General features: G+C 55.5%; 2 protein-coding genes across 4 annotated transcripts in view; both read right to left on the minus strand.

Moving 5' to 3' along the window:
- Positions 1–2,393: 2,393 nt before the first annotated feature.
- LOC148138279 (uncharacterized) lies at positions 2,394–56,025 on the minus strand. Of its 3 annotated transcripts, none has more exons than XM_087981581.1 (4): positions 55,906–56,025; positions 22,277–22,606; positions 20,231–20,323; positions 2,394–3,215 (listed from the first exon to the last, which is right to left on the minus strand). In XM_087981581.1, the coding sequence occupies exons 1-3, from the start codon at positions 55,964–55,966 to the stop codon at positions 20,247–20,249; spliced, it is 468 nt and encodes a 155-aa protein (XP_087837707.1). In that variant the 5' UTR covers positions 55,967–56,025; the 3' UTR covers positions 2,394–3,215; positions 20,231–20,246. The 3 variants fall into 3 exon arrangements, with proteins under 3 accessions (XP_087837707.1, XP_087837708.1, XP_087837709.1); XM_087981582.1 differs by having other exon boundaries at positions 20,205–20,323; XM_087981583.1 differs by lacking the exon at positions 20,231–20,323.
- Positions 56,026–70,156: 14,131 nt separating this feature from the next.
- LOC148138280 (uncharacterized) overlaps positions 70,157–72,089 on the minus strand; it is a 33,506-nt gene continuing 31,573 nt past the window's right edge. Inside the window, exon 3 of the mRNA XM_087981594.1 lies at positions 70,157–70,804. Coding sequence (XP_087837720.1) covers positions 70,654–70,804 — 151 coding nt within the window. The 3' untranslated portion in view covers positions 70,157–70,653. The remainder of the gene's footprint in view (positions 70,805–72,089) is intronic.

A 72,089-nucleotide genomic window follows, 5' to 3' on the forward strand; every position in this document is an offset into this window, starting at 1 on the left:
ACTCTCAGTTCTCACCCTCAAACAGACACTGAGAAAGGGATGTTGTGATGCCATCGTCCTACCAGACCATGGGGGCTGCTCTCTCATGAGAGAGAAGCGACTGGTGGTGAATTAACCTGAGGGCCACTAGACCTCAGGCGAGGGAAGAGGTTGAGATGGAGAGTCCTTCATGGTAACCTCAAACTGGTGTTGGGAATTGAACCCATGGTGTTGGCATCACACTGCTCTGCAAACCAACGATGAAGCTAACTGAACTAAACCGATTGGACAGGGAGGCAGGAAGAGAGAAAGAGAGAGCTACCGGTAAGCACCTTAACTCGAGGCCAGGCAGAGGGAGCAGCAACACCTCATTGAGTGCATTTAAGACAGAGATAGATATGCTCAAACAAACGCTTACACCTCAAAAGGCAACTACCATGCCTTCAGCTAACTGGGCCCCGCACTCTTGGACTTCCACTTTCTACCTCTCTCCCCTTTAAAGCACCTCTTCCAACTCACCTCTTAGTCAATGTCTTTAACGTCTCCTATGTGGCTCGGTGTTTGATATCGTTTGATCGCCTTCCTCTGAAGTGCTGTGCTGCTATGTACTGTACCAAGTCACTACTGAAATACAATTTACCGCTCTGGGACCCCTCAGCTGAGATGGGAATGAAGTCCATTCCATATTCTAGCCTCAGCCCAAAGTAGGTGATTCCTTATCCTGTCAACCCCAAACTGTGGGGCTCCTCGTACACGCCTCCTGAAAATGATGGGACTTCTCAGCACCTCCCCACCACCCAAAGCTGTAGACCCATGCCCTCCCAACGTCGGCACTCCTCAATTCCCTCTCCACAAGCCGTGGGACATCCCAGCACAGCCTTACAACGAGGGATCTCCTCGACGTCACCAAACCGTGGGGATCTACAATATCTCCTCAACTCTTCAAAAACGTGGGATTTCCCTCTCCAACAAGGTTGACGCTTTGATCCTTTAGTTGAAGCCAGGACTCCAAATCTGAAAATCTAATCCCAGGGCTCCAAATCTAGCAGGCCAAAAACCAACCTAGCAACAGCTAACCAGACCCACTCAATATCTCAAACCTTCACTCCAAATTCACAATCAAACGTAATAACTCACTAACTCTCACACTCACGACAAATAATATCCTTAACGTAACCACTAGACCATTAAATATAGATCAGAATTAGACCATTCGGCCCATCAGGTTTGTGTTATCATTCAGTAATGGCTGATGCGCTTCTCAACTTCATTCTCCTGCCTTCTCCCCATTACCCTTGATCCCCTGACTCATCAAGAACATATCTATCTCTGTCTTAAATGCACTCAATGACTTGGCCTCCCCAGGCCTCTGCGGGAATAAATTCCACAGATTCCCCACCTGCTGGCTGAAACCATTCCTCCTCACCTCAGTTCTGAAGGGACGCCCCTTCACTCTGAGGCTCAGGTGCCCTCAGGTCCACGTCTCTCCTACTAGTGGAAACATTACCTCTACGTCCACCCTTTCCAGACCTGTCAGTATCCTACCAAAGTGCACAGCCTCACACCCCCCCACACCGAATTCCATCTGCCACTTTTTGCCCTCTCTCCCGGCCTGTCCAAGTCCTTCAGCAGCCTCCCTGCTTCCTCAACACTACCTGTCCCTCCAATTATCTGCAAACTTAGCAACGATGACCTCATCCTTTCTTTCAGGTCGTTAATGCGTTACGTGAATAGTTGCGGTCCCGACAATGGACCCCTGTGGAACTCCACGAGTCACCGAGTGCCCTCCTGAAAAAGACTCCTTTATCCCCAATCTCTGCCTTCTGCCAGTCCGCCGATCCTCCACCTTGCCCTATAACATTATGGGTTCTTATCTTATTTAGCAGCCTCCTGTGTGGCATCAAATGCCGACTGGAAACCCAAATAGATCACGTCCACTGGCTCTCTTTTGTCTAAGCTGCTCAGTACCTCTTTAAAGAATTCTAACAGATTTCTCCCGCGTAACCTCCCCTTGACGATGCCACCCTGCCTCAGCCCTATTTTACCATGCACTTCCAATTACTCTGTAATCTCATGCTTAATAATGGACGTTAAAACCTTACCATGGACTGAGGTCAGGGTAACCGGGCTATAGTTTCACATCTTCTACCTCCGCTTTTTGTCACATAGGGATCTCAGGGACTCTCCCTGACTCCAGCGATTCCCACAGGGTTCACTGGCGGTGTTCCCTTCACCAACTGCCTGGTTCTCCGCATGTGGAAGTTGATGCTGCGGTCGGCGTGCCAACGTCGATGGCTGTGCGCAGACCAGCGTGGTTGCTGGTGGTTGCAGTGCCTGGGCACCCACTCCCTCCCAGGGCCAGGGCCAGCGCGGTTGCAGGTAACAGAGGCTCAACACTTGACAACCTTGAAGCATCTGGGCACTTTATTCGGAAGGTCTCAGAGAACCTTGCACTCGTGCTGAGCTCTGAGCATTACAGCGTGGACCCTCGCCCGGCGCCCCCAGACGCGCCCTCACCTCACCCTCCTCGGGACTGGCGCGGTGTGGGCGGGCTGGAGGATGGGCGGAGACCCTGGCAGGCTTTGGGCGGTAGCTGAGCCCTCCAGCTGGAGTGAGGGTCACCTGTCCGTGTACCTTCCACTGCTGTTCAGACGTGAAATGAAGGGGAGCAGGGAGGTCACTGCCGAATCACATGACAGCCAACTTGTAATAATGTCAAGGCAGAGTCAATGCCTGGGCACAGGGACATGAGCACCCTCGGTGAATTCCAAAGAACCTGGAGAACTCCGGAATCTTGCTGTGCATCCAGCCGCCGCACTGCAGCAACTCAGTGCAGACCACAGGATTGAACAGAGAGGTGGGGGGAGGGAGATGGAGAGGCAGTACCTGAGGTACTCGGGGTGGGGAGGGGTCCTTTGCGACAGTGTGAATCAGGTTTGAACACACTGGGGACTGCACCACGTCCATGTGAAGTGGGCACAGGGGGCGACGGAGGCTGACAACGCGAGGGGCGGTGACGGGGCAGGGAGGGGCGAGGGTGGGCAGTGAGCTATCTGGTGAACCTCACTGATGGCCCCATCAGACTGGCAGTCCCACCAGCCCAGAGCGGTCAGAGGTTTCAGCGAGGAGGGGGATTCTCGGTCCAGGGACTGACGACGATGGCACTCCCCCCTTCTTCCGTGGGTTGACGGGCGACCTTTGACCTTGGCTGGATTCGAGATCGGAGTGGGATCACCCTGCGAAGAAAGCAGGGAAGATGGGGTGTCACCAACCAGCAACGACCTCGCACATATAAAATGAGCAGTTGGTAGGTACACAGCAAGATCCCACATTAGAGAGCGGATTCCCCCCAGATTCAGCTTGGATCATCTGGGAGGAAAGAATGACTGGCTTATGAAACAACATTAGCCTCAGGACACCGGTTCTTTGCACCAACGTGATCCTCGAGACCTCAAATGGCTAAATGAGCTGTCAAGGAGACATGGAGTAGTTTGGGGTGGGGGGAGATTCACGATAATATTTCATCTAAAATGCAGCAATCCTTCCCACATCGCAGGAGAACACCAACACACAGGACAGTAAAAAAGGAACAGTGGGAGGGGGATTGAATGGGGGCGTACAGACTGTGATGGGGGAGAGTGTAGATGGGGCAGTGGGAGGGGGGATTGAATGGGGGTGTACAGACTGTGATGGGGGAGAGTGTAGATGGGACAGTGGGAGGGGGATTGAATGGGGGTGTACAGACTGTGATGGGGGAGAGTGTAGATGGGGCAGTGGGAGGGGGATTGAATGGGGGTGTACAGACTGTGATGGGGGAGAGTGTAGATGGGGCAGTGGGAGGGGGATTGAATGGGGGTGTACAGACTGTGATGGGGGAGAGTGTAGATGGGGCAGTGGGAGGGGGATTGAATGGGGGCGTACAGACTGTGATGGGGGAGAGTGTAGATGGGGCAGTGGGAGGGGGGATTGAATGGGGGTGTACAGACTGTGATGGGGAGAGTGTAGATGGGACAGTGGGAGGGGGATTGAATGGGGGTGTACAGACTGTGATGGGGGAGAGTGTAGATGGGGCAGTGGGAGGGGGATTGAATGGGGGTGTACAGTCTGTGATGGGGGAGAGTGTAGATGGGGCAGTGGGAGGGGGATTGAATGGGGGTGTACAGACTGTGATGGGGGAGAGTGTAGATGGGGCAGTGGGAGGGGGATTGAATGGGGGTGTACAGACTGTGATGGAGGAGAGTGTAGATGGGGCAGTGGGAGGGGGATTGAATGGGGGTGTACAGACTGTGATGGGGGAGAGTGTAGATGGGGCAGTGGGAGGGGGATTGAATGGGGGAGTACAGACTGTGATGGGGGTGAGTGTAGATGGGGCAGTGGGAGGGGGATTGAATGGGGGTGCACAGTCTGTGATAGGGGAGAGTGTAGATGGGGCAGTGGGAGGGGGATTGAATGGGGGCGTACAGACTGTGATGGGGGAGAGTGTAGATGGGACAGTGGGAGGGGGATTGAATGGGGGTGCACAGTCTGTGATGGGGAGAGTGTAGATGGGGCAGTGGGAGGGGGATTGAATGGGGGTATACAGACTGATAGGGGAGAGGGTAGATGGGGCAGTGGGAGGGGGATTGAATGGGGGTGTACAGACTGTGATAGTGGAGAGTGTAGATGGGGCAGTGGGATGGGGGATTGAATGGGGGTGTACAGACTGTGATGGGGGAGACTGTAGATGGGGCAGTGGGACGGGGGATTGAATGGGGGTGTACAGACTGTGATGGGGGAGAGTGTAGATGGGGCAGTGGGAGGGGGGATTGAATGGGGGTGTACAGACTGTGATGGGGGAGAGTGTAGATGGGGCAGTGGGAGGGGGGATTGAATGGGGATGTACAGACTGTGATAGGGGAGAGTGTAGATGGGGCAGTGGGAGGGGGGATTGAATGGGGGTATACAGACTGTGATGGGGAGAGTGTAGATGGGGCAGTGGGAGCGGGATTGAATGGGGGTATACAGACTGTGATAGGGGAGAGTGTAGATGGTGCAGTGGGAGGGGGTTGAATGGGGGTATACAGACTGTGATGGGGGAGAGTGTAGATGGGGCAGTGGGAGGGGGATTGAATGGGGGTGTACAGACTGTGATGGGGGAGAGTGTAGATGGGGCAGTGGGAGGGGGGATTGAATGGGGGTATACAGACTGTGATGGGGGAGAGTGTAGATGGGGCAGTGGGAGGGGGATTGAATGGGGATGTACGGACTGTGATAGGGGAGAGTGTAGATGGGGCAGTGGGAGGGGGATTGAATGGGGGTATACAGACTGTGATGGGGGAGAGTGTAGATGGGGCAGTGGGAGGGGGATTGAATGGGGGTATACAGACTGTGATGGGGGAGAGTGTAGATGGGGCAGTGGGAGGGGGATTGAATGGGGGTGTACAGACTGTGATGGGGAGAGTGTAGATGGGGCAGGGGGAGGGGGATTGAATGGGGGTGTACAGACTGTGATGGGGGAGAGTGTAGATGGGGCAGTGGGATGGGGGATTGAATGGGGGTGTACAGACTGTGATGGAGGAGAGTGTAGATGGGGCAGTGGGAGGGGGATTGAATGGGGGTGTACAGACTGTGATGGGGGAGAGTGTAGATGGGGCAGTGGGAGGGGGATTGAATGGGGGTGTACAGACTGTGATGGGGGAGAGTGTAGATGGGGCAGTGGGAGGGGGATTGAATGGGGGTATACAGACTGATGGAGGACAATGTACACAGTGGGTTAAGAGGTATTTCTTTTCTGTTTTACTCTGGGCAGACCTGTACGTATTTGGAAGGTGATGGGAGTTGATGGGATTCTAATCTGTGCATGTCCCTTGTTATCAAGTGCAGGAAAATGTGGAGAATGTCCAGGTTTGATCTGACAATTAACATTTGTTCCAGTCAAGAGAGAATTTAACAATGTCGCTTGAGACCTAATGGTGCTACCATCACTAAATTTCCCCCTCTCAACATCCGTCGAGTTACCATTGACCAGAAACACAAATGGACTCCCCACATAAACCCAGCGGCTCCAAGTGCAGGGTCAGAGGCTGGGAATCCTGCAGTGAGTAACTCCCCTCCTGACTCTCCCCCCAAAGCCTGTCCCACCATCTACAAGGCCCAGCTCAGGAGGGTGAGGGAATACTCCCCACTTGCCCCTGGATGGGGGCAGCCCCAACAACACTCAAGAAGCTCGACCCCATCCAGGGACAAAGCAGCCCCCCCCAGCTCGATTGGCCCCACACCCACAAATATCTCCTCCCTCCCTCCCCCAACGATGCTCAGTGGCAGCAGGGTGTACCATCCACAAGATGCACTGCAGAAATTCACCAAAGACAGCACCTTTTCTGCTTCCACCTTAAAGGCCAAAATCAGCTCTAGGGAACACCACCATATTGGAAATTCAGGTCACTTTTTAAAACTGAAGCATTCCATATTTAGTATCTCCTGTGTCGCACGAGACCCCATTTAACTGTAACCAGTCGACTCCAAATGTAAACACAAGATTTCTCAGACACCATTAGATTTATTAGATTCCCTAGTGTGGAAACAGGCTCATCAGCCCAAAACGTCCATACTGACCCTCCGAAGAGTAACCTACCCAGACCCATTTCCCTCTGACTAATGCAACTGAACACTATGGGTAATTTAGCATGGCCAATCCACCCTAACCTACACATCCCTGAACACTATGGAGTAATTTAGTATGGCCAATCCACCCTAACCTGCACATCCCTGAACACTATAGGGTAATTTAGCATGGCCAATCCACCCTAACCGACACATCCCTGAACACTATGGGGTAATTTAGCATGGTCAATCCACCCTAACCTACACATCCCTGAGCACTATGGGTAATTTACCATGGCCAATTCACCCTAACCTACACATCCCTGAACACTATGGGGTAATTTAGCATGGCCAATTCACCCTAACCTACACATCCCTGAATACTATGGGTAATTTAGCATGGCCAATCCACCCTAACCTACACATCCCTGAACACTATGGGGTAATTTAGCATGGCCAATTCACCCTAACCTACACATCCCTGAACACTATGGGGTAATTTAGCATGGCCAATTCACCCTAACCTGCACATCCCTGAACACTGTGGGGTAATTTAGCATGGCCAATCCACCCTAACCGACACATCCCTGAACACTATGGAGTAATTTAGTATGGCCAATCCACCCTAACCTGCACATCCCTGAACACTATAGGGTAATTTAGCATGGCCAATCCACCCTAACCGACACATCCCTGAACACTATAGGGTAATTTAGCATGGCCAATCCACCCTAACCTGCACATCCCTGAGCACTATGGGTAATTTAGCATGGCCAATCCACCCTAACCTACACATCCCTGAACAGTATGGGTAATTTAGCATGGCCAATCCACCCTCACCTACACATCCCTGAACACTATGGGATAATTTAGCATGGCCAATCCACCCTAACCGACACATCCCTGAACACTATAGGGTAATTTAGCATGGCCAATCCACCCTAACCTACACATCCCTGAACACTATGGGGTAATTTAGCATGGCCAATTCACCCTAACCTACACATCCCTGAACACTATGGAGTAATTTAGTATGGCCAATCCACCCTAACCTGCACATCCCTGAACACTATAGGGTAATTTAGCATGGCCAATCCACCCTAACCGACACATCCCTGAACACTATAGGGTAATTTAGCATGGCCAATCCATCCTAACCTACACATCCCTGAACACTATGGGGTAATTTAGCATGGCCAATTCACCCTAACCTACACATCCCTGAACACTATGGGGTAATTTAGCATAGCCAATTCACCCTAACCTGCACATCCCTGAACACTGTGGGGTAATTTAGCATGGCCAATCCACCCTAACCTACACATCCCTGGACACTATGGGGTAATTTAGCATGGCCAATCCACCCTAACCTGCACATCCCTGAGCACTATGGGTAATTTAGCATGGCCAATCCACCATAACCTACACATCCATGAACACTATGGGGAATTTAGCATGGCCAATCCACCCTAACCTACACATCCCTGAACACTATGGGGTAATTTAGCATGGCCAATCCACCCTAACCGACACATCCCTGAACACTATAGGGTAATTTAGCATGGCCAATCCACCCTAACCTACACATCCCTGAACACTATGGGGTAATTTAGCATGGCCAATTCACCCTAACCTACACATCCCTGAACACTATGGGGTAATTTAGCATGGCCAATTCACCCTAACCTGCACATCCCTGAACACTATGGGGTAATTTAGCATGGCCAATCCACCCTAACCTGCACATCCCCTGAACACTATGGGTAATTTAGCATGGCCAATTCACCCTAACCTACACATCCCTGAACACTATGGGGTAATTTAGCATGGCCAATTCACCCTAACCTACAAATCCCTGAACACTATGGGGTAATTTAGCATGGCCAATCCACCCTAACCGACACATCCCTGAACACTATGGGGTAATTTAGCATGGCCAATCCACCCTAACCTGCACATCCATGAACACTATGGGTAATTTAGCATGGCCAATCCACCCTAACCTTCACATCCCTGAACACTATGGGGTAATTTAGCATGGCCAATTCACCCTAACCTACACATCCCTGCACACTATGGAGTAATTTAGTATGGCCAATCCACCCTAACCTGCACATCCCTGAACACTATAGGGTAATTTAGCATGGCCAATCCACCCGAACCGACACATCCCTGAACACTATAGGGTAATTTAGCATGGCCAATCCACCCTAACCTACACATCCCCGAACACTATGGGGTAATTTAGCATGGCCAATTCACCCTAACCTACACATCCCTGAACACTATGGGGTAATTTAGCATAGCCAATTCACCCTAACCTGCACATCCCTGAACACTGTGGGGTAATTTAGCATGGCCAATCCACCCTAACCTACACATCCCTGGACACTATGGGGTAATTTAGCATGGCCAATCCACCCTAACCTGCACATCCCTGAGCACTATGGGTAATTTAGCATGGCCAATCCACCCTAACCTACACATCCCTGAACACTATGGGGAATTTAGCATGGCCAATCCACCCTAACCTACACATCCCTGAACACTATGGGGTAATTTAGCATGGCCAATCCACCCTAACCGACACATCCCTGAACACTATAGGGTAATTTAGCATGGCCAATCCACCCTAACCTACACATCCCTGAACACTACGGGGTAATTTAGCATGGCCAATTCACCCTAACCTACACATCCCTGAACACTATGGGGTAATTTAGCATGGCCAATTCACCCTAACCTGCACATCCCTGAACACTATGGGGTAATTTAGCATGGCCAATCCACCCTAACCTGCACATCCCCTGAACACTATGGGTAATTTAGCATGGCCAATTCACCCTAACCTACACATCCCTGAACACTATGGGGTAATTTAGCATGGCCAATTCACCCTAACCTACAAATCCCTGAACACTATGGGGTAATTTAGCATGGCCAATTCACCCTAACCTACACATCCCTGAACACTATGGGGTAATTTAGCATGGCCAATTCACCCTAACCTACACATCCCTGAACACTATGGGGTAATTTAGCATGGCCAATTCACCCTAACCTGCACATCCCTGAACACTATGGGGTAATTTAGCATGGCCAATCCACCCTAACCTGCACATCCCCTGAACACTATGGGTAATTTAGCATGGCCAATTCACCCTAACCTACACATCCCTGAACACTATGGGGTAATTTAGCATGGCCAATTCACCCTAACCTACAAATCCCTGAACACTATGGGGTAATTTAGCATGGCCAATTCACCCTAACCTACACATCCCTGAACACTATGGGGTAATTTAGCATGGCCAATCCACCCTAACCTACACATCCCTGAACACTATGGGGTAATTTAGCATGGCCAATCCACCGTAACCTGCACATCCCTGAACACTATGGGTAATTTAGCATGGCCAATCCACCCTAACCTACACATCCCTGAACACTATGGGGTAATTTAGCATGGCCAATCCACCCTAACCTACACATCCCTGAACACTATGGGGTAATTTAGCATGGCCAATTCACCCTAACCTACACATCCCTGAACACTATGGGGTAATTTAGCATGGCCAATTCACCCTAACCTGCACATCCCTGAACACTGTGGGGTAATTTAGCATGGCCAATCCACCCTAACCGACACATCCCTGAACACTATGGAGTAATTTAGTATGGCCAATCCACCCTAACCTGCACATCCCTGAACACTATAGGGTAATTTAGCATGGCCAATCCACCCTAACCGACACATCCCTGAACACTATAGGGTAATTTAGCATGGCCAATCCACCCTAACCTGCACATCCCTGAGCACGATGGGTAATTTAGCATGGCCAATCCACCCTAACCTACACATCCCTGAACAGTATGGGTAATTTAGCATGGCCAATCCACCCTCACCTACACATCCCTGAACACTATGGGATAATTTAGCATGGCCAATCCACCCTAACCGACACATCCCTGAACACTATAGGGTAATTTAGCATGGCCAATCCACCCTAACCTACACATCCCTGAACACTATGGGGTAATTTAGCATGGCCAATTCACCCTAACCTACACATCCCTGAACACTATGGAGTAATTTAGTATGGCCAATCCACCCTAACCTGCACATCCCTGAACACTATAGGGTAATTTAGCATGGCCAATCCACCCTAACCGACACATCCCTGAACACTATAGGGTAATTTAGCATGGCCAATCCACCCTAACCTACACATCCCTGAACACTATGGGGTAATTTAGCACGGCCAATTCACCCTAACCTACACATCCCTGAACACTATGGGGTAATTTAGCATAGCCAATTCACCCTAACCTGCACATCCCTGAACACTGTGGGGTAATTTAGCATGGCCAATCCACCCTAACCTACACATCCCTGGACACTATGGGGTAATTTAGCATGGCCAATCCACCCTAACCTGCACATCCCTGAGCACTATGGGTAATTTAGCATGGCCAATCCACCCTAACCTACACATCCCTGAACACTATGGGGAATTTAGCATGGCCAATCCACCCTAACCTACACATCCCTGAACACTATGGGGTAATTTAGCATGGCCAATCCACCCTAACCGACACATCCCTGAACACTATAGGGTAATTTAGCATGGCCAATCCACCCTAACCTACACATCCCTGAACACTATGGGGTAATTTAGCATGGCCAATTCACCCTAACCTACACATCCCTGAACACTATGGGGTAATTTAGCATGGCCAATTCACCCTAACCTGCACATCCCTGAACACTATGGGGTAATTTAGCATGGCCAATCCACCCTAACCTGCACATCCCCTGAACACTATGGGTAATTTAGCATGGCCAATTCACCCTAACCTACACATCCCTGAACACTATGGGGTAATTTAGCATGGCCAATTCACCCTAACCTACAAATCCCTGAACACTATGGGGTAATTTAGCATGGCCAATTCACCCTAACCTACACATCCCTGAACACTATGGGGTAATTTAGCATGGCCAATCCACCCTAACCTACACATCCCTGAACACTATGGGGTAATTTAGCATGGCCAATCCACCCTAACCTACACATCCCTGAACACTATGGGGTAATTTAGCATGGCCAATCCACCCTAACCTGCACATCCCTGAACACTATGGGTAATTTAGCATGGCCAATCCACCCTAACCTACACATCCCTGAACACTATGGGGTAATTTAGCATGGCCAATTCACCCTAACCTACACATCCCTGAACACTATGGAGTAATTTAGTATGGCCAATCCACCCTAACCTGCACATCCCTGAACACTATAGGGTAATTTAGCATGGCCAATCCACACGAACCGACACATCCCTGAACACTATAGGGTAATTTAGCATGGCCAATCCACCCTAACCTACACATCCCCGAACACTATGGGGTAATTTAGCATGGCCAATTCACCCTAACCTACACATCCCTGAACACTATGGGGTAATTTAGCATAGCCAATTCACCCTAACCTGCACATCCCTGAACACTGTGGGGTAATTTAGCATGGCCAATCCACCCTAACCTACACATCCCTGGACACTATGGGGTAATTTAGCATGGCCAATCCACCCTAACCTGCACATCCCTGAGCACTATGGGTAATTTAGCATGGCCAATCCACCCTAACCTACACATCCCTGAACACTATGGGGAATTTAGCATGGCCAATCCACCCTAACCTACACATCCCTGAACACTATGGGGTAATTTAGCATGGCCAATCCACCCTAACCGACACATCCCTGAACACTATAGGGTAATTTAGCATGGCCAATCCACCCTAACCTACACATCCCTGAACACTACGGGGTAATTTAGCATGGCCAATTCACCCTAACCTACACATCCCTGAACACTATGGGGTAATTTAGCATGGCCAATTCACCCTAACCTGCACATCCCTGAACACTATGGGGTAATTTAGCATGGCCAATCCACCCTAACCTGCACATCCCCTGAACACTATGGGTAATTTAGCATGGCCAATTCACCCTAACCTACACATCCCTGAACACTATGGGGTAATTTAGCATGGCCAATTCACCCTAACCTACAAATCCCTGAACACTATGGGGTAATTTAGCATGGCCAATTCACCCTAACCTACACATCCCTGAACACTATGGGGTAATTTAGCATGGCCAATCCACCCTAACCTACACATCCCTGAACACTATGGGGTAATTTAGCATGGCCAATCCACCGTAACCTGCACATCCCTGAACACTATGGGTAATTTAGCATGGCCAATCCACCCTAACCTACACATCCCTGAACACTATGGGGTAATTTAGCATGGCCAATCCACCCTAACCTACACATCCCTGAACACTATGGGGTAATTTAGCATGGCCAATTCACCCTAACCTGCACATCCCTGAACACTATGGGGTAATTTAGCATGGCCAATCCACCCTAACCTGCACATCCCTGAACACTATGGGTAATTTAGCATGGCCAATCCACCCTAACCTGCACATCCCTGAGCACTATGGGGTAATTTAGCATGGCCAATCCACCCTAACCTGCACATCCCTGAGCACTATGGGGTAATTTAGCATGGCCAATCCACCCTAACCTGCACATCCCTGAACACTATGGGGTAATTTAACATGGTCAATTCACCCTAACCTACACATCCCTGAACACTATGGGGAATTTAGCATGGCCAATCCACCCTAACCTACATATCCCTGAACACTATGGGGTAATTTAGCATGGCCAATCCAGCCTAACCTGCACATCCCTGAACACTGTGGGGTAATTTAGCATGGTCAATCCACCCTAACCTACACATCCCTGAGCACTATAAGCAATTTAGCATGGCCAATCCACCCTAACCTGCACATCCCTGAACACTATAGGGTAATTTAGCATGGAGGAGAAAGTGAGGTCTGCAGATGCTGGAGATCAGAGCTGGAAATGTGTTGCTGGAAAAGCGCAGCAGGTCAGGCAGCATCCAGGGAACAGGAGAATCGACGTTTCGGGGATAAGCTCTTCTTCAGGAATGGGGAAAGTTTGTCCAGCAGGCTAAGATAAAAGGTATGGAGGAGGGACTTGAGGGGGGGGCGTCGGAAATGTGATAGGTGGAAAGAGGTCAAGGTGAGGGTGATAGGTCAGACTGGGGTGGGGGCGGAGAGGTCGGGAAGAAGATCTCAGGTTAGGAAGGCGGTGCTGAATTTGATGGATTTGACTGAGACAGGGTGGGGGGAGGGGAAATGAGGAAACTGGTGAAATCCGAGTTCATCCCTTGTGGTTGGAGGGTTCCTAGCCGGAAGATGAGGCGTTCTTCCTCCAACCGTCGTTTTGTTGTGGTCTGACGATGGAGGAGTCCAAAGACCTGCATATCCTTGGTGGAGTGGGAGGGGGAATTGAAATGTTGAGCTACAGGGTGGTTGGGTTGGTTGGTCCGGGTGTCCCAGAGGTGTTCTCTGAAACGCTCCGCAAGTAATTTAGCATGGCCAATCCACCCTAACCTGCACATCCCTGAGCACTATGGGTAATTTAGCATGGCCAATCCACCCTAACCTACACATCCCTGAACACTATGGGGTAATTTAGCATGGCCAATCCACCGTAACCCGCACATCCCTGAACACTATGGGTAATTTAGCATGGCCAATCCACCCTAACCTGCACATCCCTGAACACTATGGGTAATTTAGCATGGCCAATCCACCCTAACCTACACATCCCTGAACACTATGGGGTAATTTAGCATGGCCAATCCACCCTAACCTACACATCCCTGAACACTATGGGGTAATTTAGCATGGCCAATTCACCCTAACCTACACATCCCTGAACACTATGGGGTAATTTAGCATGGCCAATTCACCCTAACCTGCACATCCCTGAACACTGTGGGGTAATTTAGCATGGCCAATCCACCCTAACCGACACATCCCTGAACACTATGGAGTAATTTAGTATGGCCAATCCACCCTAACCTGCACATCCCTGAACACTATAGGGTAATTTAGCATGGCCAATCCACCCTAACCGACACATCCCTGAACACTATAGGGTAATTTAGCATGGCCAATCCACCCTAACCTGCACATCCCTGAGCACGATGGGTAATTTAGCATGGCCAATCCACCCTAACCTACACATCCCTGAACAGTATGGGTAATTTAGCATGGCCAATCCACCCTCACCTACACATCCCTGAACACTATGGGATAATTTAGCATGGCCAATCCACCCTAACCGACACATCCCTGAACACTATAGGGTAATTTAGCATGGCCAATCCACCCTAACCTACACATCCCTGAACACTATGGGGTAATTTAGCATGGCCAATTCACCCTAACCTACACATCCCTGAACACTATGGAGTAATTTAGTATGGCCAATCCACCCTAACCTGCACATCCCTGAACACTATAGGGTAATTTAGCATGGCCAATCCACCCTAACCGACACATCCCTGAACACTATAGGGTAATTTAGCATGGCCAATCCACCCTAACCTACACATCCCTGAACACTATGGGGTAATTTAGCACGGCCAATTCACCCTAACCTACACATCCCTGAACACTATGGGGTAATTTAGCATAGCCAATTCACCCTAACCTGCACATCCCTGAACACTGTGGGGTAATTTAGCATGGCCAATCCACCCTAACCTACACATCCCTGGACACTATGGGGTAATTTAGCATGGCCAATCCACCCTAACCTGCACATCCCTGAGCACTATGGGTAATTTAGCATGGCCAATCCACCCTAACCTACACATCCCTGAACACTATGGGGAATTTAGCATGGCCAATCCACCCTAACCTACACATCCCTGAACACTATGGGGTAATTTAGCATGGCCAATCCACCCTAACCGACACATCCCTGAACACTATAGGGTAATTTAGCATGGCCAATCCACCCTAACCTACACATCCCTGAACACTATGGGGTAATTTAGCATGGCCAATTCACCCTAACCTACACATCCCTGAACACTATGGGGTAATTTAGCATGGCCAATTCACCCTAACCTGCACATCCCTGAACACTATGGGGTAATTTAGCATGGCCAATCCACCCTAACCTGCACATCCCCTGAACACTATGGGTAATTTAGCATGGCCAATTCACCCTAACCTACACATCCCTGAACACTATGGGGTAATTTAGCATGGCCAATTCACCCTAACCTACAAATCCCTGAACACTATGGGGTAATTTAGCATGGCCAATTCACCCTAACCTACACATCCCTGAACACTATGGGGTAATTTAGCATGGCCAATCCACCCTAACCTACACATCCCTGAACACTATGGGGTAATTTAGCATGGCCAATCCACCCTAACCTACACATCCCTGAACACTATGGGGTAATTTAGCATGGCCAATCCACCCTAACCTGCACATCCCTGAACACTATGGGTAATTTAGCATGGCCAATCCACCCTAACCTACACATCCCTGAACACTATGGGGTAATTTAGCATGGCCAATTCACCCTAACCTACACATCCCTGAACACTATGGAGTAATTTAGTATGGCCAATCCACCCTAACCTGCACATCCCTGAACACTATAGGGTAATTTAGCATGGCCAATCCACACGAACCGACACATCCCTGAACACTATAGGGTAATTTAGCATGGCCAATCCACCCTAACCTACACATCCCCGAACACTATGGGGTAATTTAGCATGGCCAATTCACCCTAACCTACACATCCCTGAACACTATGGGGTAATTTAGCATAGCCAATTCACCCTAACCTGCACATCCCTGAACACTGTGGGGTAATTTAGCATGGCCAATCCACCCTAACCTACACATCCCTGGACACTATGGGGTAATTTAGCATGGCCAATCCACCCTAACCTGCACATCCCTGAGCACTATGGGTAATTTAGCATGGCCAATCCACCCTAACCTACACATCCCTGAACACTATGGGGAATTTAGCATGGCCAATCCACCCTAACCTACACATCCCTGAACACTATGGGGTAATTTAGCATGGCCAATCCACCCTAACCGACACATCCCTGAACACTATAGGGTAATTTAGCATGGCCAATCCACCCTAACCTACACATCCCTGAACACTACGGGGTAATTTAGCATGGCCAATTCACCCTAACCTACACATCCCTGAACACTATGGGGTAATTTAGCATGGCCAATTCACCCTAACCTGCACATCCCTGAACACTATGGGGTAATTTAGCATGGCCAATCCACCCTAACCTGCACATCCCCTGAACACTATGGGTAATTTAGCATGGCCAATTCACCCTAACCTACACATCCCTGAACACTATGGGGTAATTTAGCATGGCCAATTCACCCTAACCTACAAATCCCTGAACACTATGGGGTAATTTAGCATGGCCAATTCACCCTAACCTACACATCCCTGAACACTATGGGGTAATTTAGCATGGCCAATCCACCCTAACCTACACATCCCTGAACACTATGGGGTAATTTAGCATGGCCAATCCACCGTAACCTGCACATCCCTGAACACTATGGGTAATTTAGCATGGCCAATCCACCCTAACCTACACATCCCTGAACACTATGGGGTAATTTAGCATGGCCAATCCACCCTAACCTACACATCCCTGAACACTATGGGGTAATTTAGCATGGCCAATTCACCCTAACCTGCACATCCCTGAACACTATGGGGTAATTTAGCATGGCCAATCCACCCTAACCTGCACATCCCTGAACACTATGGGTAATTTAGCATGGCCAATCCACCCTAACCTGCACATCCCTGAGCACTATGGGGTAATTTAGCATGGCCAATCCACCCTAACCTGCACATCCCTGAGCACTATGGGGTAATTTAGCATGGCCAATCCACCCTAACCTGCACATCCCTGAACACTATGGGGTAATTTAACATGGTCAATTCACCCTAACCTACACATCCCTGAACACTATGGGGAATTTAGCATGGCCAATCCACCCTAACCTACATATCCCTGAACACTATGGGGTAATTTAGCATGGCCAATCCAGCCTAACCTGCACATCCCTGAACACTGTGGGGTAATTTAGCATGGTCAATCCACCCTAACCTACACATCCCTGAGCACTATAAGCAATTTAGCATGGCCAATCCACCCTAACCTGCACATCCCTGAACACTATAGGGTAATTTAGCATGGAGGAGAAAGTGAGGTCTGCAGATGCTGGAGATCAGAGCTGGAAATGTGTTGCTGGAAAAGCGCAGCAGGTCAGGCAGCATCCAGGGAACAGGAGAATCGACGTTTCGGGGATAAGCTCTTCTTCAGGAATGGGGAAAGTTTGTCCAGCAGGCTAAGATAAAAGGTATGGAGGAGGGACTTGAGGGGGGGGCGTCGGAAATGTGATAGGTGGAAAGAGGTCAAGGTGAGGGTGATAGGTCAGACTGGGGTGGGGGCGGAGAGGTCGGGAAGAAGATCTCAGGTTAGGAAGGCGGTGCTGAATTTGATGGATTTGACTGAGACAGGGTGGGGGGAGGGGAAATGAGGAAACTGGTGAAATCCGAGTTCATCCCTTGTGGTTGGAGGGTTCCTAGCCGGAAGATGAGGCGTTCTTCCTCCAACCGTCGTTTTGTTGTGGTCTGACGATGGAGGAGTCCAAAGACCTGCATATCCTTGGTGGAGTGGGAGGGGGAATTGAAATGTTGAGCTACAGGGTGGTTGGGTTGGTTGGTCCGGGTGTCCCAGAGGTGTTCTCTGAAACGCTCCGCAAGTAATTTAGCATGGCCAATCCACCCTAACCTGCACATCCCTGAGCACTATGGGTAATTTAGCATGGCCAATCCACCCTAACCTACACATCCCTGAACACTATGGGGTAATTTAGCATGGCCAATCCACCGTAACCCGCACATCCCTGAACACTATGGGTAATTTAGCATGGCCAATCCACCCTAACCTGCACATCCCTGAACACTATGGGGTAATTTAGCATGGCCAATCCACCCTAACCTGCACATCCCTGAACACTATGGGGTAATTTAGCATGGCCAATCCACCCTAACCTGCACATCCCTGAACACTATGGGGTAATTTAGCATGGCCAATCCACCCTAACCTGCACATCCCTGAACACTATGGGGTAATTTAGCATGGCCAATCCACCCTAACCTGCACATCCCTGAACACTATGGGGTAATTTAGCATGGCCAATCCACCGTAACCCGCACATCCCTGAACACTATGGATAATTTAGCATGGCCAATCCACCCTAACCTGCACATCCCTGAACACTATGGGGTAATTTAGCATGGCCAATCCACCCTAACCTGCACATCCCTGAACACTATGGGGTAATTTAGCATGGCCAATCCACCCTAACCTGCACATCCCTGAACACTATGGGGTAATTTAGCATGGCCAATCCACCCTAACCTGCACATCCCTGAACACTATGGGGTAATTTAGCATGTCCAATCCACCATAACCTACACGTCCCTGAACACTATGAGGTAATTTAGCATGGCCAATCCACCCTAACCTACACATCCCTGAACACTATGGGTAATTTAGCATGGCCAATCCACCCTAACCTACACATCCCTGAACACTATGGGGTAATTTAGCATGGCCAATCCACCCTAACCGACACATCCCTGAGCACTATGGGGTAATTTAGCATGGCCAAACCACCCTAACCTGCATATCTTTGGACTGTGGGAGGATACCAGAGCACCTGGAGGAAACCCACTCAGACACGGGGAGAATGTGCAAACTCCACACAGACAGTCGCCCGAGGCTGGAATCGAATCTTGGACCCGAGCGCTGTGAGGCAGCGGTGCTGACCTCTGAGCCACCGTGCCACCCATAAGCAGAGTGTTTTGGAAGCTAAGAATTTCTTTTGGTTGTCTCAGCAGCCAGCATTTCTTGCCTGTCCCCAGTAACACAGCAAAGAGTACCAGCTGAAATAAGGGATATTAACAGGGATAGATGGGAGAGAAGGCAAGACAGAGAGAGAGAGAGAGAGAAAGAGAGAGGATCCATCTTTTTTCGAGAACACTTGGAAATCCCCTAATCCAGCCTGTAGAAAGAACAAACTCTGTTCCCACCAAGCCTCCATGTCATTAGAGACCAGCATTTCAAAATCATTGCCCGATGCTCTTCCAGTCTCTAGGAAATATCAGGATCACTGAAACATTCTCACCTGTCACCATTGTATACTTTCCTGTGTCTTATTAAGTGATGTGTCTGAACTGCTGCTGCTTCTTCACAAACTCAGTGAACTCTCAGAAACTGCTGCAGCCTGTTATATGATCATGAAACCCATTCCAAAAAAAAACAATAACATCTCCAGGTTCCCCTCCGAGCCCCTCCCCATCCCTACTCAGAAATATATCGCCATTCCCTTCAGTGTGGCTGGGTCAGAATCCTGGGATCCCCTCCTTCAGGGCGTTGTGGGTCTACCCACAGCACATGGGGGTCAAAAAGGCAGCTCACCCCCACCTTCTAAAAGGGGGGGGGGGGGGCAACTAGGAACGGGGCAAGGAATGTGGACCAGCCGTTGACACCCAAGTCTCATGAATAAATTAAATCAAGTGGATCTCCACTCTTTCCTTATCTCTCCCACTGACAAATCATCAGAGAGTTGGAGAAACAGGAACTAGTACCTGTATTCAATTTGAAAACTGATTACCTTCCTCCTCGTTCATTCACCACAATATATACTTAAAAAGGAACAGTCCGGGTATGAGAAAAAGTTGGATTTGATCTGTCCGGGATGCAGAGGCTAAAAAGGGAAAGAACATTTGTTACAATCTAATTGAAGAGCACAGGCTAATGGAAGAAGCTTCAACAGGTTTAGATATGGAGTAAAGCTCCCTTGACACTGACTCCGTCAAACATTAGGAGAAAGTGAGAGACTGCAGATGCTGGAGATCAGAGTCGAGAGTGTGGTGCTGGAAAAGCGCAGCAGGTCAGGCAGCATCCGAGGGGCAGGAGCACCGATGTTTCCTGCATAAGCCCTTCATCAGGATTCCAGGACAGGGACAGCACGGGCTTAGATACAGAGTAAAGCTCCCTCTACACTGTCCCCCATCAAACACTCCCGGGACAGGGACAGTACGGGGTTAGATACAGAGTAAAGCTTCCTCTACACAGTCCCCATCAAACACTCCCAGGACAGGGACAGCACGGGGTTAGATAGAGTAAAGCTCCCTCTACACTGTCCCCCATCAAACACTCCCAGGACAGGGACAGTACGGGGTTAGATACAGAGTAAAGCTTCCTCTACACAATCCCCATCAAACACTCCCAGGACAGGAACAGCACGGGGTTAGATAGAGTAAAGCTCCCTCTACACTGTCCCCCATCAAACACTCCCAGGACAGGGACAGCACGGGGTTACATACAGAGTAAAGCTCCCTCTAAACAGTCCCCATCAAACACTCCCAGGACAGGGACAGCACGGGGTTAGATACAGAGTAAAGCTCCCTCTACACTGTCCCCATCAAACACTCCCACGACTGGGACAGCACGGGGTTAGATACAGAGTAAAGCTCCCTCTACACTGTCCCCCATAAAATACTACCAGGATAGGGACAGCACGGGGTTAGATACAGAGTAAAGCTGCCTCGACACTGTCCCCATCACACCCTCCCAGGACAGGGACAGCACGGGGTTAGATACAGAGTAAACCTCCCTCTACACTGTCCCCCATCAAACACTCCCAGGACAGGGACAGCACGGGGTTACGTACAGAGTAAAGTTCCCTCTACACTGTCCCAACCATCAAACACTCCCAGGACAGGGACAGCACGGGGTTAGATACAGAGTAAAGCTCCCTCTACACTGTCCCCCCATCAAACACTCCCAGGGACAGGGACAGCACGGGGTTAGATACAGAGTAAAGCTCCCTCTACACTTTCCCCCATCAAACACTCCCAGGACAGGGACAGCACGGGGTTAGATACAGAGTAAAGCTCTACAGAGTCTTAGAGACACCAGTCAGTGTACAGATATCTCCCAGAGAGAGAGAGAGAGAGAGAGGGGACTGAGAGACACCAGTCAGTGTACAGATATCTCCCTGAGAGAGAGGGGACTGAGAGACACCAGTCAGTGTACAGTTATCTCCCTGAGAGAGAGGGGACTGAGAGACACCAGTCAGTGTACAGATATCTCCCTGAGAGAGAGGGGACTGAGAGACATCAGTCAGTGTACAGATATCTCCCTGAGAGGGAGAGGGGACTGAGAGACACCAGTCAGTGTACAGATATCTCCCTGAGAGGGAGAGGGGACTGAGAGACACCAGTCAGTGTACAGATATCTCCCTGAGAGTGAGAGGGGACTGAGAGACACCAGTCAGTGTACAGATATCTCCCTGAGAGAGAGGGGACTGAGAGACACCAGTCAGTGTACAGATATCTCCCTGAGAGAGAGGACTGAGAGACACCAGTCAGTGTACAGATATCTCCCTGAGAAAGAGGGGACTGAGAGACACCAGTCAGTGTACAGATATCTACCTGAGAGGGAGAGGGGACTGAGAAATATGAATCAAGCTGCTGAGGAGATCGTGGAAGTGACTCACTGTGGCCGTCGAATTATACTGGAGGAAGAGAGTGCAGAGAAGCAAGTAGAAGAATGGAGGAGCAGGAGGAAGAGGATAAAGGGCACGGAGGATGGGGAGGAATTGGAAGGTGAGGAAGAAGGGGTGGTTGAGGAGGAAGGGCAGGCAGCTACTCACCACGAATCTGAAGTCTGATGTTCTTCTTGTAGAAATCAAACCAGCCGTACACGATCGTGACGTGATACCAGCCGGAGTCGGCTATGCGGAGATCTTGAATGGTTAGGGAGCCGTTGAGGTGCAGTCGGACCCGCCGGCCATAGGCTGCAGTGCAGTCCACGGCATTGTTGCGGTACCAGTTACAGATGCTGGTGCTGTCACCGCCCGCTGATCTTCTGAAGGTCCACTCGATGGAGTCAGGGTTTCTTTTCGGGCCCCCGGGGAACGTCACTCCTCCGCCCCTGACGGCGGTCATCAAGAGGGTGTTGGAGGAGAGTGCCTGGAGCTGGTCTGCAAAGCCGGAGAACGGGACAGACGAGGATCGGTGGGGAGGGACCACCGTCAGGAAAGCCGGGAGCAATGAGGGCAGAGGAACGGAAGAGCAAGGGGGAGGCAAGAGAGTAATGAAGGAGGAGGAAGGGAGGGTGTGAAAAGAGGCAAGAGGTGCGATGGGGAGGGAGGGAGGGAGGGACAGGAGTTACAAAGAGGAACAGGGAGGGAGGAGGAGAAACAGATTAGACGTGGTAAATCTCTGCTGTCCCCGAGTCTCTGCCCCTTACACAAAGTGCCCACTGCCTCATAAAGATCGCCTCCTACATGTAGTGACTCTGCCCTTCTTTATCACGCTGATGTCTGAGGTTCCCGCTAACTCTCTTCCCAGCAATGCATACCCCGTGCTCAACCAGAGAGCCACTGTTGCGATCGCATTGCTGACCCTGATCGCCGTGTGTGTGTGTGTCTCTGTGACTGCGTCTGTATGTCTGTGTGTGTGTGTAACCTCGGAGCCCGCACAGCTTCAGTGGTGATGTTAATGATGGCATGTACCGTCATGAGCCTGGTGAGAAGGACAGGGTGGAAATCAGGTCCCACTTATCCGCATCTTGTCACAAATATGAAATACGACCAATTTAATCTCTTGGACAGGCAACGGCTGGCTGAGGCCGCTACCTAGGATACAAGGAACTCACTCTCGGTTTCAACAATAAACAAGGAGTGCCAAAAGCTACCTGCTGAAAGAAACTTATTCTCTGGTGGAAAGCTTGTTAATTGCTAATGCAAACTTAAATCTGTATCCCCTTAAAATCTATTCACGATAACGTAGAGGGAGCATTCCTGGAGTCAATGTGGGAAGGTTTTCTGGATCAATACACTGACGAACCAACTAGAGAAGTGGCCATCTTAAATTGGGTGTTACACAACGAGAAAGGAATAATTGGGGGTAATATAGTTGCAAGAGTCCCCTTGGGGATGGGTGACCATAATATGACAGAATTCTTCATCAAGGTGGACAGTTGATAGTTGATTCTGAACCTTATTAGGGGAAGCTATGAGAGTATAAGGCGTGTGTTGGCTCTGATAGATTTGGGAAATGCTGCAGAAAGGAATGACAGTGGATAGGCAAAGGCGAACGGGTGGACTACAAAAGTCGTTTGTTCCTGTCTGGCACAAGAGAACAGTGGCCAAACCATGGCTTACGAGGCAAGCTTGAGATAATATTAGATACAAACAAAAAAAAAGGGCATACAAATTGGCAAGAAGAAACGACAGACCTGAGGGTTGAGAACAGTTAGCAAAGGAGGACCAAGGAATTGATTAACAAGTGAAAATAGACAACAAAAGTAAGCGTTGCAGAGAAGATCAGAACAGACTGTAGAAGTTACCACAGATAGGTGGTGAGCGAATTCATTGTAAATTTACCCACCAGAGGGCGAGGCTCGTAAAGGAAGTGAATCATTGTGAGCTCAGGTGGAGAGAAGAGAAGAAATTCCTCCTTAAGTGCCTTAAATGTGCCACCCTTTATTCTGAGATTATACTCTTTTGGTTCTCCACTCTCCTAAAAGGAGGAACAACCTCTCCACTATCCAGTCCCCTAAGAATATTGTACGTTTCAGTTAAGGTCGCCACTTATCCTGTTCAATTCCAATGAGTAAAGCTCCGACCTGCTGAACCTCTCCTCGTAAGATAGTTGCTCAATATTTGATGTCAGGCCAGTGCACCTTCTCTGAACTGCTTCCAATGCCAATATATCTTTCCTTACAGTAAGGGGCCCAAACCTATTCATAGTATTCCAGCTGTGGTCTTACTAGTGCCTTGTATGGTTTTTAGCAAAACTTAACTACTTTTCAACTTGTTCCCTTTGAAATAAAGGCCTGCATTCCACTTGCCTTGCCACTGAACTTGGATACGGGTTTTATGTGACTCATTGAGATCGTGGATCAAGGGGGACAGGATGGAGTCAAGGTATGCAGAGTTAAGTCCGGTGGGGGCAGCAGCAGGCTGAGACAATGGATCGATCGAGGCACTCAGGTTTGTGAATTTTGGCAAGGAGGTAGAATTGGGCGGTACGGGGTTCCTGGACGATGAGGTTGGAAACTGTGGATCCCCAGAGGTGATGAGGTTGCGGATGGTCTGGGAGATGATGGTTTGGCGATGGGAGGTCGGGTCGTGGTCGAGGGGGCAGTAGGAAGAGGTGTCCGCAGTTTGGTGCCTGGCTTCAGCCTTATAGATGTCGGTGCGCCACACTCCCACAGCGCCCCCCCCCCCCCCACCCTTAGACAAAGGTTTGATGGTGAGGTTGGGGTTGGAGCGGAGGGAGTAGAGGGTGAGAGATTGGAGTGGATGTGGGGGGGGGTGGACAGGTTGAGGTGGTCAATGTCACAGCGGCAGTTGGAAATGAAGAGATTGAGGGCAGGTAACAGACCGGCACTGATCGTCCAGGTGGATGGGGTGTATTGGAGGTGCAAGAAGGGGTTCTCGGAGGGTGGGCAGGAGTCTTGACGGAAAAAGTAAGCCCGGAGTCGGAGACGGAGACAGAGGAAGAAATGTTTAATGTCACGTCCAGTGTCAAACTCATGGATCCGGGAGCGTACTGGGATGAAGGTTAGGCCTTTGAGGACTGATTGTTCATCCTCAGTGATGGGGAAGTCTTGGGGCGGGGCGGGGGGGGGGGGGGGGGAATGGTGAAAACACCATCATGATAACTCCCAAATCTCATCGTTCCATAGCTTACTGCAGTCTTTGTTCATTTAGATAATATTCAGCTCCTCTATTCTCTCTGCCAATGTGCATCACCTCACATTTTCCCACACTGTTTTCGATCTGCCAAGTTGTTGCCCACTCACTGAACCTGTGCCTACACCCCTCTTTGTGGCACTAATGTTACTTGCCACTTACCACTTCAAATCTGGATTTGTCCAGATTTCTCTGTCAGTAGGTACAGACTACTTTATTACGAGATGTTCTAAACGTAACTGAACTCTCGACAATCGTCAGCAGACATCTCCATCTCATGCCACTGCCTCATTCATCAGGAGAATCTGTGCACACAGATTCCCTGCAGGAATCAAATATTTTTGTTACACCACTCGATACTGAGGAAGAGGCTTATTCTTGAAACGTCGACTCTCCTGCTCCTCGGATGCCGCCTGACTGGCTGTGCTTTTCCAGCGCCACACGTTTCGACTCTGACCTCCAGCACCGGCAGTCCTCACTTTCTCTGGCTGGCGTACCTGTAAACTTTCAACTGTCAGTCTACAGAACTGCGAAAGGGAGGCGACAGCCTATAGATATTGACCCAGCCAAGAGCACCATTGCCACATTATTGGACAGAGCAGTTACTAGGAAACCTGACGACACCAGCAGCATCAACAAAACAGCATGTTAAAATTACTGGACCTATGCCTCACTACTCACTTTACATTCAATGGACAAGTGTACAGTGTTACGGACTCGGGCAGACCACTCACAACACTCTTAAGCAGGCACTCCAGATCATAACTTTGCAATTTGTTTCGGTAAGTGTGTACAGTGAAAATGAGTAAGTTAGCTAGGTTGACTACTTGATCTTAAAACAGACAAAAATGTATTCACAAAATTACACAATGAAACACAAAGAACAGAATAAAGAACCCCTACAGAACTCAGTCTGTCCAAACTAGACTTAAGTAGGCTGTTCTGAAGACACACAACAGTCCCAATAAGCAAACCTACTTAAATACAGTTAAAAAATGGAACAGATGCTTACAGGTTGATGTTAGAAGGGCAGAGAGACAGAGAGAGAGAGTTTCCACACGGCTCACTGTTGAACTCCTCGTCAGTTCTGGACTGAATTCTCTAGAGAGCTGACCACTCCCCTCTCTTTATACAGGTCACTTCTAAAGCATGACCACTTTGGCCTGAAGTCTCATCTGTTTACATATAAACAAAAGGCCTCTCAAAATCCTTTTCATCTCTGTACCAAACCAGACTGATCGGAGCCCGGCCTCGTTTATTAGCCCCTCTGTAAAAAGTCAAGGACGGAGTCTCCTTGAGCCAAGGAGCAGTTTTTTTTTAAAGAAAGGGGTGAGCTTTGTGACAACAAACAAATCACTGGAACACCAATGGGGTCACTAATATCAGGGCTGATTAGCAGGAGCAGAAATGCAATACTTGGAATGGACAGTCCTCCCCATCATCCAACACAAACCCTGGATCCGGGATGTAGATGATACCTTTATCATCATTAAACGTACACAACTGGAAGAAACCCACTATCCCATCAATGACAGCCTCACCGGAATGAGGATCACTAAAGAAGAGGAAAACAACAGCAGACTCCCTCCTCCTGGCCGTATGAGTAGAACACACACCTACCGGTGAACTTCGGACCAGTGTGTACAGGAAGACCACCCACACAGACCAGATACTGAACTATGACAGCAACCACCCCAGCTCCCACAAACAAAGCTACATTAAGACACTATTTAAACGGGTGAGGACACACTGCAGCAACCCAGAACTCCTGAAGGCAGAACAGGAACACCTATTCAAGGGATTTAAACACATCAGGTACCCCAAGAGCTCTATCCTCCGGTAATTATGCAACAAACTTAAAGAAGAAAACAGTACACAACCAGGCACGATGGTGACCATACTGTACCCTAAAGAAATATCAGAAATGACTACCTGAGTACTCAGATCCTCAAGAATCTTAGTGGCCCACAAGCCGGCAAACACCTTTCACCGGTTCCACATAAAGGTTAAGGACCCGATACCCACATCCACCAGGACCAACACTATGTACAAGATACCCTGTAAGGATTGTGATAAACACTACACAGGACAAACAGGAAGAAAACTGACCACACGCCTGCACAAACATCAGCTCGCCACTGCCAGACACGACCAGTACTCTCTCGTTTCCAACCACATGGACAACAAAGGACACAAATTCAACTGGGACAATGTGACCATCCTAGAACAGGCAACATAGAGACACGTCAGAGAATTTCGTGAAGTCTGGCACTCCAACCGGAACGCAATCAATAAACACACTGAACTGGACCCCGTGCACAAACCACTCAGATACAAAACTGGAAGGACCAACAGCCAGAGATACACGAATACCAGGGCAGGACACGCCACCAACACCGTATCGGAGACGCACTGACGACGTCAGCTCGTGAGGCGATGAAATGTCTGTGGGAAAACACACCAGCTCAGCAAACAAATCTACGACCTCAACCCAAAAACCGCTGGAAAAGCTGAGCAGGTCTGGCAGCACCTGTGAGGAGAAATCAGAGTTAACGTTTCAGGCCCACTGATTGTTCTGAGGGAGGGTGACTGGACCCGAAACATTAACTCTGACTCCTATTATAATTTGCCCGGTTAAATGAACCAAAAAGGAGGATGCTTGGACTGAGGGCACGCATTTGCGTGGTAAGAAGGTGCCGAAATCTTCAATCTGTGCAAACATAATTTAAATTGTGATTTATAGAAAAGCATGCAATTTAAAACTCCGTAGATGCCAACTTTGACAGATTTATTTTCAACATGCGTGCTGAAACACTGGTTCCGAATGTGAACAAGTTTAAACGGATCTTCATTAACCACTCCTACAGGCCGTTTGCTTTGGGAACATATATAAGCAGTAACTTAGTGGAACTCAGCACTTCAGTGCGACTTACAACAGAGTGCCAGATCAAGTGTCTGAAGAGCTTAGTGGAGTGTGGAGGGGTTTGTTTGTTTGATTTTTATCTCCACAAAGCAGCTGGTTGGTGAGCATTTCTAGTCTCTAAAGTGAAAGCAAGTTTGAGTTCAGATCCCTTCTTTAAAAATAACTTGTTAGGGATAAGATTGATACCGGTGGATTTAAAAAAAAGGGGGGGTACTATTACAATTAGATGTTAAGAATGGGGATTCTAAAGTAAAAAGCAGGGATATTGGAGCGATTTATTTAATAATTTACTTGTGAGTACTGAATGGTCCCCAACTACTGAATGGCCTGGACAGAGTAGATGTTGGGAAGATGTTTCTATTGGTAGGAAAGGCTAGGACACGAGGGCATACCCTTAGAGGAATGGAGATAAGGAGAAACTTCCTCAGCCAGAGAGTGGTGAATCTATGGAATTCATTGTCTCAGAATGTTGTGGAGGCCAAGTCATGGAGTATATTTAAGACGGAGCTAGATAGGTTCCTGAGTGTCAACGGGGTCAAGGCTTACGGGGAGAAAGCAGAAAATCAGGTGAGAAACATATCAGCCATGATTGAATGGTGGAGTAGACTCGATGGGCTGAATGGCCTACTTTCTGCTCCCCAGTCACATCCCTGAGCACTATGGGTAATTTAGCATGGCCAATCCACCCTAACCTACACATCCCTGGACACTATGGGGTAACTTAGCATGGCCAATCCACCCTAACCTACACATCCCTGGACACTATGGGGTAATTTAGCATGGCCAATCCACCCTAACCTACACATCCCTGAGCACTATGGGTAATTTAGCATGGCCAATCCACGCTAACCTACACATCCCTGGACACTATGGGGTAACTTAGCATGGCCAATCCACCCTAACCTACACGTTCCTGAACACTATGGGGTAATTTAGCATGGCCAATCCACCCTAACCGACACATCCCTGAACACTATGGGGTAATTTAGCATGGCAAATCCACCCTAACGTACACATCCCTGAACACTATGAGTAATTTAGCATGGCCAATCCACCCAAACCTGCACATCCCTGAACACTATGGGGTAATTTAGCGTGGCCAATCCCCCCTAACCTACACATCCCTGAACTCTATGAGTAATTTAGCATGGCCAATCCACCCTAACCTACACATCCCTGAACACTATGGGTAGTTTAGCACGGCCAATCCACCCTAACCTACACATCTAACAAACAGGGGTGGTGTGGTGTGTGTGGGGGTGGGGGTGGGGGTGGGGGTGGGGCTGGGCGGGGAAGGTAAAAGATAGGTTTAAATAAATGAGTTGTAAATAGTTGTTAGTTAATTATTCTCTGTTAGACATTAAAAAATTGAAGTTGTTCATTTTTACTTTAAATAGTGATCTTTGGGATAGCTCTTTGTCTCTTGAATGTTAACAGATTACGGCACGGGGTAAATCATTTCTGTGTTGCAGGTTTGAATTAGCGGGGGGTGGGGTTCACCCCATGTCATAAAATTTCGGTGCTCATCGCCAGGATTTGAATTGGTTTAGACAGATTTGAAAGATTTGGGGGTACGAAAAATCCCAGCAGATTTAAAATCCCAGCAGGTTAGTGTCCTAGATCTTTAAATATAACTTAAGTGAGGCAATTTATTTCATTATGGTGACTTGTGGTTGAGAGAAATGGCTCTTAAAATTGCTTAAAGAGGTTCTGGGATTTGAAGATGATTCTCAAATTTGCCAAGGAAGTTCAGAAGGAAAGAAAAAGGTCATACTTTTAGAATTAGCAAAGGAGTTAGATTTGGGCTTAACCAAGGTAAAGCTGAAATTGTCAGGGAACTACTCAAACACTGAGATGTGTCAGAGAAACAGACAAGTGCAGTTGAAGTAGAAAACCTTAAAATGCTATTGAGGAAAATGGAGTTAGAAGATAAACAAAGGGAGAGACAAAGAGAGAGAGAAGAAAGAGAAAGAGAGAGAAGACAGAGAGGGGAGAAAGAGAGAGACAAGATTTGTAGCTGAGCAAAGAGAGAAAGGGAGACACAAAAAGAGACAGAATTTGCACTGAACAAATTGCCACTTAGCCAACAAAGTTAACAGGATGGAGGTTAAAAGAGAAGGTAATGATATACATATAATTATGTCAAAACTCTGCCACATTTTGATGAGAAAGATATTGAAGCCTTCTTTATTTCATTTTAAGAATTGGCTCGGCAGATGGAGTGTTCCAAGGATTTAAGGGTAATGCTAGCTCAGACTAAATTAGTAGGCACAGCTAGCGAGGTATTTGCCGCACTGTCAGATGAGGGGTCAAGAGATTATGAAGAGTTTAAACAGGCTAGTTTAGGTACTTATGAATTGGTACCAGAAGCATATAGACAGCGGCTCAGAAACATAAAGAAGGAACCAGGTCAGACTTTATTTAGTTCTTTCGAACTCAACATTAGTCATTTTAATTGCTGGGTACTTGCTTTGAAGATACATAAGAATTTTGAGGCTCTACGAGAGATTATTCTGCTGGAGAAGATGGTGAGACTTCACGTAGAGGGACAGAAAGTTCAGGAAGTGAGAAGGGCTGCAGAATTAGCAGATGAGTACATGTTGGTGCTGGATGTAGGTTTGCTCACTGAGCTTGGAGTCTCATTTCCAGACGTTTCATTACCTTACTAGGTAACATCTTCAGTGGGCCTCAGGCGAAGCAATGCTGAAAAGTCCTGCTTTCTATTTATATGTTTGGGTTTCTTTGGGTTGGTGATGTCATTTCCTGTGTTGATGTAATTTCCTGTTCTTTTTCTCAGTGGGTGGTAGATGGGGTCTAACTTGATGTTTTGTTGATAGAGTTCCGGTTGGAATGCCATGCTTCTAGGAATTCTTGTGTGTGTCCCTGTTTGGCTTGTCCCAGGATGGATGTGTTGTCCCAGTCGAAGTGGTGTCCTTCCTCATCCGTATGTGAGGATACTCGTGAGAGAGGGTCATGTCGTTTTGTGGCTAGTTGGTGTTTATGTATCCTGGTGGCTAGTTTTCTGCCTGTTTGTCCAATGTAGTGTTCGTTACAGTTCTTGCACAGTATTTTGTAAATGACGTTAGTTTTGCTTGTTGTCTGTCTAGGATCTTTCAGGTTCATTAGCTGCTGTTTTAGTGTGTTGGTGGGTTTGTGGGCTACTGTGATGCCAAGGGGTCTGAGTAGTCTGGCAGTCATTTCCGAGATGTCTTTGATGTAGGGGAGAGTGGCTAGGGTTTCTGGATGTGTTTTGTCTGCTTGTTTGGGTTTGTTGCTGAGAAATCAACGGACTGTGTTCATTGGGTATCCATTCATTTTGAATACACAGTATAGTGATATTCCTCTGCTCTGTGTAGTTCCTCTGTGCTGCAGTGTGTGTTGGCTCGTTGAAATAATCTTCTGATGCAGCTTCGTTTGTGGGCGTTGGGATGATTGTTTCTGTAGTTCAGTATTTGGTCTGTATGTGCGGTTTTCCCGGAGACACTGGTTTGAAGTTCCCCATTGGCTGGACTGTGACATCTAGGAATGGCAGTTTGTTGCTGTTTTCCTCCTCTTTCGTGAATTTTATGCACACAAAACACGTCCAGAAACCCTAGCCACTCTCCCCTACATCAAAGACATCTCGGAAATGACTGCCAGACTACTCAGACCAGTTGGCATCACGGTAGCCAAGGGGGGTATGAGAAATATATGGGCAGAACCCTGGACTTTTAAAACTTCTAAAAAAAGCCTGTGCTGTGTCTGCAGAAGGGGTAAACAAATTATCAGGTGACCTGCGAATGGGGCCTGGAGGCCACTACAAAGGAATGACTCTCACAGCATGGAACAGTGTCTTGATCCAACACCTTGCATTTACAATTTACAACTCGCAGCCGAAACAATCAACCCAGAGACGGGTTTTATACCGCTGGCCAGACTTTTAGATTAGATTAAATTCCCTACAGTGTGGAAATAGGCCCTTCGGCCGAACAAGTCCACACCGACCCTCCGAAGAGTGACCCACCCAGACCCATTCCGTCTGAATGATGTACCTAACACTGTGGGCAATACCCATTCATGCGGACAGTGTGGATGCAAGAGGGTTACTGTGACAATCACCAGCGTGCAACACCAGTTAAAGCCATTGACACCTTGCCGAAACATCTGAAATCCAATTAAGCTAATCAAGCCAATAAAGAAAGCCTGACAATGGGCCATGAGATTGGCACGAAGATTTGAAGGCCCTGAAAACAGTACAACTACAGGCCTTGATCTCACATTGAGAGGTCGTCACAAACTGGGCCAGCCAAACCAAGAGGTATCTCAACCTAGAGCTTCTGAACCAGGATTCAGAAACACTGACAGCAGACCTCAACGACCATTGCAACCGACCACGCTCAAGGAACCAAGACCAACAAAATCTGAAGCACCAACTCACCCAAACGTCGTCACGAGTCCTCAGGCTCAATTGATGTGCAGACAGAGCTCAACAAACCAGCAAAAGTAAAGAAAATCCATCTAACCGCTGATAGATCCAACAGGCACCGAACCATGGCAGCAGACTGAGGAGTTGCGTAACGAGAAGTCCCGTACCACGTTCTGGTATAGCGAGTCAGAGCAGTCACATCAGGTGACCATCAAGTGAACTGCATTTGGAGTGGTGAGCGTAATCCCAAGATCCCGGAGTTCCAATTTAGTCAGGAGTGGGAGGCGATGGTAACAGTGTATTTTGATACTAAATAGTAATGTATTCTAATTCATAGTATAATTTAAATAATAGTGTATCCTGTATACAGTATTGGTGAATAGTTGTGTTACCTGGTCTTGTATTGTTGAGTTACCTTTTCTGTGCTACCTTTTCAGTACATAAATAAATGCAGAGATTCTTTTGCCCTCAAACATATGCCTGTCGCCTTTCATTACATCCTGATTAATAAGTCCAGTGTCTAGGACCAGGTGTTGGGAGCAATTCGAATTACTTAAAAGTCAGAAATATAATTGACTGAAAACCAAATCCCTACATTTCTCTTGACTGACTGCAGTCGGTTCTGATATAACGTGATCGTTCCATTCCCATGCGATCCAACGTTATAAGAAAATCGTGTAATAGCAGCACCATTTAAACCAATGGGACTAGAATCGCATTATAGCCAACGCAGGTAAGGAAAGTTCACATTCTACAAATAATGGTCTAAATTCTTCAATCGCGTCATAGCAGAACCCACTGCTATGTTAAATAGGCGTTGCTGAGATAATGCCGTGAGGTTTCAGATGGAACAACAGATCGGAATTTTGGCAGAACTAGTCTCGAAACAGTCGAGCACCGAGGTTTGGCTCAATCAAAATGGAAGTTGCAATATCCAATACTGCCTTCGGTAACGCCTTTTCCTGAGACAAACTCATTGACATGGAGTAACCGAATTATGTAAGATACATTGTCGTATCAAACATAGGAGGAATCTGCATTAGCGAGCCACTGTATTTGAGGATGACCTGGAGAACTATATGTAAAGGGTCCACTGGAATCAGAGGGGCTAACATTCTGGAGATAATGTCAGCAGGGACCATGGGGGTGACAAGAACAGACTCAACCACACGGTTCAGAGCTGTAATCAGGATAGCACAAACCTTTTAACCATTGTGTGCTTCTGATTCTTTTTATTTTTTTTCGGTGTGTGTGCAGGTGTGAGACACAATGAAAGACACAAAGTGTACAAATCTTTATTCATTTTCCACCACCAGGAAGATAGGAAAACACCCGGGTGGCCAATGACAAACACTGCCCTTCACATCAAAGGGCAGTGCTGTGTGATCAAAACAGTGAGGGGGAGGGTAGGGACTAAATCAAAATAGAGTTGGAGGGAGAAATGATGCACTCCACTCCCTGCGGCGCCCACCTCTCCCTGAACAACTCCAGGGTGTTGGTCGACACCGCGTGCTCCTTCTCCAAGGACACCCGCGCTCTAACGTAACCGCGGAAGAGGGGCAGGCAGTCGGCCCTAACGACCCCCTCCACGTCCCGCTGCCTCGACCTGTTGATGGCCAGTTTGTGCTTCTGATTTTAAACCAATGTGTGAATGTACCGTATGTGCTCACGTATAAGTCGATCTCACGTATAAGCCGACCTTTGGCCAAAACATCTTGGATTTCCCATTTATCGACCGTCGTTCTTCACTGTTACAGATGAACATTTATGAGCCAGTGTGGCTGCCCGTTGCGCTCCGCTCGTCAACAGCATTCCAGTCTGCTGGCTGTACCGCTTTGTTCCGGGTCTTCCAGTCCGCCAGCCATCATGCTCTGCTCCAGGTTTTCAGAATTACTGTAATGGTACGACAGTACAGGGCGACCGCCATATCCATGGAGTCAGTTTCAGTTACCCGCGGCCTGAACTTATTACAGGGAAAGTTCCAGAACTGGAGCAGGGGGCTGCTGGGACGGTAAATTTCCCATTGCATCTATTTTGCAGATAAATATTCATCCCCTCGAAAACAATACCTCGAGTATAAGTCGACCCCCTAACTTCAGATTTTATAAAGTCTTCAAAATTCGGCCTGTACACGAGTACATACGGTAGTAATTTAAAACTGCAAGGTTACTCGGGAAATTAGCGGGAAAGGTGAATTTTGTTGAATTGTATGTTGTTTTAACAATAACAAACCGCGCCTCATGGCAAACGAAATCCCATTGCTGGTATAAAACAAATCTCACTAAGCAAGTAAATTAGACACACACAAAAATAACATTCACACTGCCATACCAGGCATCAATTTGGTAAAACTTTGATGCAACTCTTCTACAGTAAGAACATGTTTCTTCAGATAATGAGGCCAAAACTGCACACAATAATAATCTGCCTTCCTGTTTTTTTTTCTACCAAACTGGATCGCCTCACATTTATCCACAGTATACTGCATCCGCCACGCATTTGTCCACTCACTCAGCCTGTCCAAATCACTCCGCAACATCTGTGTCCTCCTCACAGTTCACCCTCCCACCCTGCTTTGTATCACCTGAAAGTTTTAGTCCCCTTGTCTAAGTCAATTACATATAGTATGAATAGTTGCCGTTTAGAAAAATAGATCAATTGATTCCTACTCTTTGGTTCTTGTCTGCTAATCAACTTACCACCCATTCCCACACATTATCCATTAGCCATGAGCTTTAATTTTACACTGAACCCTTGTCCACACACTAACAATTCACTCTTACCATCACTCTTTCCCTGACCTTGATCCCTTCCATTTCAGTTTGACCTCTCACCATCACTCTGACCCATCCTCCACACCTCGACCCCTATCTTACACACTGATGACTCCCCCACAGTCTAATGCCTTCCTTACAATCTGACACCCTCACCCTCAACCTGACCCTAAACTGACACCAATCATCACCCTCGCTCTGACCACTCCCTCTCAATATTACCCCTCTCCCTGACACTGACATCTTCCCCTTCACTATGACCCTACTTGTACCATGAGCAATCTGTTGAACCCTGACCCCATCCTCACTAACCCCCTTCTCCTCACCCTGACCCCTCACTCACCCCCATCACTATGACTCCCACATTCTGGTTTCTCCTGTCTTCTCACCCCTCCCCCTCTCCTCAACCCAGACACCTCACTACAGTCTGACCCTTCCCCAACCAAACCCTGTGACCCCATCACCTCACTACGATCCCATCCCCCTCACTGTGACCCCACACCCTTAATGACCCCTCCCCCTCATTCTGACCCTTTCCCCCTCACTGTGACCCTTCCCCCTCAGTGTGATCCCACCCACTCATTGTGACCCCCTAAGGCTCACTGTGACCCCTCCTCCTCACTCTAACCCCTCCCCCTCAGTCTGACCCTTCCCCTCACTGTGTTCCCGCCCCCTCAGTGTGACCCCACCTCCTCAGTGTGTCCCTGCCCACTCACTGAGACCACGCCCTCTCACTGTGATCCCCACTGTGACCCAGCCCTCTTTGACCCCTCCCCCTTACTGTTAACCCTTCCCCTCACTATGACCACACACTATACTGTGACCCCACCCATTCACTCTGACCCCTCCCCCTCAGTGACCCCCATTGTGACCCCTCCCCCTCACTGTGACATTGTCCCCTGACTCTGACCCTGCCCCCTGACTCTGATGCCCCTCGTTGTGACCCCTCCCCCTCCCTGTGACCCCACCCCCCACTGTGACCCCACATCCTCACTCTGACCCCTCCCCCTCACTCTGAACCATGCCACACTCTGACCCCTCCCCCTCACTGTGACCCCCTCACTCTGACCCCGACCCCACACTCTGACCCTCCCTCTCAGTGGACCCTCCCCCACACTTTGACCACGGCCCCTCAATGTGACCCCCATTGTGACCCTTCCCCCTCACTGTGACATTGTCCCCTGACTCTGACCCCTACCCCCTCACTCTGACCCCGCCCCCTGACTCTGACACCCCTCATTGAGACCCCTTCCCCTCCATGTGACCCTCCCCTCACTGTGACCCCACATCCTCACTCTGACCCCCCTCCCACTCTGTGACCCCTCCCCCTCACTCTGACCCTTCCCCCCTCTCTGACCCATCCCCCTCAGTGACTCCTCCCCCTCACTGTGACCCCACCTCACTCTGAACACCCCCACACACTGACCCCTCCCCCTCACTGTGACCCCATCACTCTGACCCCGCCCCCACACTCTGACCCCTCACCCTCACACTGACCCCTCCCTCAGTGGCCCCTCCCCCTCACTTTGACCCCTGCCCCACACTCTGACCCCTGCCCCCACACTCTGACCCCGCCCCCACACTCTGACCCCGCCCCCACACTCTGACCCCGCCCCCACACTCTGACCCCGCCCCCACACTCTGACCCCGCCCCCACACTCTGACCCCGCCCCCACACTCTGACCCCGCCCCCACACTCTGACCCCGCCCCCACACTCTGACCCCGCCCCCACACTCTGACCCCGCCCCCACACTCTGACCCCCTTTCCCCTCAGTGACCCCGCCTCCTCACTTTGACACCTCCCCTCACTCTGACCCCTCCCTCTCACTGTGACTCCGGCCCCTCAGAGACACCACCTCCTCAGATGCCCCTACCCTCAAAGAGCCCCTCCCCTCACTCAGACCCCTCCCCCACTCTGTGAACCCCTCCCCGTCACTCTGACCCTTCTCCCACACTCTGACCCCTCCCCTCCATGTGACCCTCCCACTGACTGACCCCTCCCCCTCACTCTGAACCCATCCCCTCAGTGACCCCGCCCCCTCACTGTGACCCCGCCCCCTCACTGTGACCCCCTGACCATACCCCCACACTGTGACCCCTCCCACTTACTGACCCCTCCCCCTCAGTGTGACCCCGTCCCTCACTGTGACCCCTCCCCTCACACTGACTCACTCTGACCCCACCCCCTCATTCTGACCCCGCCCCCTCACTGTGAATGCTCTCCCTCACTGACCCCTCCCCCTCACTGTGACCCTGCCCCCTCACTGACACCTCCCCCTCACTGTGACCCCGCCCCCTCACTGTGACCGTGCCGCCTCATTGTGACCCCTACCCCTCACACTGACCCCTCCCCTTCACAGTGGCCCATCCCCCTCACTGTGACCCCGCCCCCTCACTGAGACCCTCCTCCCTCACTCTGACCCCTCCCCCTCACTCTGACCCCCCTCACTGTGACCCCACTCCCTCACTGTGACCCCTCCCCCTCACTCTGACCCCTCTCCCTCACTCTGACCCCTCCCCCTCACTCTGACCCCCCTCACTGTGACCCCTCTCCCTCACTGTGACCCCTCCCCATCACTGTGACCCCTCCCCCTCACTGTGACCCCTCTCCCTCACTCTGACCCCTCCCCCTCACTGTGACCCCGCCCCCTCACTGTGACCCCACCCCCTCACTGTGACCCCACCCCCTCACTGTGACCCCTCCCCACTGTGACCCTGCCCCCTCCTGTGACCCCTCCCCCACTCTCTAATGCCTCCCCCTCACTCTGACCCCCCTCACTGTGACCCCTCTCCCTGACTCTGACCCCTCCCCACACACTGACCCCTCTCCCTCACTGTGACCGCCTCTCCCTCACTGTGACCCCACCCCCTCGACTGTGACCTTCCTCCCTCACTCTGACCCCTCCCCCCACTGTGACCCCCCTCACTCACTCTGACCCCGCCCCCTCAGTGACCCCCTCACACTGACCCGTCCCCCTCACTGTGTCCCCTCCCCCTCACCGTGTCCCCTCCCCCTCACCGTGTCCCCTCCCCCTCACCGTGACCCCTCCCATCACTCTGACCCCTCCCCCTCACTGTGACCACGCCCCCTCACTCTGACCACGCCCCCTCACTCTGACCCCTCCCCCTCACTCTGACCCCTCCCCCTCACTCTGACCCCTCCCCCCTGACTCTGACCCTACCCCCATCACTCTGACCCCTCCCCCTCACTCTGACCCCTCCCCCTCACTCTGACCCCTCCCCCTCACTCTGACCCCTCCCCCTCACTCTGACCCCTCCCCCTCACTCTGACTCCTCCCCCTCACTCTGACTCCTCCCCCTCACTCAGACCTCTCCCCCTCTCTGTGACCCCTCCCCCCTCACTCTGACCCCTCCCCGTGACCCCTCCCCCCTCACTGTGACCCCTCCCCCCTCTGTGACCACGCCACCTCACACTGACCACTCCCCCCTCACTCTGACCCCTCCCCCTCACTCTGACCCCTCCCCCTCACTCTGACCCCCTCCCCCCTCACTCTGACCCCCTCCCCCCTCACTCTGACCCCTCCCCCCTCACTCTGACCCCCTCCCCCCTCATTCTGACCCCTCCCCCCTCACTCTGACCCCTCCCCCTCACTCTGACCCCTCCCCCCTCACTCTGACCCCTCTCCCTCACTCTGACCGTGCCCCCTCACTCTGACCCCTCCCCTACCTCTGACCCCTCCCCCTCACTGTGACCACGCCCCATCACACTGACCCTTTCCCACTCACACTTACCCCTCCCCCTCGCTGTCCCCTCCCCCTCGCTGTCCCCTCCACCTCACTCTGACCCTCCCCCTCACTCTGACCCCTCCCCCTCACTGACCCCTACCCCCTCACTCTGACCCCTCCCCCCTCACTCTGACACCTTCCCCTCTCTGACCCCTCCCCCCTCACTCTGACCCCTCCCCCTCACTGACCCCTCCCCCCTCACTCTGACCCCTCCCCCTCACTCTGACCCCCTCCACCCTCACTCTGACCCCCTCCAACCTCACTCTGACCCCTCCCCATCACTCTGACCCCTCCCCCATCACTCTGACCCCTCCCCCTCATTCTGACCCCTCCCCCCTCACTCTGACCCCTGCCCCCTCACTCTGACCCCTGCCCCCACACTCAGACCCCTCCCCCCTCACTCAGACCCCTCCCCCCTCACTCAGACCCCTCCCCCCTCACTCAGACCCCTCCCCCCTCACTCAGACCCCTCCCCCCTCACTCAGACCCCTCCCCCCTCACTCAGACCCCTCCCCCCTCACTCTGACCCCTCCCCCTCACTCTGACCCCTCCCCCTCACTCTGACTCCTCCCCCTCACTCTGACTCCTCCCCCTCACTCTGACTCCTCCCCCTCACTCAGACCTCACCCCCCTCTCTGTGACCCCTCCCCCCTCACTCTGACCCCTCCCCCCTCACTCTGACCCCTCCCCCCTCTCTGTGACCACGCCACCTCACACTGACACCTCCCCCCTCACTCTGACTCCTCCCCCCTCATTCTGACCCCTCCCCCCTCACTCTGACCCCTCCCCCTCACTCTGACCCCCTCCCCCCTCACTCTGACCCCTCCCCCCTCACTCTGACCCCCTCCACCCTCACTCTGACCCCCTCCACCCTCACTCTGACCCCCTCCACCCTCACTCTGACCCCCTCCACCCTCACTCTGACCCCCTCCCCCTTACTCTGACCCCTCCCCTCACTGACCCCTCCCCCCTCACTCTGACCCCTCCCCCCTCACTCTGACCCCCTCCCCCCTCACTCTGACCCCTCCCCCCTCACTCTGACCCCCTCCCCCCTTACTCTGACCCCCTCCCCCTCACTCTGACCCCTCCCCCCTCACTCTGACCCCCTCCCCCCTTACTCTGACCCCTCCCCCTCACTCTGACCCCTCCCCCCTCACTCTGACCCCTCCCCCTTCACTCTGACCCCTCCCCCTTCACTCTGACCCCTCCCCCCTCACTCTGACCCCTCCCCCCTCACTCTGACCCCCTCCCCCCTCACTCTGACCCCTCCCCCTCACTGTGACCCCTCCCCCTCACTCTGACCCCTCCCCCTCACTGACCCCTCCCCCTCACTCTGACCCCACCCCCCTCACTCTGACCCCTCCCCCCTCACTCTGACCCCTCCCCCCTCGCTCTGACCCCTCCCCCCTCGCTCTGACCCCGCCCCCTCACTCTGACCCCGCCCCCTCACTCTGACCCCGCCCCCTCACTCTGACCCCTCCCCCCTCACTCTGACCCTCCCCCCTCACTCTGACCCCTCCCCCCTCACTGTGACCCCTCCCACCTCACTGTGACCCCGCCCCCTCACTGTGACCCCGCCCCCTAACTCTGACCACTCCCCCTCACTCTGACCCCTACCCCCTCACTCTGACCCCTCCCCCTCACTCTGACCCCTCCCCCTCACTCTGACCCCGCCCCCTCACTGTGACCCTGCCCGCACACACTGACCCCTCCCCCACAGTGGCCCCTCCCCCCTCACTCTGACCCCTCCCCCACAGTGGCCCCTCCCCCCTCACTCTGACCCTCCCCCCTCACTCTGACCCCTCCCCCCTCACTGTGACCCCGCCCCCCTCACTGTGACCCCGCCCCCTCACTGTGACCCGCCCCTCACTGTGACCCCGCCCCCTTCACTCTGACCCCTCCCCCCTCACTCTGACCCCCTCCCCCCTCACTCTGACCCCCTCCCCCCTCACTCTGACCCCTCCCTCCTCACTCTGACCCCTCCCTCCTCACTCTGACCCCTCCCTCCTCACTCTGACCCCTCCCCCCTCACTCTGACCCCCTCCCCCCTCACTCTGACCCCCTCCCCCTCACTCTGACCCCCTCCCCCCTCACTCTGACCCCCTCCCCCTCACTCTGACCCCCTCCCCCCTTACTCTGACCCCGCCCCCCACACTGTGACCCCTCCCCCCTCACTGTGACCCCGCCCCCTTACTGTGACCCCCCCTTACTGTGACCCCGCCCCCCTTACTGTGACCCCGGCCCCTCACTCTGACCCCTCACCCTCAGTGACCCCGCCCCCCTCACTGTGACCCCGCCCCCTCACTCTGACCCCTCCCCCTCACTGACCCGTCCCCCTCACTCTGACCCCTCCCCCCACTGACTCCTCCCCCCTCACTCTGACCCCTCCCCCTCACTGTGACCCCGCCCCCTCACTGTGACCCTGCCCCACACAGTGGCCCCTCCCCCCTCACTCTGACCCCTCCCCCCTCACTCTGACCCCTCCCCCTCCCTCTGACCCCCTCCCCCTCCCCCCTCACTCTGACCCCCTCCCCTTCACCCCTCACTCTGACCCCCTCCCCCTCCCCCCTCACTCTGACCCCCTCCCCCTCCCCCTCACACTGACCCCTCCCCCACACAGTGGCCCCTACCCCACACAGTGACCCCGCCCCCCTCACTCTGACCCCTCCCCCCTCACTCTGACCCCCTTCCCCCTCACTCTGACCCCCTCTCCCCTCCCCCCTCACTCTGACCCCTCCCTCCTCACTCTGACCCCTCCCCCTCACTGTGACCCCGCCCCCTTACTGTGACCCCGCCCCCTCACTGTGACCCCGCCCCCTCACTGTGACCCCGCCCCCACACACTGACCCCTCCCCCACACAGTGGCCCCTCCCCCCTCACTCTGACCCCTACCCCCTCACTCTGACCCCTCCCCCTCCCCCTCACTCTGACCCCCTCCCCCTCCCCCCTCACTCTGACCCCCACCCCCTCACTCTGACCCCCACCCCCTCCCCCTCCCTCTGACCCCCTCCCCCTCACACTGACCCCCTCCCCCTCCCTCTGACCCCCTCCCCCTCACACTGACCCCCTCCCCCTCACAGTGGCCCCACCCCCACACAGTGACCCCTCCCCCCTCACTCTGACCCCCCCTCCCCCCTCACCCTGACCCCTCCCCCTCACTCTGACCCCCCCTCCCCCTCACTCTGACCCCCCCTCCACCCTCACTCTGACCCCTCCCCCCTCACTCTGACCCCCCCTCCCCCTCACTCTGACCCCCCTCCCCCCTCACCCTGACCCCCCCTCCCCCCTCACCCTGACCCCTCCCCTCACTCTGACCCCCCCTCCCCCTGACACCCCCTCCCCCTGACACCCCCTCCCCCTCACTCTGACCCCCCTCCCCCCTCACTCTGACCCCTCCTCCCCCCTCACTCTGACCCCCCCTCCCCCCTCACTCTGACCTCCCCTCCCCCCTCACTCTGACCCCCTCTCCCCCCTCTCTGACCCCCCCTCCCCCCTCACTCTGACCCCCCCTCCCCCCTCACTCTGACCCCCCTCACTCTGACCCCCCCTCCCCCTGACCCCCCCTCCCCCCTCACTCTGACCCCCCCTCCCCCCTCACTCTGACCCCCCCTCCCCCTGACCCCCCCTCCCCCTCACTCTGACCCCCCCTCCCCCCTCACTCTGACCCCCCCTCCCCCTCACTCTGACCACCCTCCCCCCTCACTCTGACCTCCCCTCCCCCCTCACTCTGACCTCCCCTCCCCCCTCACTCTGACCTCCCCTCCCCCCTCACTCTGACCTCCCCTCCCCCCTCACTCTGACCTCCCCTCCCCCCTCACTCTGACCCCTCCCCCCTCACTCTGACCCCTCCCCCCTCACTCTGACCCCCCCTCCCCCTGACCCCCCCTCCCTCTGACCCCCCCTCCCCCCTCACTCTGACCACCCTCCCCCCTCACTCTGACCTCCCCTCCCCCCTCACTCTGACCTCCCCTCCCCCCTCACTCTGACCTCCCCTCCCCCCTCACTCTGACCTCCCCTCCCCCCTCACTCTGACCTCCCCTCCCCCCTCACTCTGACCCCTCCCCCCTCACTCTGACCCCTCCCCCATCACTCTGACCCCTCCCCCCTCACTCTGACCCCTCCCCCCTCACTCTGACCCCTCCCCCCTCACTCTGACCCCCTCGCCCTCACTCTGACCCCCTCCCCCTCACTCTGACCCCTCCCCCTCACTCTGACCCCTCCCCCCTCACTCTGACCCCTCCCCCCTCACTGACCCCCTCCCACTCCCCCCTCACTCTGACCCCCTCCCCCTCCCCCCTCACTCTGACCCCCTCCCCCTCCCCCTCACACTGACCCCTCCCCCACACAGTGGCCCCTCCCCCACACAGTGACCCCGCCCCCCTCACTCTGACCCCTCCCCCCTCACTCTGACCCCCTCCCCCCTCACTCTGACCCCCTCTCCCCTCACTCTGACCCCCTCTCCCCTCACTCTGATCCCCTCTCCCCTCACTCTGACCCCCTCTCCCCTCACTCTGACCCCTCCCCCTCACTCTGACCCCTCCCCCTCACTCTGACCCCCTCCCCCCTCACTCTGACCCCTCCCCCCTCACTCTGACCCCCTCCCCCCTCACTCTGACCCCCTCCCCCCTCACTCTGACCCCCTCCCCCATCACTTTGACCCCTCCCCCTCACTCTGACCCCTCCCCCTCACTCTGACCCCTCCCCCCTCACTCTGACCCCTCCCACTCCCCCCTCACTCTGACCCCCTCCCCCTCCCCCCTCACTCTGACCCCCTCCCCCTCACCCCTCACTCTGACGCCCTCCCCCTCCCCCTCCCCCCTCACTCTGACCCCCTCCCCCTCACCCCTCACTCTGACCCCCTCCCCCTCACTCTGACCCCCTCCCCCTCCCCCTCACACTGACCCCTCCCCCTCACTCTGACCGCTCCCTCCTCACTCTGACTCCTCCCCCTTACTGTGACCCCGCCCCCTCACTGTGACCCCGCCCCCTCACTGTGACCCCGCCCCCTCACTGTGACCCCTCCCCCCTCACTCTGACCCCCCCTCCCCCCTCACCCTGACCCCTCCCCCTCACTCTGACCCCCCCTCCCCCTCACTCTGACCCCCCCTCCACCCTCACTCTGACCCCTCCCCCCTCACTCTGACCCCCCCTCCCCCTCACTCTGACCCCCCTCCCCCCTCACTCTGACCCCCCTCCCCCCTCACTCTGACCCCCCCTCCCCCCTCACCCTGACCCCTCCCCCTCACTCTGACCCCCCCTCCCCCTGACACCCCCTCCCCCTCACTCTGACCCCCCTCCCCCCTCACTCTGACCCCTCCTCCCCCCTCACTCTGACCCCCCCTCCCTCTGACCCCCCCTCCCTCCTCACTCTGACCTCCCCTCCCCCCTCACTCTGACCCCCTCTCCCCCCTCTCTGACCCCCCCTCCCCCCTCACTCTGACCCCCCCTCCCCCCTCACTCTGACCCCCCCTCACTCTGACCCCCCTCACTCTGACCCCCCCTCCCCCTGACCCCCCCTCCCCCCTCACTCTGACCCCCCCTCCCCCTGACCCCCCCTCCCCCTCACTCTGACCCCCCCTCCCCCCTCACTCTGACCCCCCCTCCCCCTCACTCTGACCACCCTCCCCCCTCACTCTGACCTCCCCTCCCCCCTCACTCTGACCTCCCCTCCCCCCTCACTCTGACCTCCCCTCCCCCCTCACTCTGACCTCCCCTCCCCCCTCACTCTGACCTCCCCTCCCCCCTCACTCTGACCTGACCTCTCCCCCCTCACTCTGACCCCTCCCCCCCTCACTCTGACCCCTCCCCCCCTCACTCTGACCCCTCCCCCCTCACTCTGACCCCTCCCCCCTCACTGACCCCCTCCCCCTCACTCTGACCCCTCCCCCTCACTCTGACCCCTCCCCCCTCACTGACCCCTCCCCCTCCCCCCTCACTGACCCCCTCCCCCTCCCCCCTCACTCTGACCCCCTCCCCCTCCCCCCTCACTCTGACCCCCTCCCCCTCCCCCCTCACACTGACCCCTCCCCCACACAGTGGCCCCTCCCCCACACAGTGACCCCGCCCCCCTCACTCTGACCCCCTCCCCCCTCACTCTGACCCCCTCCCCCCTCACTCTGACCCCCTCTCCCCTCACTCTGACCCCCTCTCCCCTCACTCTGACCCCCTCTCCCCTCACTCTGACCCCTCCCCCTCACTCTGACCCCCTCCCCCCTCACTCTGACCCCCTCCCCCCTCACTCTGACCCCTCCCCCCTCACTCTGACCCCTCCCCCCTCACTCTGACCCCCTCCCCCCTCACTCTGACCCCCTGCCCCATCACTTTGACCCCTCCCCCTCACTCTGACCCCTCCCCCTCACTCTGACCCCTCCCCCCTCACTCTGACCCCTCCCACTCCCCCCTCACTCTGACCCCCTCCCCCTCCCCCCTCACTCTGACCCCCTCCCCCTCACCCCTCACTCTGACGCCCTCCCCCTCCCCCTCCCCCCTCACTCTGACCCCCTCCCCCTCACCCCTCACTCTGACCCCCTCCCCCTCACTCTGACCCCCTCCCCCTCCCCCTCACTCTGACCCCTCCCCCTCACTCTGACCGCTCCCTCCTCACTCTGACTCCTCCCCCTTACTGTGACCCCGCCCCCTCACTGTGACCCCGCCCCCTCACTGTGACCCCGCCCCCTCACTGTGACCCTGCCCCCACACACTGGCCCCTCCCCCACACAGTGGCCCCTCCCCCACACAGTGGCCCCTCCCCCCTCACTCTGACCCCTCCCCCTCCCCCCTCACTGACCCCCTCCCCCTCCCCCCTCACTCTGACCCCCTCCCCCTCACCCCTCACTCTGACCCCCTCCCCCTCCCCCCTCACTCTGACCCCCTCCCCCTCCCCCTCACACTGACCCCTCCCCCACACAGTGGCCCCTCCCCCCTCACTCTGACCCCCTCCCCCCTCACTCTGACCCCCTCTCCCCTCACTCTGACCCCCTCCCCCCTCACTCTGACCCCCTCCCCCCTCACTCTGACCCCTCCCCCTCACTCTGACCCCTCCCCCTCACTCTGACCCCTCCCTCCTCACTCTGACCCCTCCCCCCTCACTCTGACTCCTCCCCCTTACTTTGACCCCGCCCCCTCACTGTGACCCCGCCCCCTCACTGTGACCCTGCCCCCACACAGTGACCCCTCCCCCACACAGTGGCCCCTCCCCCCTCACTCTGACCCCTCCCCCTCACTCTGACCCCCTCCCCCTCCCCCCTCACTCTGACCCCCTCCCCCTCCCCCCTCACTCTGACCCCCTCCCCCTCCCCCCTCACTCTGACCCCTCCCCCCTCACTCTGACCCCCCCTTTCCCCTCACTCTGACCCCTCCCCCTCCCCTCACTCTGACCCCTCCCCCTCACTCTGACCCCTCCCCCCTCACTCTGATCCCTCCCCACTCACTCTGACCCCCCCTCCCCCTGACACCCCCTCCCCCTCACTCTGACCCCCCTCCCCCCTCACTCTGACCCCTCCTCCCCCCTCACTCTGACCCCCCCTCCCTCTGAACCCCCCTCCCCCCTCACTCTGACCTCCCCTCCCCCCTCTCTGACCCCCCCTCCCCCCTCACTCTGACCCCCCCCTCACTCTGACCCCCCTCACTCTGACCCCCCCTCCCCCTGACCCCCCCTCCCCCCTCACTCTGACCCCCCCTCCCCCCTCACTCTGACCCCCCCTCCCCCTGACCCCCCCTCCCTCTGAACCCCCCTCCCCCCTCACTCTGACCTCCCCTCCCCCCTCTCTGACCCCCCCTCCCCCCTCACTCTGACCCCCCTCCCCCCTCACTCTGACCCCCCCCTCACTCTGACCCCCCCTCCCCCTGACCCCCCCTCCCCCCTCACTCTGACCCCCCCTCCCCCCTCACTCTGACCCCCCCTCCCCCTGACCCCCCCTCCCCCTCACTCTGACCCCCCCTCCCCCTCACTCTGACCACCCTCCCCCCTCACTCTGACCTCCCCTCCCCCCTCACTCTGACCTCCCCTCCCCCCTCACTCTGACCTCCCCTCCCCCCTCACTCTGACCTCCCCTCCCCCCTCACTCTGACCCCTCCCCCCTCACTCTGACCCCTCCCTCCTCACTCTGACCCCTCCCCCCTCACTCTGACCCCCTCGCCCTCACTCTGACCCCCTTGCCCTCACTCTGACCCCTCCCCTTCACTCTGACCCCTGCCCCCACACACTGACCCCTCCCCCACACAGTGGCCACTCCCCCACACAGTGGCCCCTCCCCCACACAGTGGCCCCTCCCCCCTCACTCTGACCCCTCCCCCTCCCCCTCACTCTGACCCCCTCCCTCTCCCCCCTCACTCTGACCCCCTCCCCCTCCCCCCTCACTCTGACCCCCTCCCCCTCCCCCACACACTGACCCCTCCCCCACACAGTGGCCCCACCCCCACACAGTGGCCCCACCCCCCTCACTCTGACCCCCTCCCCCCTCACTCTGACCCCCTCCCCCCTCACTCTGACCCCCTCCCCCCTCACTCTGACCCCCCCCTCACTCTGACCCCCTCCCCCCTCACTCTGATCCCTCCCCCCTCACTCTGACCCCTCCCCCCTCACTCTGACCCCCTCCCCCCTCACTCTGACCCCTCCCCCCTCACTCTGACCCCTCCCCCCTCACTCTGACCCCCTCCCCCCTCACTCTGACCCCCTCCCCCCTCACTCTGACCCCTCCCCCATCACTTTGACCCCTCCCCCTCACTCTGATCCCTTCCCCCTCACTCTGACCCCTTCCCCCTCACTCTGACCCCTCCCCCCTCACTCTGACCCCCTCCCCCCTCACTCTGACCCCCTCCCCCCTCACTCTGACCCCCTCCCCCCTCACTCTGACCCCTCCCCCCTCACTCTGACCCCTCCCCCCTCACTCTGACCCCCTTGCCCTCACTCTGACCCCCTCCCCCCTCACTCTGACCCCTCCCCCACACTCTGACCCCTCCCACTCCCCCCTCACTCTGACCCCCTCCCCCTCCCCCCTCACTCTGACCCCCTCCCCCCTCACTCTGACCCCCTCCCCCCTCACTCTGACCCCTCCCCCCTCACTCTGACCCCTCCCCCCTCACTCTGACCCCCTTGCCCTCACTCTGACCCCCTCCCCCCTCACTCTGACCCCCTCCCCCCTCACTCTGACCCCTCCCCCTCACTCTGACCCCTCCCCCCACACTCTGGCCCCTCCCACTCCCCCCTCACTCTGACCCCCTCCCCCTCCCCCCTCACTCTGACCCCCTCCCCCTCACCCCTCACTCTGACCCCCTCCCCCTCACCCTGACCCCCTCGCCCCTCACTCTGACCCCCTCCCCCTCCCCCTCACACTGACCCCTCCCCCACACAGTGGCCCCTCCCCCACACAGTGACCCCGCCCCCCTCACTCTGACCCCTCCCCCCTCACTCTGACCCCCTCCCCCCTCACTCTGACCCCCTCTCCCCTCACTCTGACCCCCTCTCCCCTCACTCTGACCCCTCCCCCCTCACTCTGACCCCTCCCCCCTCACTCTGACCCCTCCCCCCTCACTCTGACCCCTCCCCCTCACTCTGACCGCTCCCTCACTGTGACCCCGCCCCCTCACTGTGACCCTGCCCCCACACAGTGGCCCCTCCCCCACACAGTGGCCCCTCCCCCACACAGTGGGCCCTCCCCCCTCACTCTGACCCCTCCCCCTCACTGACCCCCTCCCCCTCCCCCCTCACTCTGACCCCCTCCCCCTCACCCCTCACTCTGACCCCCTCCCCTCCCCCCTCCCTCTGACCCCCTCCCCCCTCACTCTGACCCCCTCCCCCCTCACTCTGACCCCCTCTCCCCTCACTCTGACCCCCTCTCCCCTCACTCTGACCCCTCCCCCCTCACTCTGACCCCTCCCCCCTCACTCTGACCCCTCCCCCTCACTCTGACCCCTCCCTCCTCACTCTGACCCCTCCCCCCTCACTCTGACTCCTCCCGCTTACTGTGACCCCGCCCCCTCACTGTGACCCCGCCCCCTCACTGTGACCCTGCCCCCACACAGTGACCCCGCCCCCACACAGTTACCCCTCCCCCACACAGTGGCCCCTCCCCCACACAGTGGCCCCTCCCCCTCCCCCCTCACTCTGACCCCCTCCCCCTCCCCCTCACACTGACCCCTCCCCCACACACTGACCCCTCCCCCACACAGTGGCCCCACCCCCACACAGTGACCCCTCCCCCCTCACTCTGACCCCCTCCCCCCTCACTCTGACCCCCTCCCCCCTCACTCTGAACCCTCCCCCCTCACTCTGACCCCCCCCCTCACTCTGACCCCCTCCCCCCTCACTCTGACCCCCTCCCCCCTCACTCTGACCCCTCCCCCCTCACTCTGACCCCCCTCCCCCCTCACTCTGACCCCCTCCCCCCTCACTCTGACCCCCTCCCCCCTCACTCTGACCCCTACCCCCCTCACCCTGACCCCTCCCCCCTTTCCCCTCACTCTGACCCCCTCCCCCCTCACTCTGAGCCCCTCCCCCCTCACTCTGAGCCCTCCCCCCTCACTCTGACCCCTCCCCCTCACTCTGACCCCTCCCCCCTCACTCTGACCCCCCCTTTCCCCTCACCCTGACCCCTCCCCCCTTTCCCCTCACTCTGACCCCTCCCCCCTCACTCTGACCCCCTCCCCCCTCACTCTGACCCCTCCCCCCTCACTCTGACCCCTCCCCCCTCACTCTGACCCCCCCTTTCCCCTCACTCTGACCCCTCCCCCTCACTCTGACCCCTCCCCCCTCACCCTGACCCCTCCCCCCTCACTCTGACCCCTCCCCCCTCACTCTGACCCCTCCCCCCTCACTCTGACCCCTCCCCCTCACTCTGACCCCTCCCCCCTCACTCTGACCCCTCCCCCCTCACTCTGACCCCTCCCCCCTCACTCTGACCCCTCTCCCCTCCCCCTGACCCCTCTCCCCTCCCCCTGACCCCTCCCCCTCCCCCTGACCCCTCCCCCTCCCCCTGACCCCTCCCCCGTTTCCCCTCACTCTGACCCCTCCCCCCTCACTCTGACCCCCTCCCCCCTCACTCTGACCCCTCCCCCCTCACCCTGACCCCCTCCCCCCTCACTCTGACCCCTCCCCCTCACTCTGACCCCTCCCCCCTCACTCTGACCCCTCCCCCCTCACCCTGACCCCCTCCCCCCTCACTCTGACCCCTCCCCCTCACTCTGACCCCTCCCCCTCACTCTGACCCCCCCCCTCACTCTGACCCCCTCCCCCCTCACTCTGAGCCCCTCCCCCCTCACTCTGACCCCCTCCCCCCTCACCCTGACCCCTCCCCCCTCACCCTGACCCCCTCCCCCCTCACCCTGACCCCTCCCCCCTCACCCTGACCCCCTCCCCCCTCACCCTGACCCCTCCCCCCTCACTCTGACCCCCTCCCCCCTCACTCTGACCCCCTCCCCCCTCACCCTGACCCCCTCCCCCCTCACCCTGACCCCCTCCCCCTCACCCTGACCCCTCCCCCTCACCCTGACCCCTCCCCCCTCACTCTGACCCCCTCCCCCCTCACCCCTCACCCTTCACCCTGACCCCCTCCCCCCTCACCCTGACCCCTCCCCCTCACTCTGACCCCTCCCCCTGACCCCCTCCCCCCTCACCCTGACCCCCTCCCCCCTCACCCTGACCCCTCCCCCCTCACTCTGACCCCTCCCCCTCACTCTGACCCCCCCCCTCACTCTGACCCCCCCCTCACTCTGACCCCCTCCCCCCTCACCCTGACCCCTCCCCCCTCACCCTGACCCCTCCCCCCTCACCCTGACCCCTCCCCCCTCACTCTGACCCCTCCCCCCTCACCCTGACCCCTCCCCCCTCACTCTGACCCCTCCCCCCTCACTCTGACCCCCTCCCCCCTCACCCTGACCCCCTCCCCCCTCACCCTGACCCCTCCCCCCTCACTCTGACCCCTCCCCCCTCACTCTGACCCCTCCCCCCTCACTCTGACCCCTCCCCCTCACTCTGACCCCCCCTCACTCTGACCCCCTGACCCCCTCACCCCTCCCCCCTCACCCTGACCCCCTCCCCCCTCACCCTGACCCCCTCCCCCCTCACCCTGACCCCTCCCCCCTCACCCTGACCCCTCCCCCCTAACTCTGACCCCCTTTCCCCTCACTCTGACCCCCCCCTCCCCCCTCCCCCCTCACTCTGACCTCCCCCTCCCACCTCACTCTGACCTCCCCCTCCCCCCTCACTCTGACCTCCCCCTCCCCCCTCACTCTGACCTCCCCCTCCCCCCTCACTCTGACCCCCCCTCCCCCCTCACTCTGACCCCTCCCCCCTCACTCTGACCCCTCTCCCCTCACTCTGACCCCTCCCCCTCACTCTGACCCCCCCTTTCCCCTCACTCTGACCCCCCCTTTCCCCTCACTCTGACCCCCCCTTTCCCCTCACTCTGACCCCCCCTTTCCCCTCACTCTGACCCCTCCCCCCTCACTCTGACCCGTCCCCCTCACTCTGACCCCTCTCCCCTCACTCTTACCCCTCTCCCCTCACTCTGACCCCTCTCCCCTCACTCTGACCCCTCCCCCCTCACTCTGACCCCCTCCCCCCTCACTCTGACCCCTCCCCCCTCACTCTGACCCCTCCCCCCTCACTCTGACCCCTCCCTTTCCCCTCACTCTGACCCCTCCCCCCTCACTCTGACCCCTCCCCCCTCCCCCTGACCCCTCCCCCGTTTCCCCTCACTCTGACCCCTCCCCCCTCACTCTGACCCCTCTCCCCTCCCCCTGACCCCTCCCCCCTCCCCCTGACCCCTCCCCCCTCACTCTGACCCCTCCCCCCTCACTCTGACCCCCTCCCCCCTCACTCTGACCCCTCCCCCCTCACTCTGACCCCTCCCCCCTCACTCTGACCCCTCCCCCCTCCCCCTGACCCCTCCCCCGTTTCCCCTCACTCTGACCCCTCCCCCCTCACTCTGACCCCTCTCCCCTCACTCTGACCCCTCTCCCCTCACTCTGACCCCTCCCCCCTCCCCCTGACCCCTCCCCCCTCACTCTGACCCCTCCCCCCTCACTCTGACCCCCTCCCCCCTCACTCTGACCCCTCCCCCCTCACTCTGACCCCTCCCCCCTCACTCTGACCCCTCCCCCCTCACTCTGACCCCTCCCCCCTCACTCTGACCCCTCCCCCCTCACTCTGACCCCTCCCCCCTCACCCTGACCCCTCCCCCCTCACCCTGACCCCTCCCCCCTCACCCTGACCCCTCCCCCCTCACCCTGACCCCCTCCCCCCTCACTCTGACCCCTCCCCCCTCACTCTGACCCCCTCCCCCCTCACTCTGACCCCCTCCCCCCTCACTCTGACCCCCTCCCCCCTCACCCTGACCCCCTCCCCCCTCACTCTGACCCCTCCACCCTCACTCTGACCCCCCCCCTCACTCTGACCCCCTCCCCCCTCACCCTGACCCCCTCCCCCCTCACCCTGACCCCTCCCCCCTCACCCTGACCCCTCCCCCCTCACCCTGACCCCCTCCCCCCTCACCCTGACCCCTCCCCCCTCACCCTGACCCCCTCCCCCCTCACCCTGACACCTCCCCCCTCACCCTGACCCCCTCCCCCCTCACCCTGACCCCCTCCCCCCTCACCCTGACCCCTCCCCCCTCACCCTGACCCCTCCCCCCTCACTCTGACCCCCCCCTCACTCTGACCCCCTCCCCCCTCACCCCTCCCCCCTCACCCTGACCCCCTCCCCCCTCACCCTGACCCCCTCCCCCCTCACCCTGACCCCCTCCCCCCTAACTCTGACCCCCTCCCCCCTCACCCTGACCCCCTCCCCCCTCACCCTGACCCCCTCCCCCCTCACCCTGACCCCTCCCCCCTCACTCTGACCCCTCCCCCCTCACTCTGACCCCTCCCCCCTCACTCTGACCCCCCCCCCTCACTCTGACCCCCTCCCCCCTCACCCTGACCCCCTCACCCTGACCCCCTCACCCCTCACCCTGACCCCTCCCCCCTCACCCTGACCCCTCCCCCCTCACTCTGAGCCCTCCCCCCTCACCCTGACCCCTCCCCCCTCACTCTGACCCCTCCCCCCTAACTCTGACCCCCTCCCCCCTCACTCTGACCCCCCCCTCCCCCCTCCCCCCTCACTCTGACCTCCCCCTCCCCCCTCACTCTGACCTCCCCCTCCCCCCTCACTCTGACCCCTCCCCCTCACTCTGACCCCCCCTTTCCCCTCACTCTGACCCCCCCTTTCCCCTCACTCTGACCCCTCCCCCCTCACTCTGACCCGTCCCCCTCACTCTGACCCCTCTCCCCTCACTCTGACCCCTCTCCCCTCACTCTGACCCCTCACCCCTCACTCTGACCCCCTCCCCCCTCACTCTGACCCCTCCCCCCTCACTCTGACCCCTCCCCCCTCACTCTGACCCCCTCCCCCCTCACTCTGACCCCCTCCCCCCTCACTCTGACCCCCTCCCCCCTCACTCTGACCCCCTCCCCCCTCACTCTGACACCTCCCCCCTCACTCTGACCCCCTCCCCCCTCACTCTGACCCCTCCCCCCTCACTCTGACCCCCTCCCCCCTCACTCTGACCCCCCCCCCCTCACTCTGACCCCCCCCCCCTCACTCTGACCCCCCCCCCCTCACTCTGACCCCCCCCCCCTCACTCTGACCCCCCCCCTCACTCTGACCCCCCCCCCTCACTCTGACCCCCCCCCCTCACTCTGACCCCCCCCCCTCACTCTGACCCCCCCCCCTCACTCTGACCCCCCCCCTCACTCTGACCCCTCCCCCTGACCCCTCCCCCCTCACTCTGACCCCCTCCCCCCTCCCCCCTCAATCTGACCCCTCCCCCCTCACTCTGACCCCTCCCCCTTCACTCTGACCCCCCCCCTCACTCTGACCCCCCCCCTCACTCTGACCCCCCCCCCCTCACTCTGACCCCCCCCCCTCACTCTGCCCCCCCCCCTCACTCTGACCCCCCCCCTCACTCTGACCCCCTCCCCCCTCACTCTGACCCCCTCTCCCCTCACTCTGACCCCCTCTCCCTCAATCTGACCCCTCCCCCCTCACTCTGACCCCCCCCCTCACTCTGACCCCCCCCCCCTCACTCTGACCCCCCCCTCACTCTGACCCCCCCCCCTCACTCTGACCCCCCCCCCTCACTCTGACCCCTCCCCCCTCACTCTGACCCCCTCCCCCCTCCATCTGACCCCTCCCCCCTCACTCTGACCCCTCCCCCCTCACTCTGACCCCCCCCTTTCCCCTCACTCTGACCCCCTCCCCCCTCACTCTGACCCCCCCCCTTTCCCCTCACTCTGACCCCTCCCCCCTCACTCTGACCCCTCCCCCCTCACTCTGACCCCCCCCTCACTCTGACCCCCCCCCCTCACTCTGACCCCCCCCCCTCACTCTGACCCCCTCCCCCCTCACTCTGACCCCTCCCCCCTCACTCTGACCCCCCCCCTCACTCTGACCCCCCCCCCCTCACTCTGACCCCCCCCCCTCACTCTGACCCCTCCCCCCTCACTCTGACCCCCTCCCCCCTCCATCTGACCCCTCCCCCCTCACTCTGACCCCTCCCCCCTCACTCTGACCCCCCCCTTTCCCCTCACTCTGACCCCCTCCCCCCTCACTCTGACCCCCCCCTTTCCCCTCACTCTGACCCCTCCCCCCTCACTCTGACCCCCCCCTCACTCTGACCCCCCCCCCTCACTCTGACCCCCCCCCCTCACTCTGACCCCCTCCCCCCTCACTCTGACCCCTCCCCCCTCACTCTGACCCCCCCCTCACTCTGACCCCCTCCCCCCTCACTCTGACCCCTCCCCCCTCACTCTGACCCCTCCCCCCTCACTCTGACCCCTCCCCCCTCACTCTGACCCCTCCCCCCTCACTCTGACCCCTCCCCCCTCACTCTGACCCCCTCCCCCCTCACTCTGACCCCCTCCCCCCTCACTCTGACCCCCTCCCCCCTCACTCTGACCCCTACCCCCTCCCCCCTCACTCTGACCCCTACCCCCTCCCCCCTCACTCTGACCCCCTCCCCCCTCACTCTGACCCCCTCCCCCCTCACTCTGACCCCTACCCCCTCCCCCCTCACTCTGACCCCCTCCCCCCTCACTCTGACCCCCTCCCCCCTCACTCTGACCCCTACCCCCTCCCCCCTCACTCTGACCCCCTCCCCCCTCACTCTGACCCCCTCCCCCCTCACTCTGACCCCTACCCCCTCCCCCCTCACTCTGACCCCTACCCCCTCCCCCCTCACTCTGACCTCCTCCCCCCTCACTCTGACCCCTCCCCCCTCACTCTGACCCCCTCCCCCCTCACTCTGACCCCCTCCCCCCTCACTCTGACCCCCTCCCCCCTCACTCTGACCCCCTCCCCCCTCACTCTGACCCCCTCCCCCCTCACTCTGACCCCCTCCCCCCTCACTCTGACCCCCTCCCCCCTCACTCTGACCCCTACCCCCTCCCCCCTCACTCTGACCCCTACCCCCTCCCCCCTCACTCTGACCCCTCCCCCCTCACTCTGACCCCCTCCCCCCTCACTCTGACCCCCTCCCCCCTCACTCTGACCCCCTCCCCCCTCACTCTGACCCCTACCCCCTCCCCCCTCACTCTGACCCCTCCCCCCTCACTCTGACCCCCTCCCCCCTCACTCTGACCCCCTCCCCCCTCACTCTGACCCCCTCCCCCCTCACTCTGACCCCTACCCCCTCCCCCCTCACTCTGACCCCTCCCCCCTCACTCTGACCCCCCCCCCCTTTCCCCTCCTACCGATGCAGAGCAGCAGCAGGAGGAGGAGGTGGTTCAGGATGAGCGCGGTTCCCGCCGCCATCGCGCGGGTGGATCCTCGATCTCGCGGATCCTGAGGAAAGTGCGGACCTCAGAGAGACCTCCCGGCATCCTCCAGGCACAGTCCCCGCCCACCGCCCGATCCGCCAATCAGGAGCCTCCCCGAGGGACACGTGACGCGCCGCTCGCGCCGCCGAGAACCTAACGGTCACAGCCACGTGACCCCTTCCCCAGGGAGGGTGACCCCAGCGTGACCCCGACCCCGGACAGTGACCCCGACCCCAGACAGTGACCCCGACCCCGGACAGTGACCTCGACCTCGACCCCAGCGTGACCCCGACCCCGGTCAATGACCCTGACCCCGGACAGTGACCTCGACCCCGGACAGTGACCCCGACCCCGGACAATGACCCCGACCCCGGACAGTGGCACCGACCCCGGACAGTGGCACCGACCCCGGACAGTGACCCCGACCCCGGACGGTGGCCCCGACCTCGGACAATGACCCCGACCCCAGAAAATGACCCCGACCTCGGTCAATGACCCCGACCCCGGACAGTGGCCCCGACCCCGGACAGTGGCCCCGACCCCGGTCAATGACCCCGACCCCGGACAGTGGCCCCGACCCCGGACAGTGGCCCCGACCCCGGTCAATGACCCCCACCCCGGACAATGACCCCGACCTCGGTCAATGACCCCGACCCCGGACAGTGGCCCCGACCCCGGCAATGACCCCGACCCCGGTCAATGACCCCGACCTCGGACGGTGGCCCCGACCCCGGACGGTGACCCCGACCCCGGACGGTGACCCCGACCCCGGTCAATGACCCCAACCCCGGACAGTGGCCCCGACCCCGGCAATGACCCCGACACCGGTCAATGATCCCGACCCCGGACGGTGACCCCGAACCCGGACAATGACCCTAACCCCGACCCCGCAGATTGACCACCCACAGGGCCGATGCCAGAGAATGACCATGCCCACAGAGTGAACCCAATCCCAGAGACTGACCGTGAACCCAAAGTGTGACCACCCCTAAGGAGTGATCCCCACTGCAGAGAGTGACCATTCTCACCCTGACCCCAGAGAGTGCCCACTCCCAGGAAGTGACCATCCCTTAGGCAGAGTGACTACTCACAGTGAGTGACCCTGACCCCACAGTGACCCCAAGCCCAGAGAGTGACCACCCAGAGATAATGACTACCCTCAGGGAGTGATCCAACCCCAAAGAGTGACCATACCCACAGAATGACTCAACCCCAGAGAGTGACCACTTCCACAGTTACCATCCCCAGAGAGTACCATCCCCAGATAGTGACTACCCTTGGAATTTGACCATCCCCAGCAAGAGTGACCACCCACAGAGCCTGACCATCCCGAGAGTGATCACTCACACAGAGTGAATCCAAACCCAGTGAACCTGATGCAAGTTGACCCCAGCCCCATAGAGTAACCACCCAGAGAACGACCATCCTCACAGTGATGCCGACCCTAGAGACAGACCACCCAGAACAAGTGACATCCCCAGAGAGTGACCACCCCCACAGTGATCCTGACCCCAGAGTTACCATCCCCAGAGAATGACCCCCACCCCAGAGAGTGGACCTTTCCCACAGTGACCATCCCCAGAGTGATCACGCAGAGAGTGACCAATTGGTGGCATGGTGGCTCAGCGGTTAGCACTGCTGCCTCACGGCCCCAGGTTCGATTCCAGCCTCAGGGCGACTGACTGTGTGGAGTTTGCACATTCTCCCCGTGTCTGCGTGGGTTTCCTTCGGGTGCTCCAGTTTCCTCCCACAATCCAAAGATGTGCAGGTCTGGTGAATTGTACATGCTAAGTTGCCCGCAGTGTTCAGGGATGTGTAGGCTAGGTGCATTAGTCAGGGGTAAATATTGGATAATAGGGTATGGGTCTGGGTGGGTTACTCTTCGGAGGGTCGGTGTGGACCTGTTGGGCCGCAGAGCCTGTTTCCATACTGTAGGGATTTATGATTGTATGAATTGCCAGACAGTGACCACCCCCCAGAGTCACCAATCCCCAGAGAGTGACCACCCCCATGGACAGTGACTAAACCCGGAGAGTGACCAATCCCCAGAGGGAGAGAGAGGATTGAACCCGGCCATATTTGGAGGTAGGTGAGCACTTTGGTGATAGTGATCACAATTCGGTTATGTTTTACTTTAGCAATGGAAAGGGATAGGTACAAGTACATACTGCAGAGCTAGAGTAGTTGCTGGGAGAAAGGCAATTATGATGCGATTAGGCAAGATTTAGGATGCATAAGATGGGGAAGGAAACTGCAGGGGATGGGCACAGTTGAAATGTGAAGCTTATTCAAAGAACAGCTACTGCGGGCCCTTGATAAGTATGTGGGTCTAGATTAGAGTGGTGCTGGAAAAGCACAGCAGGTCAGGCAGCATCCGAGGAGCAGGAAAATCAACATTTTGGGCAAAAGCCCTTTATCAACCCTTGATAAGTATGTACCTATCAGGCAGGGAGAAAGTGGTCGAGTGCGGGAGCCATGGTTTATGAAAGAAGTTGAATCTCGTCAAGAGGAAGCAGGCGGCTTATGTTAGGATGAGGCGTGAAGGCTCAGTTAGGGGGCTTGAGAGTTACAGATTAGCCAGAAAAGATCTAAAGAGAGAACTGAGACGAGCCAGGAGGGGACATGAGAAGTTGTTGGTGGATAGGATCAAGGAAAACCCTAAAGCTTTCAATAGATATATTGGGAATGAAAGAATGACTAGAGTGAGATTTGGGCCAATCAAGGACAGTAGTGGGAAGTAGTGCGTGGAGACAGAGGAGATAGGGGAAGCATTAAATGAATATTTTTTATCAGTATTCACACAGGAAAAAGATGATGTTGTCAAGAATACCGAGATACAGGCTACTAGACTAAAAGGGATTGAGGTTCACAAGGAGGAAGTGTTAGCAATTCTGGAAAGTATGAAATTAAGTCCCCTGGGCCGGATGGGATTTATCCTCAGCTTCTCTGGGAAGCCAGGGAGGAGATTGCCGAGCCTTTGGCTTTGATCTTTGTGTCGTCATTGTCGACAGGAATAATGCCAGAAGGCTGGAGGAAAGCAAATGTTGTCCCCTTGTTTAAGAAGGGGATTCAGGACATCCCTGGTAATTATAGACCAGTGAGCCTTACTGCGGTTGTGGGTAAGGTGTTGGCAAAGGTTCTAAGAGATAGGATTTATGATCATCTAGAAAGGAATAAGTTGATTAGGGATAGTCAACACGGTTTTGTGAAGGGTAGGTCGTGCCTCACAAACCTTACTGACTTCTTTGAGATGGTGACTAAACAGGTGGATGAGAGTAAAGTGGTCGATGTGGTGTATGTGGACTTCAGTTAGGCGTTTGATAAGGTTCCCCACGGTCAGCTATTGCATAAAATACAGAGGCATGGGATTGAGGGTGATTTGGATCAGAAATTGGCTTGCTGAAAGAAGACAGAGGGTGTTGGTTGATGGGAAATATTCATCCTGGAGTTCAGTTACTAGCGGTGTGCTGCAAGGATCTATTTTGGGGACCACTGCTGTTTGATCATTCTTATAAATGATCTCGATGATGGCTTAGGACGATGGGTTAGTAAATTTGCAGATGACACTGAGGTCGGTGGAGTTGTAGATAGTGCTGAAGGATGTTGCAGGTTACAGAGGAACATAGATAAGCTGCAGAAATAAATAATGGGCTAATGGTAAGGTGCTTGGCAGTGTAGATGAGCAGAGAGATCTCGGTGCCCATGTACATAGATCCCTGAAAATTGCCACCCAGGTTGATAGGGTTGTTAAGAAGGAATACGGTGTGTGAGCTTTTATTGGTAGAAGGATTGGGTTTTGGAGCCACAAAGTCATACTGCAGCTGTACAAATCTCTGGTGCAGCCGCACTTGGAGTATTGTGTACAGTTCTGGTCACCACATTATCAGAAGGATGTGGAAGCTTTGGAAAGGGTGCAGAGGAGATTTACCAGGATGTTGCCTGGTATGGAGAGAAGGTCTTATGAGGAAAGGCTGAGGGACTTGAGGCTGTTTTCATTAGAGAGAAGAAGGTTGAGAGGTGACTTAATAGAGACATAAGATAATCAGAGGGTTAGATAGGGTGGACAGGGAGAGCCCTTTCCCCTCGGATGGTGATGGCTAGCACGAGGGGACATAGCTTTAAACTGAGGGGGTGATTAACATAGGACAGATGTCAGAGGTGGTTTCTTTACTCAGAGAATAGTCAGGGTATGGAATGCACTGCCGGCAACAGGAGTCGACTTGCCAACTTTAAGGGCATTTAAATGGTCATTGGATAAACATATGGATGTAAATGGAATAGTGTAGGTTAGATGGGCTTCAGATTGGTTCCACAGGTCGGCGTAATATCGAGGGGCGACGGGTCTGTACTGCGCTGGAATATTCTATGTTCTGTGAGAGTGACCACTTGCATATAGTGACCAATCCGAGAGTGACCATACCCACAGTTTGACCACATCCAAAGAGAGTGACCATTAGTTAGAGAGTGACCACTCCCAGAGAGAGAGAGTGACCATCCCCACAGAGTTTGACCAGGCTTGGAGAGCATGACCAATGCCAGAGTGACTAATGCTTGACAGTGACCACCCCCAGAGAGTGACCAATCCCAGACAATGACTATCCTCAAGAGAGTGACTATCCCACTGGGAGTGACCATCCCCACAGAGAGTGACCACACAGAGATGACCACCACAAGACAGTGACCATTCCGAGAGAGGGTGACTATCTCCACTTACCCTCAAGAATAACAAACCCCCACGATTGACTACCTCCAGAGGGTGACTAACCCCACAGAGTGATGTGCCAAGAGTGACCACCTGCAGAGTGACCACCCCAAGTGATGAGCAACCCAAGGGTCTACATGCAGAGAGTGACCATCTCCAACGAGTGATGATTTCCACAGAGTGACCACCTCTCCAGAGAGTGACTATCCCCACTGATCGACCACCCACAGAGTGACCACCCCCTCTGAATGACCATTCCCATGGGAAGTGAAACCACAAGCAAAGAACACACCCACAGACTGACCAGCTGAGAATAACCACATCCACAGAACATGACCATCCCTACAGGAGACACCCTAGAAAGTGACCGTCCTTTCAGAGTGACCACCCAAGAGATTGGCAAGCCCTAAAGAGTGGCCAAAATATAGGTGACCATCCCCACATAGTGACCACACTCTCAGACTGGTGTCCTCACAGTATGACTATCCCCAGGAGTGACCATCCCCATTTATGTGACCATCCCCAAAGTGACCGCCAGAATAACCACCTCAGAGACTGACCATCCCTGCTGTGTGACTATCTCCAGAGTAACCAGAGTGATCTCTATCCAGAGAGTAACCATCGTCATGGAGTGACCACCTCCAGCAAGTCACCAGCAGAGAGTGACCATGTTCAGAAAGTGACCACCTCCAGGGAGTGACCCCACAGACCATGACCACTCCCGTACAATGGCCACTATCACTGATGAGGGAATGATCAATCCCAGAAACAAACCACCACGAGAAAGTGACCACAGAGTGACCATCACTGAAGAGTGAGGACAATCTGCAATTACATCAGCAGAGAGTGAACATTCCCAGTGACCACCTGGGGTACATCAATCAGCGTCTGAGCAACCTCAGCCAACCCCAGCAATGTTGACCGAACCCCATCATGGACGCTGCATCTCAGTCAGTGACCCGCACCAGCAACGCGCTCCGAGTCATTTAACAGAACTCACCCAGACACTGACTATACCAGGAAACCATTGACAAGAGACTGGCCATGACTCCAAACCCTTATCAAGACACGATCACCACAAAGCATCATCCAGACACTGACCGTCACTGGTAACCCTCATCCAGACACCGACCCTCACTAGAAACCCTCATCCAGACACTGACCCTCACCAGAAACCCTCATCCATACACTGGCCCTCACCAGAAACCCTCATCCATACACTGACCCTCACCAGAAACCCTCATCCACACACTGACCGTCACCGGGAACCCTCATCCAGACACTGACCGTTGCCAGAGACTCTACTCCATATACTGATCATCACTAGAAACCCTCATCCAGACACTGACCGTCACTGGAAACCCTCATCCAGACACTGACCGTCACTGGAAACCCTCAGCCAGACACCTACCGTCACCAGAAAACTTCATCCATACACTGACCATCACCAGAAACCCTCATTCAGACGCTGACCCTCACCGGGAATCATCTAGACACTGACCGTCACCGGTAACCCTCATGCATACACTAACCATCACCGGGAACCCTCATCCAGACACTAACCATCACCGGGAACCCTCATCTATACACTAACCATCACCAGGAACCCTCATCCAGACACTGACCGTCACCGGGAACCCTCATCCATACACTGACCGTCACCGGGAACCCACATCCAGACACTGACCGTCACCAGAAACCCTCATCCAGACACTGACCGTCACCGGGAACCCTCATCCAGACACTGACCGTCACCGGGAACCCTCATCTATACACTGACCATCACCGGGAACCCTCATCCAGACACTGACCGTCACCGGGAACCCTCATCCAGACACTAACCATCACCGGGAACCCTCATCCAGACACTGACCGTCACCGGGAACCCTCATCCAGACACTGACCGTCACCGGGAACCCTCATCCATACACTGACCGTCACCGGGAACCCTCATCCAGACACTGACCATCACCGGGAACCCTCATCCAGACACTAACCATCACCGGGAACCCTCATCCAGACACTGACCGTCACCGGAAACCCTCATCCAGACACTAACCATCACCGGGAACCCTCATCCAGACACTAACCATCACCTGGAACCCTCATCCAGACACTGACCGTCACCGGGAATCCTCATCCAGACACTGACCGTCACCGGGAACCCTCATCCAGACACTGACCGTCACCGGGAACCCTCATCCAGACACTAACCATCACCGGGAACCCTCATCCAGACACTGACCATCACCGGGAATCCTCATCCAGACACTGACCCTCACCGGGAATCCTCATCCAGACACTGACCGTCACTGGGAACCGTCATCCAGACACTAACCATCACCGGGAACCCTCATCCAGACACTAACCATCACCGGGAACCCTCATCCAGACACTGACCGTCACCGGGAACCCTCATCCAGACACTAACCATCACCGGGAACCCTCATCCAGATACTGACCGTCACCGGGAACCCTCATCCAGACACTAACCATCACCGGGAACCCTCATCTATACACTGACCATCACCGGGAACCCTCATCCAGACACTGACCGTCATCGGGAACCCTCATCCAGACACTAACCGTCACCGGGAACCCTCATCCAGATACTGACCATCACCGGGAACCCTCATCCAGACACTGACCGTCACCGGGAACCCTCATCCAGACACTGACCGTCACCGGGAACCCTCATCCAGACACTAACCATCACCGGGAACCCTCATCCAGACACTGACCGTCACCGGGAATCCTCATCCAGACACTGACCGTCACCGGGAACCCTCATCTATACACTAACCATCACCGGGAACCCTCATCCAGACACTGACCGTCACTGGGAACCCTCATCCAGACACTGACCGTCACCAGGAACCCTCATCCAGACACTGACCCTCACCGGGAATCCTCATCCAGACACTGACCGTCACCGGGAATCCTCATCCAGACACTGACCGTCACCGGGAATCCTCATCCAGACACTAACCATCACCGGGAACCCTCATCCAGACACTGACCATCACCGGGAACCCTCATCCAGACACTAACCATCACCGGGAACCCTCATCCAGACACTAACCATCACCGGGAACCCTCATCCAGACACTGACCATCACCGTGAACCCTCATCCAGACACTGACCATCACCAGGAACCCTCATCCAGACACTGACCGTCACCGGGAACCCACATCCATACACTGACCGTCACCGGGAATCCTCATCCAGACACTGACCGTCACCGGGAACCCTCATCCAGACACTGACCGTCACCGGGAACCCTCATCCAGACACTGACCGTCACCGGGAACCCTCATCCAGACACTAACCATCACCGGGAACCCTCATCCAGACACTGACCGTCACGGGAACCCTCATCCAGACACTGACCGTCACGGGAACCCTCATCCAGACACTGACCGTCACCGGGAACCCTCATCGAGACACTGACCGTCACCGGGAACCCTCATCTATACACTGACCGTCACCGGGAACCCTCATCCAGACACTGACCGTCACCGGGAACCCTCATCTATACACTAACCATCACCGGGAACCCTCATCCATACACTGACCGTCACCGGGAACCCTCATCCATACACTGACCGTCACCGGGAACCCTCATCCAGACACTGACCGTCACCGGGAACCCTCATCTATACACTAACCATCACCGGGAACCCTCATCCATACACTGACCGTCACCGGGAACCCTCATCCAGACACTGACCGTCACGGGAACCCTCATCCAGACACTGACCGTCACCGGGAACCCTCATCCAGACACTGACCGTCACCGGGAACCCTCATCTATACACTGACCATCACCGGGAACCCTCATCCAGACACTGACCGTCACCGGGAACCCTCATCCAGACACTGACCGTCACCGGGAACCCTCATCTATACACTAACCATCACCGGGAACCCTCATCCAGACACTGACCGTCACTGGGAACCCTCATCCAGACACTGACCGTCACCGGGAACCCTCATCCAGACACTGACCGTCACCGGGAACCCTCATCCAGACACTGACCGTCACTGGGAACCCTCATCTATACACTGACCGTCACGGGAACCCTCATCCAGACACTGACCGTCACGGGAACCCTCATCCAGACACTGACCGTCACGGGAACCCTCATCCAGACACTGACCGTCACCGGGAACCCTCATCTATACACTGACCGTCACCGGGAACCCTCATCTATACACTGACCGTCACCGGGAACCCTCATCCAGACACTGACCGTCACGGGAACCCTCATCCAGACACTGACCGAGGGAATGATCAATCCCAGAAACAAACCACCACGAGAAAGTGACCACAGAGTGACCATCACTGAAGAGTGAGGACAATCTGCAATTACATCAGCAGAGAGTGAACATCCCCAGTGACCACCTGGGGTACATCAATCAGCGTCTGAGCAACCTCAGCCAACCCCAGCAATGTTGACCGAACCCCATCATGGACGCTGCATCTCAGTCAGTGACCCGCACCAGCAACGCGCTCCGAGTCATTTAACAGAACTCACCCAGACACTGACTATACCAGGAAACCATTGACAAGAGACTGGCCATGACTCCAAACCCTTATCAAGACACGATCACCACAAAGCATCATCCAGACACTGACCGTCACTGGTAACCCTCATCCAGACACCGACCCTCACTAGAAACCCTCGTCCAGACACTGACCCTCACCAGAAACCCTCATCCATACACTGGCCCTCACCAGAAACCCTCATCCATACACTGACCCTCACCAGAAACCCTCATCCACACACTGACCGTCACCGGGAACCCTCATCCAGACACTGACCGTTGCCAGAGACTCTACTCCATATACTGATCATCACTAGAAACCCTCATCCAGACACTGACCGTCACTGGAAACCCTCATCCAGACACTGACCGTCACTGGAAACCCTCATCCAGACACTAACCATCACCAGGAACCCTCATCCAGACACTAACCATCACCGGGAACCCTCATCCAGACACTGACCATCACCGGGAATCCTCATCCAGACACTGACCCTCACCGGGAATCCTCATCCAGACACTGACCGTCACCGGGAACCGTCATCCAGACACTAACCATCACTGGGAACCCTCATCCAGACACTGACCGTCACCGGGAACCCTCATCCAGACACTGACCGTCACCGGGAACCCTCATCCAGACACTAACCATCACCGGGAACCCTCATCCAGATACTGACCGTCACCGGGAACCCTAATCCAGACACTAACCATCACCGGGAACCCTCATCTATACACTGACCATCACCGGGAACCCTCATCCAGACACTGACCGTCACCGGGAACCCTCATCCAGACACTGACCGTCATCGGGAACCCTCATCCAGACACTAACCATCACCGGGAACCCTCATCCAGATACTGACCGTCACCGGGAACCCTCATCCAGACACTGACCGTCACCGGGAACCCTCATCCAGACACTGACCGTCACCGGGAACCCTCATCCAGACACTAACCATCACCGGGAACCCTCATCCAGACACTGACCGTCACCGGGAACCCTCATCCAGACACTGACCGTCATCGGGAACCCTCATCCAGACACTAACCATCACCGGGAACCCTCATCCAGACACTGACCGTCACCAGGAATCCTCATCCAGACACTGACCGTCACCGGGAACCCTCATCTATACACTAACCATCACCGGGAACCCTCATCCAGACACTGACCGTCACTGGGAACCCTCATCCAGACACTAACCATCACCGGGAACCCTCATCTATACACTAACCATCACCGGGAACCCTCATCCAGACACTGACCGTCACTGGGAACCCTCATCCAGACACTAACCATCACCGGGAACCCTCATCTATACACTAACCATCACCGGGAATCCTCATCCAGACACTGACCGTCACCGGGAACCCTCATCCAGACACTGACCGTCACCGGGAACCCTCATCCAGACACTGACCGTCACCGGGAACCCTCATCCAGACACTGACCGTCACCGGGAACCCTCATCCAGACACTAACCATCACCGGGAACCCTCATCCAGACACTGACCGTCACCGGGAACCCTCATCCAGACACTAACCATCACCAGGAACCCTAATCCAGACACTGACCGTCACCAGGAACCCTCATCCAGACACTGACCGTCACCGGGAACCCTCATCCAGACACTAACCATCACCGGGAACCCTCATCCAGACACTGACCGTCACCGGGAATCCTCATCCAGACACTGACCGTCACCGGGAACCCTCATCTATACACTAACCATCACCGGGAATCCTCATCCAGACACTGACCGTCACCGGGAATCCTCATCCAGACACTGACCGTCACCGGGAACCCTCATCTATACACTAACCATCACCGGGAATCCTCATCCAGACACTGACCGTCACCGGGAACCCTCATCCAGACACTGACCGTCACCGGGAACCCTCATCCAGACACTGACCGTCACCGGGAACCCTCATCCAGACACTAACCATCACCGGGAACCCTCATCCAGACACTGACCGTCACGGGAACCCTCATCCAGACACTGACCGTCACCGGGAACCCTCATCCAGACACTGACCGTCACCGGGAACCCTCATCTATACACTGACCGTCACCGGGAACCCTCATCCAGACACTGACCGTCACCGGGAACCCTCATCCATACACTGACCGTCACCGGGAACCCTCATCCATACACTGACCGTCACCGGGAACCCTCATCCAGACACTGACCGTCACCGGGAACCCTCATCCAGACACTGACCGTCACCGGGAACCCTCATCCAGACACTGACCGTCACCGGGAACCCTCATCCAGACACTGACCGTCACCGGGAACCCTCATCCAGACACTGACCGTCACGGGAACCCTCATCCAGACACTGACCGTCACCGGGAACCCTCATCCAGACACTGACCGTCACCGGGAACCCTCATCTATACACTGACCGTCACCGGGAACCCTCATCCAGACACTGACCGTCACCGGGAACCCTCATCTATACACTAACCATCACCGGGAACCCTCATCCATACACTGACCGTCACCGGGAACCCTCATCCATACACTGACCGTCACGGGAACCCTCATCCAGACACTGACCGTCACCGGGAACCCACATCCAGACACTGACCGTCACGGGAACCCTCATCCAGACACTAACCATCACCGGGAACCCTCATCCATACACTGACCGTCACCGGGAACCCTCATCTATACACTGACCATCACCGGGAACCCTCATCCAGACACTGACCCTCACCGGGAACCCTCATCCAGACACTGACCGTCACGGGAACCCTCATCCAGACACTGACCGTCACCAGAAAACCCTCATCCAGACACTGACCGTCACGGGAACCCTCATCCAGACACTGACCGTCACCAGAAAACCCTCATCCTACATCCCCAACTCTGACCTCATCCTCCCTCAAACCCTACCACATAATCCTCAAACATACCATCCAATCCATCACATCAACCATACACATCAGCCAGACACATAACCGCAAAGCAGTTCTCCAGATGCCCCCAACACTGATTCCAAATACAGTCTCACCAACAGCTCACTGACGCTAAAACCTACAGTGCAATCACGAAATCCTGTTCCACTCCATGTCCTCTGTCGACTGACAAACCTGTGATTCACTGGAGTTCAATGTGCGCAGGAAGATAAACCTTCCATTCCATCACCCAGAGTGGATAGTTAGCACTACTACTGAGCTGGCTCTCAGTCCTAACGTGTACGATCTGCTACATTGGGCCTGTAGCAAGTTATGATGAGGGAGCGAGAAATCTTTCAAACCTTGTCCTTAGAAACCGACTTGTTAGAGACATTTGCCCATGACATTATACATAGGAATATTAGGGGCTTGGTAGGCTGGGCTGCATCATCGTGCCAAGTCATTATATTTTGGTTTACATGGTCTCATAGAAAATGGGTGCAGGAATCGACCATTCGGCCCTTCCAGCCTGTCCCACATTCAATACGATCACAGCTGATCATGCAATCCCGGCATCCCACTCCCTGCTTTCTCCCACACCCCTTCATACCTTCAGCTGCAAGGGCCACGTCCAGCTCCCTCTTGAATGCAAGGCCCCAGCAGCTTCTTGCGGGACAGAGTTCCACAGGATTACAACTCCCTGAGGGAAGAGATTCTTCCTCATCTCAGTCCTGAGTGGCTTACCCCTTATTCTTAAGTGGGCGAGCCCCTAGGTCTGGACTTTCCCAACATCGGGAACATTCTTCCTGCGTCTAGCCTGTCCAGTCCCATCAGGGTTTTATATGTTTCTATGAGATCCACGCGCCCCCCCCCACCAATTCTCCTAAAATTCCAGTGAGGACAAGCCCAGTCATTCCAATCTTTCTTCAAATATCAGCCCTGCCATCCTGTGAGCCGTTAATTTTGGGACTAGATTGGGTTGGGATATCTGGTCGGCATGGATGGGTTGGACCGAAGGGTCTGTTTCCGTGCTGTCCATCTCTGTGACTCTGATCGGTTTCCATTGTACTTTTGCTTCAAGCTTTTGATTTTCTTTGTTACAGTTCCCCGCCAGGAGCCGTCTAATCTGGCCAATGTTTATTTGTAAAAGAGTAGATAGGAGTTTACACCGCATAGTTCTTGTGAAGGTTAAGTTATCTTCACTCTGATGATATCTACGATCTATTCTGTACGGAATAGGTACTGAGCAGATCTGGCAGTTCAAAATGAGGTACCCATGAGGCGCTACGGACCAGCAACAGAAGCAGGTCTGCATTCAATCACAATCTGTGACGCACGATGGCTCAGTGGTTAGCACCGCTGCCTCACAACGCCAGGAACCAAGGTTCGATTCCACTGTCAGGTGACCATCGGTGTGGAGTTTGCACATTCTCACTGTGTCTGTGTGGGTTTCCTTCCACACTCCAAAGATGTGCAGGTTAGTGTGGATTGGCCATGCTAAATTACCCATAGTGTTCAGGGATGTGCAGGTTAGGGTGGATTGGCCATGCTAAATTACTCCATAGTGTTCAGGGATGTGGAGGTTAGGGTGGATTGGCCATGCTAAATTACCCCATAGTGTTAAGTGCATTTGTCAACGTAAAATGGGTCTGGGTGGGTTACTCTTCGGAGGGTCGGTGTGGACTTGTTGGGCTGAAGGGCCGGTTTGCACACTGTGGGGAATCTAATCTAATCTAAACTGTTTGTCTCCTTGGCCAATTCTCGTCCCGAACCTTTGGACTCCTGACTGTCCACAAATTAGGACTCCTCGTCCTTTCAAATTGTGGGACGCCTCAACCCATTCCCCCTAACTGTGGGAGGCCTCACCTCACCCGGGTCCCGGTACTGACTTGAGAAATGTTCAGAACTCAGCAGCAACAACGAATGAAATAGCAGTCACAGGGGAGCAGGAGGGATGGGATGATGGGACGGTTGGCTGTTGTCGCTGTGTCGCTGAAATCAACAGGCTGAACATTTGGCAACTTTTAAGCATCTGTGAACATTTTATTTACATCTCCGAACTGTTATGCTACGCTGAGCTACCAGCATCGCACTGCAAACTCTTACCCGACTCATGATGTCCCCAGGCCAGTCTCATCACATTAACCTCTTGACCCTAATGCAGTTTGGACATTCCCCTCCCCTCGTGCTGTGAACGCAGGTTCCAGTGGTGGGGGGGCCTTATTTATTATAATGTCATGAACTTGTGGGGTTGGGGGGGGGATGTGAAGTGAGTAGCACTGCAGAATAGGACTGTGAGGGAGAGTTACAGACAGGGATGGGGAGCACAGCATGCAAGCCTGGAATCTTGCTTTGTCTCTGTGAGGACCAGTACCACACAGGGGCAACTACGGTTGGTCAGTGAGGGTGGGGGTGTGAGTCACGATTGAGCGCAGTGGAAACAGCAGGACATCAATTTGAAATTGGACCATGGGGCGACAGAGGGTGACAATGTGAGGAAACGACATGGGGCAGGAAGAAGTTCAGTGATTGTCCCACCAGCCCAGATCCGTCAGGCTTCTGAATAAAGGGGGGGATCTCCGACCGTGGACTGGCGATGAAGGCCCACTTTCAACCATCAGTTGGATGATGACTGTTGGCCTTGACTGGGATCGAGGCCAGAACGGGATCATCCTGCAAAGGGAACACAGAAAACATGCAAAATGAGAAACTGAGATGCCTCTCAAATAAACACTTGGAATCAGAAAGATTTTGCGACATTTACATAGCCAGCAAGGGGACAGGGAATCATGAGACTAGGAAACCCACAGACTCAAGCCAATGTTCTGGAGACGTGAACTCAAATCCCACCCTGGCAGGTGGAGAAATTTGAATTATAAAAAAAAATCTAACACAAGTGCAATCGAATGGTAATCATTGCCAATTGTCATAAACAAGGGCCCAGACTGGTCAAGCCCATTAGGAATGGAATAATGCTGTCCTCACACATGGCCACAATGGGACACCAGATCGAGATCAATGTGAATGACTCTTAATTAGGGACGAGCATTAAAGCTGCGCGAAAGTGATTTCCACATCTAATACACTGGGGATTGACTGGGGGTGTACAGACTGTGATGGAGGAGAGTGTAGATGGGGCAGTGGGGGGGAGAGTGTAGGTGGGGCAGTGGGAGAGAGATTGAATGGGGGTGTACAGACTGTGATGGGGGAAGAGTGTAGATGGGGCAGTGGGAGGGGGATTGAATGGGGGTGTACAGTCTGTGAGAGGGGAGAGTGTAGACGGGGCAGTGGGAGGGAGATTGAATGGGGATGTACAGACTGTGATGGGGGAGAGTGTAGATGGGGCAGTGGGAGGGAGATTGAATGGGGATGTACAGACTGTGATGGGGGAGAGTGTAGATGGGGCAGTGGGAGGGGGGATTGAATGGGGGTGTACAGACTGTGATGGGGAGAGTGTAGATGGGGCAGTGGGAGGGGGATTGAATGGGGGTGTACAGACTGTGATGGGGGAGAGTGTAGATGGGGCAGTGGGAGGGGGATTGAATGGGGGAGTACAGACTGTGATGGGGGAGACTGTAGATGGGGCAGTGGGAGGGGGGATTGAATGGGGGTGTACAGACTGTGATGGGGGAGACTGTAGATGGGGCAGTGGGACGGGGGGATTGAATGGGGGTGTACAGACTGTGATGGGGGAGAGTGTAGATGGGGCAGTGGGAGGGGGATTGAATGGGGGGTGTACAGACTGTGATGGGGGAGAGTGTAGATGGGACAGTGGGAGGGGGGATTGAATGGGGGTGTACAGACTGTGATGGGGGAGAGTGTAGATGGGGCAGTGGGAGGGGGATTGAATAGGGGTGTACAGACTGTGATGGGGGAGAGTGTAGATGGGGCAGTGGGAGGGGGATTGAATGGGGGTGTACAGACTGTGATAGGGGAGAGTGTAGATGGGGCAGTGGGA

This window comes from Chiloscyllium plagiosum, unplaced genomic scaffold (assembly GCF_037043375.1).
Source record: "Chiloscyllium plagiosum isolate Xiang-an unplaced genomic scaffold, Cpla_swu_hap1 HiC_scaffold_40, whole genome shotgun sequence".
NCBI classification, from domain to species: domain Eukaryota; kingdom Metazoa; phylum Chordata; class Chondrichthyes; order Orectolobiformes; family Hemiscylliidae; genus Chiloscyllium; species Chiloscyllium plagiosum.

Bases quoted from the DNA above. Each gene is read 5' to 3' on its own strand.
- LOC148138279 (XM_087981581.1), bottom strand. From the start codon at position 55,966: ATGGCGGCGGGAACCGCGCTCATCCTGAACCACCTCCTCCTCCTGCTG. The intron at 22,607-55,905 runs GTAGGAGGGGAA...CCGGCTTTGCAG, and splicing joins CCTGCTGCTGCTCTGCATCG to ACCAGCTCCAGGCACTCTCC. The intron at 20,324-22,276 runs GTGAGTAGCTGC...TTCCCTTTTTAG, and splicing joins CATCAGACTTCAGATTCGTG to CCTCTGCATCCCGGACAGAT.